The 60,948-nt window shown below is 34.4% G+C and overlaps 2 protein-coding genes across 4 annotated transcripts; one reads left to right on the top strand and one right to left on the bottom strand.

Annotated features, from left to right (window-relative positions):
• Positions 1-4,133: 4,133 nt before the first annotated feature.
• On the bottom strand, positions 4,134-10,684 carry LOC120344980 (diisopropyl-fluorophosphatase-like). Its single transcript, XM_039414334.2, has 5 exons — positions 10,391-10,684; positions 9,830-10,046; positions 8,496-8,633; positions 7,799-8,003; positions 4,134-6,235 (listed from the first exon to the last, which is right to left on the bottom strand). Exons 1-5 carry the CDS (start codon positions 10,624-10,626, stop codon positions 5,958-5,960), a joined length of 1,074 nt encoding a protein of 357 aa, XP_039270268.1. The 5' UTR covers positions 10,627-10,684; the 3' UTR covers positions 4,134-5,957.
• A 4,468-nt stretch (positions 10,685-15,152) lies between these two features.
• Positions 15,153-58,155, top strand: LOC120337708 (uncharacterized). 3 transcript variants are annotated; one of them, XM_078111170.1, is made up of 46 exons: positions 15,153-15,446; positions 16,459-16,542; positions 16,975-17,068; positions 17,334-17,434; positions 17,961-18,096; positions 18,870-18,989; positions 20,583-20,763; positions 21,678-21,897; positions 22,337-22,492; positions 23,215-23,436; positions 26,075-26,224; positions 26,465-26,543; positions 28,970-29,141; positions 29,279-29,387; positions 29,544-29,687; positions 29,930-30,190; positions 30,754-30,847; positions 30,933-31,030; positions 31,684-31,796; positions 32,483-32,553; positions 32,717-32,815; positions 33,986-34,098; positions 35,699-35,870; positions 36,272-36,332; positions 36,421-36,586; positions 38,100-38,165; positions 39,236-39,367; positions 40,102-40,161; positions 40,636-40,839; positions 41,194-41,259; positions 42,922-43,081; positions 43,447-43,562; positions 47,400-47,521; positions 48,225-48,481; positions 48,991-49,061; positions 49,854-49,961; positions 51,313-51,424; positions 51,677-51,801; positions 52,080-52,191; positions 52,611-52,713; positions 52,920-53,049; positions 53,558-53,760; positions 54,233-54,383; positions 55,083-55,196; positions 55,947-56,119; positions 57,079-58,155. In XM_078111170.1, the coding sequence occupies exons 1-46, from the start codon at positions 15,396-15,398 to the stop codon at positions 57,242-57,244; spliced, it is 6,018 nt and encodes a 2,005-aa protein (XP_077967296.1). In that variant the 5' UTR covers positions 15,153-15,395; the 3' UTR covers positions 57,245-58,155. The 3 variants fall into 3 exon arrangements, with proteins under 3 accessions (XP_077967296.1, XP_077967303.1, XP_039261519.2); XM_078111177.1 differs by lacking the exon at positions 41,194-41,259 and having other exon boundaries at positions 15,154-15,446; XM_039405585.2 differs by lacking the exon at positions 49,854-49,961 and having other exon boundaries at positions 15,154-15,446.
• Positions 58,156-60,948: the final 2,793 nt, after the last annotated feature.

Genomic DNA, 60,948 nt, shown 5'->3' with positions numbered 1-60,948 from the left:
CTTCAGGTGAAGATGGCGCGGGTTCTGTTCCACTTGGTCTTGACGTAATAATTGGTCTCGTCGCCCCCTCCGTTCGTTCATTTTGTTTCCCAAAGTTGCAGTGCTTCTGTATGTGGCCTGTTTTTTTGCATGTGCGACAAACAATATCGTTTCGTGGTGGACGTCACAATCCACAATCCTTGCGCTTGTTCGCAACAACACGTTTGCTGAAACTATCATATATTGTAAAAGTGTTGTGGTGGAACATTTCATACTTACACTAGGTTGCAAAGCAATTTACGGTACAATCGATTTAAGTAGTTTAAACCAAGCGTGTGCAACCTTTAATACAGGAGGGCCAGATAAAGATAACTGAGTAAAACCGCGGGTCGCACTTTCATTCAGCAAACTAGAATTTCTGGTAAAAGCAAGCACGAAATTTTTGGTTATTGATAACATGGGTGACAATGTATGACCTGGTCTATCAGTGCCGGAATATAGCCGTGTTGATATCAGATAAATACCGACATGGGCACAGCCAAAATTTTTCCAACGGGGGAGGGGGGTCAATTCACGACGACGTAAGGCGTTTAATAAGCTGAAAAGAATGCGTCGTTCACAGCGAAATTCCAAAGTTACGTTTAGCCCGCCTCTCTTTACCTGGCGGTTTATAATGAATATTTTGCAAGCCCTATTTCAAATATCGACCATTAATCCGTAGTCAGTTGTACCCACATTTGAAAATAAAACATTAGAAGTCGTGAAAATTAATTTGGGAGAGAAGTATAACTCGCGGATGTCAGTAGCGTCAAAATCGTTTACAAGTACAAAAACACGCTCGCATGTAGCGCCGATCAAATGCATTAAATGTGAAACTATTACTCGGAATTTAATGTAAACAGATTGATTTTTAATTGCCATTCAATGATTATTATTAACATGCGCCGTAATTAGTTGTAGGTAAATATTTTTTTAATCGAAATATTCGAATATTTTCAACGAACACAACACTGAATAATGAGTATTGTCATTTCAAACAACCGTAATTGAAATGTCAGCCGCCGTGACAATTAATTTTTCGGAATTACTTGAAGGATGAAAACTTCGTCACAATCCTGCGTTTTTTATTTTATAATTTTGTCATAATCCAAGGCCGCAGTAAATATTTTTGTCACTGCAATCCTTTCGGCGGCTTGACATCCCAATCAATGCTGATAACCTATATTAAAGCACTTTTTATTCACTAGTAAATATAATTCTCATGCAACGGCGGATATCGTAGTTTGGTTTTATTTTTTGGACAGAAAGTTGATTTCACATCGGCGACGATGTCAAAGACAACTATTAAGGAGTGCATTCCAAACACAAATTAATTTTATGCTGGTTTTTATCTTTTTTGTACGATTTGTATCACAGTTTGTAAATTAAGGTCCCAAAATATGATAGGCGCAAAAAGAAAACAAAAAGAAAAATTCTTACATTTATCGGTTCAACCTGTTAGCGATAGCCGTCGGTTAATTCTTCCTGTACCTGATTTGCTTTACAATGCGCTGTGATTTGTATAATAAAAGTGAATGAGTCGGGAAACCAGGGAAGGAAATACGCCTTATAGAATTGCAATCAATATTAGTTACAAATTCGTATTTATCAGCGATAACCAAAAAAAAAATATGGTAAATACGAAAAAAAGTCTGGCGATGTTTATTGCGCTACGTTATAACGCATAGAATAACACGACCGATACCTCCTCCCCCGACCGATATCGGCAATAAAAGTCGATGGGACAAGTGGGGCACGCGGGACACGTGGGGCCCGTGAAAAAGTGGGACACGTGGGTTAAGTGTGACATGTGGCACAAGGGGTACATGTGGTACAAGAGGGACGCGTGGTACAAGGGGTACACGTGGTACATGTGTTACAAGTGGTACACGTGTTACAAGTGATACAAGGGGTAAACGTGCTACAAGTAGTACATGTGTTACAAGTGGTACACGTGTTACAAGTGGTACACGTGGAACAATTGGTACCTGTGTTACAAGTGGTACACGTGGTACGTGGCACAAGGGGTACAAGTGGGACACGTGGGACAAGTGGGACAAGTGAGACACGTGGGACAAATGGGACACGTGGGACACGTGGGACAAGTGGGACACGTGGGACAAGTGAGACACGTGGGACAAGTGAGACAAGTGGGAAACGTGGGACGCGTGATACAAGTGGGACGCGTGGTACAAGTGGGGAGCGTGGTACAAGTGGGACGCGTGGTACAAGGGGTACACGTGGTACATGTGTTACAAGTGGTACATGTGTTACAAGTGGTACAAGTGGTACACGTGGTACAATTGGTACACTTGTTACAAGTGGTACGTGGGACAAGTGGGACGAGTGGGACAAGTGGGACACGTGGTACAAGTGGGACAAGTGGGGCAAGTGGGATACGCGGGACAAGTGGGACAAGTTAGACACGTGGGACAAGTGGGACACGTGGGACAAGTGGAACACGGGAACACGTTGGACAAGTGGGACACGTGGGACAAGTGGGACACGTGGGACAAGTGGGACAAGTTGGACATGCGGGACAAGTGGGACACGTGGGACAAGGGGTACACGTGGTACATGTGTTACAAGTGGTACATGTGTTACAAGTGGTACACGTGGTACAATTGGTACACTTGTTACAAGTGGTACGTGGGACAAGTGGGACAGGTGGGACAAGTGGGACACGTGGTACAAGTGGGACAAGTGGGGCAAGTGGGACAAGTGGGATACGCGGGACAAGTGGGACAAGTTAGACACGTGGGACACGTGGGACAAGTGGAACACGGGAACACGTTGGACAAGTGGGACACGTGGGACAAGTGGGACAAGTGGGACAAGTTGGACATGCGGGACAAGTGGGACACGTGGGACAAGTGGGACACGACATTTTGGAGACACCCCTTCTGGAGCGCCGTTTATGGGGCTTGAGCTGGCATTTTAAAACCTTTGCAAGCTTTGAATGACTGACATCGGGTTAAATAACTATCTTAAGCAGAGACCTAAATTAATAGTAGTTGATACTAAGCTATTATATGACTTTTGTTCAGACATGTTTGTCACACGGTGGGAGTATTGGAGTATTTGAAAAAGCATCTGATGAAATGTGTGCAGTTGCAGTCAATTTGATTTATAGAAAGCAGAATTGGCAAGCAGAGCCGGCCGAAGATACTCCGTTGGAAATCAAACAAATTGAAAAAGTACGAACTTAATAACTGTTTTATATTGTTATATTCAGGGCCCGTCTTTTTCAATGGTTCACACCAGGGGTAGGCAACCCTTTGTTGTCAAAGTTAAGGGTTACTTACAAATCTTGGCGGGCCGTACACATTTTTTTATAAAAGTTGAAAAACGAACAGGTGGCTGATGAATCACATTTTTTACACAGATCAGAAGTTGAAATTGTAGATTTTAATTAAAGCGATCGAACCATGCGACGACTTTTGGACTCAAGTCGTCTTACCACCCAAAAAATTTACAAATGACATTTAATGTGTCACTTGTTGTTGCATTACGCTTGATAGCTTCTCGACATCAGGCGACACACTGGATGAAGCCAAGACTAGAACATTGTCTACATGGGCTTTACTAATCCTAGTTTTCCGCTTGTCCTTTGTAATGTTCATTTTCGAAAATAATGTGCGTACGTACTGGAAGCGACAAATAATCCTGGATACAAATTAGAAAAAAAAATGTCATACAAAACTACATTGATCCGATTACAGAATTCAAGATCTCTGAAACAATGCCACAACCTCATGAATGTTGTACGTTGATGACCAAGCGTTTGGCATGATGTGCGATCTTAATCAACCTTTGTGCGTCGCCTAATAGGCAGGAACAAGTAATATACATAGATCAATCAAATAAGTTATCAAATCACGTTATTGTTCAAAACAAAAGTTTGCCAATAAAAAATCAACGTATCACGTTTACTAACAATTGCTATGCGTGTGCTTTTAGTGAACATGGTCATACATAATTTAAATAAACTCAAGTTCATATTTTGACAAACTCAGCCAAGCTCATACGATAACATTCGTATGGCCTACGAAATTCAATGGTTCTCAAGTTTGAGAAAAAAAAATAATATTTCAATACGGGATTCAATAGACTATACAAATTAAAAACGTGAAATGTGCATTTCAGTCAAGAAATAGCTACTTAAAATTTGCATTTGGGGTTAGGAAGCACCTGAAGTTACGAAATTGTATCTTTCTTTTTTTGGTGATGGTGGGCACGCTTTGCTGCACGCACAGCGGTACCGAAAACTGGTAGGTCAGGATCATTATGGTTATTGACATTGATTTTGTTGGTTGTAAATCAATGTCCATGTGAAAATATTAGCTTATGTCTACCGCGGCAAACATCGCACTTGCGCATAATAACGATTCGCTTCTTGTCGTTTCCGGAATAGAGTAGCAGTAGCGATCAACAGCTCATAATTTTGAAATTTGGATCATTGGAATATTACTTTATATTGCGTTTCACATCATCTAGCGTAGTGGTTTCCAATCGATGGGAAATTTCCCACTAGTGGGGAATTTGAGGGCTGCTGGTGGGAAATGAATGTTCCTCTAAAGTATACGCACAATAACCCAATTAATAAATATTACACAATGGAAATCAAATGAATATATGCCATGAAGCTGGCCCGAGTACGTAAAGTAAAAAGTACGATCATAGTTGTCTCGGCAACAATTTCACGTTTGTAAAGAAAAATTTTGAGTAGCCTATCTGCCGCAATGAGTTGTTTGCCTCAAGACACTACTATGGTGGCCCATCGTTGTCACGCGTAAGATTCAAAAAAAAAAAAAAAAAACGAAAATAAAATAAAAACGGAATAAAAAAAAAAATTTGAAAAAAAAAGAAAAGAAACGTGAAAAAAAATAAAATGGTTGACAACGATAGGCCGCCTCGTGGCCCATCGTTGTCACGCGTTTTTATTTTGAGAAAATTTGCTTCTGCTTGGGACCGATGTTGTCATGCATAATCCTACGCGCACAAACGGTGTTCCATGGATTTCTAACTCATTACTGATTTTCTTGAGCAATATTCAATAAATTCGAAACGAAAATGTTCTATAAATTCTCCATGCTACGAGCTCAACTAGAAGTAATATATTTATAATAATGTTATAAGTTAATGTTAACCTTTTCATTTACGTTTTTTTTTTCAATTTTTTTTCTTTTTGCATTTTTTATTCCGTTTTTATTTCATTTCATTTTTTATTTATCACACTACCCAAAGGTTCTATGAAGCCCCATCAACTGAAGCAATATATTTCAAAGATCCATTCTCAGTTTGGTAAACAAATCGCAGTTTCAGATACGCAAAAAGGTGATAGTGACTGCGCCTTCGCAGTTGCATTGCGAATGACAAGGACCAAAAAGCCCAACATCGGCGAGACATTAGTAAAGCCTTGTCTGGTAGAGTGTGCTGATATTATGCTGAGCAATTCTGCGGCGTCAAAGATGGAGCAGGTCTTTAACAATGATGAGCATCTTCAAAAATTAGATATCGACATTCGGTCTATCATTTTGACGGGTCTAATTGAAATGAAAATGTGTATGCACAGTTTACACTCGCCGATTTCTACTTCTTCCAGTTGGGAGATTTCGTATTACATGCGTGAAACAATATATTTTTAAGGGGTTCCAGAAATAATGAAAATGAACGAAAAAAGAAAATTACTTGCAAGACTGTCACATCGTTTGAGAAAAATAAATAGTTACATCTCTACAATTAAATGTATTGGAATATTATGATCATCCCGGAAATATTAAGATATCTCAATAATGTTAATTTAATGTCATGTTTTAATTCGCTGTTGTAAACCATACGTCCAAGTCATATGCATATACAGCCTACATAATTTGTTTAAAATATTTCCATGGTTCAAGTACGGTCAGGCAGCTACGAATGTAACACAAATATATATATTATTCATTAAAATAGTTCATTGGCCTCCCCTCAGTTTCCCACTGGAACTCCCATACTCCATCAAATTCGTGTTCTGTAACGTAGCAAGTTCGACTACCAGGTTTGAAATGCAAATTGCTGGGTTTCAAAAATGGACATTTGATTCTGGCTTCTAAAACTCCAGTTGCTGAAAAAACTTCAATGTGACTGCTTCCATGATGTGTTACCAGCAGTCTTCCACGATTATCAAAATCCATTCCATCCGGCCCGCCAATTTTCATAGGATTATTGTATACAGCTGAAAAATGATGCTGGCAATAAATTGAAATTAATGAGGACAATGTACAATGAATTTTTTTTTGAAAAACCACTCCTTGGCATTTGCAGTGAGACAAACTCGTGCATACTTCTTAATTAATACTATTTTGCTCTATTCGTTTGCGGGAGCTTTTATTGCTTGCTCGGAATTACCCTAGTGTGCACAGAGCGATCAAAATCATCAATGCGTTACCAGCAACAACGGTTAGGGCAGACGATCTTTTCATGCATGAAACGGGTCACGAAACTGTTGCGTTCAACAAGGACCCTGAGCCTTCCAGGTTTGTGTGTTATTCATTGCGATCGTGAAAGAATCAACGACGGAGGGAACAATCGTACAGTATAGTTTCTAGCTTATCTAGTGGGAAGCGACGAATGAACTTATGTAGTGTTATAATTATGTATTTTATTTTTTGAATACACATTTGAATTAGATTTATATTAAGCACGGTAGAGGTTTAAAGTTGTTAAATTTGCTAGATGACAATATCGCTGCTAGTTTAAATACCCACCTAGCGGATAAAGCAGCGTGAAAATTAACTGTTTCGGCATTGCAGATTACACGTTTGGTGTTCAAATCAAAACCCCCCTCACCGAGGGTGAAAATACATTGGGTAGGCTTCTTTCGTATAGTCAGATATCAGTGACTCTTCTACCTGGCCTTGTTCGGAACAATTTGCCCCCGTACCTCGCTCAAAAAGGTTCAGCTGGCAACGCGCTTGAACGATAAATACATATCGTCACGCTAATACTCGAATTGCGTAAGTCATTTTTGGCAATTTTGAGTTTTTTTTATAAAATAGGTATTTATGTAATGTAACCTGTCTGTTAACTCAGATTTTATTTTAAGAATTTCGAAACCCATAAAAATGGAGATTTAGTATGACATGCACATTTGTGCAATTGATTCGTCATAATGAATTATCCTTGTTACCGCATGACTATCTTGACGTCACAAAGGCAAATTAACATCGGCGAAGTATTTTCGAGTTTTTGCATCTCGGATTCTAGCTTAGCGCGTATTAATTTGAATTTATACTGCAGTATAGGAAGACGTGCACTTGCGATATTCACTGTCCGAGTCCAATTCACCTTGGTCGGCTTTTATATTGGGTGCATTGCTGTTTTATTCTTTGTATTTAATTTTAGTCTTATTTCGGTGGGGGTGTAGAACGCGTTTTTTTTAAAAATAAAAAATAATGTAATTGAAATCGATTAGGTATTTTGATGATTGGACATTGTAGATACTGAGAATTACATTCGTTTTTGGAATATTTAGTTTTCAGGACTGGTGCATATAGTTAAGTTGCAAAATTGCGTATGTCCCCAAGTCATATACACATTTCTGCCTAAGTCACAGTGCGCCATTATGACGTCACTTAACTGCGTCATACAAACTTAAATCCGGCTACGATCAAAAAATTGAACCATGGCAAATTATTGACTCTCAATGGCATAACAATATCATTATGAAGTTTTTTACGTTCTTCTCAAAATTGCTAAAATGGCTTACGCAATTCGGTTATTAGCGTGACGATATTACCTTCTGGCAAATTAGCCCAAACTCGTCTATTGGCCAGTTCTCCTTTTGATACGATGTCAAATGCTAAAATGCGCCTCTTCATTGTTTCAGCCACCAATAGTAAATCATCCTTTATAGCAATTCCGTTCACAAATTGGAATGATTCATTCATCGCTTTTGGAGTCGAGTGACCTTGTTCAAGGAAATATAAATTTCCGCCAATTATCTGTTGTAGTAAAAAGTTAATTGCAAATGTTCAAATTCGAAAGCGGATACATTTATAAAAATACAAATAATTTTGTAAATCATCTTTCATAATTTTTTGCTGGTTGCTCGCATGCATAGTGTAAGAGTTCAACAGAGTTGCTACACACATTTGGCAATGTACACGCTATCGCATTTCCTTCTGTAGATGAATTATGTTAGCCTGGGAACGTCTGACTTTAGTCAGAAGAAACGTCACAGAAATTTATTTGTGCTAGTACGAGCAAGCCTCTTGATTCACTTGAAATAGTTATCTTCATATTGCTACATCCTCCTTGCATTACGGATCCACCAGAGCAAAAGCATGTACGAAGGATAAATATGCGCAAAATCCGTTATCGCTTTCCCTCATTATATAGTTTGACAATGTTGTCTGAGGAAGACGTTTGAGAAGTTGTATAAGTGTAACAAGAGTGTTTAGTCATTTTAGTAAACTTAAGTTAAACGTATATACCGTATATGCCGTTGCTTCTTCCCCTTGTGCTGGAGCGACCTCCAAACCGGGTGCCGTGATCCATAAATTACCATTTTTATCGAAAACAAGATCGTTACAGCCATGAAGGAGGTTTCCATCATCGTCCTTGTTGCTCACCTACAATGCAAAAGATTGTGCAAGGCTGTGGATGGCCAATGACATAAAAAATCATTCAGGAATTTGGGGTAAGTTTAGAAATTTGAATAGTGCATGTCAAGTGTCAATCAACATGGAGTTGTGTGTGCCACACAATATACATATACTGCCATTTAAGTGATGTACATACAAAATTCAATCTCATGTGCATATACAGCTAATTCAATATAATATATATAGATATCAATTTAAGTAATGTACATACACAGCTAATGTTCTATGCATATACATAGTCAACTCAATATATATATACAGCCATACAAATAACTTTCATACAAAATCAATGTGATGTGCTTCCACAGACAACTCAAAATACATACAGAGCCATTTCAGTGATGTACATACAAAATCCGGACATCCTACCTCCTGGAGTATGCGCACCAAGATGGCGCACAACCTGAACCCAGGTTGTGTACCAGGTTAGGGTTCAGGTTGTGCAACATCTTGGTGCGCATACTTCAGGAGTACCCAAAATCCCATGTCATATGCATTTACATACAAAAGTCGTATGCATATACAGCTAACTCTAAGCACATATACGGCCATTTAATGATGCAAATATAAAATTCAATGTCATAAACATATAGTCACCTCAACATATATTTAGTCATTCAAGTATTGTACACACACAGCCAATGTCAAGTTATCATATAAAAGATTCAATATATAAATATATACAGCGATTTAAGTGATGATCATATAAAATCTAATATCATATTCATAAGACATTATATTTGACATTGTCATATTTATATGACATTGAATTTTGCTCTTGAACAGTGCTGTTATTTTGATGTAAATCGTCGCAACCACGAGTTTATTTTATTACAAATAATATGGCATGACAATTTAAACGTTTATTTTGGTCATTGCTTGAAAATTTTGCGCATATTAATTTTTTTCGCTGAGAAAGTCGGCTTTTTCAACCGGTGTCGTGCGTATTCGTGCCGACTGCTTCACATGCAGTTTCCAATGCGCTGAATCTGTATTTTTGAATCCCGCTTTCGAAAATCCCGGCTGTATCCCCGTACTCGTATACAACCAAAAAGATCACAGTTCTAATCTTTGATTACATTCTGTGTATGCATATAAGACTAAGAGGGTGGTGACAAATTTTATAAAATGCGACACGAAAAAAAAGAGAGTAATTACAATACCAGTTGACAATCGTTACTTCCAGGAGAATACTTGAGAAGTCCTAGTCTAATATCCGCAATCCAAATGTTGTCAAATTTATCTGATTGGCATCCTGCAGGTCTTCCACCAAATCCGTTTACTAAAGCAGTGCACATGTCAGTTTTTTCGCCAGTTTCCAAGTTTATTTTATGTAGTTTTCCTGCCCATTCATCCCGAAACTGAGATTCGTCTACACTTCTATAACGCAAAGATAAGTTTAGAATTTTACATGCATTCTAGATCAGCGCCTATTGCAATTAACGGACTCGAAGTGTTTGATTTCAAATTGTCAGTACTAAAAGATACAAAAAGTCGCTAAATGCAATTTTTGTGGGGCCCGATGTTTCACCAAAATTTGCAATTCTCGTGCCCATTGCACTTGGTATTTGGAAGTACTAAGTTTTAATTTCACTACTAAAGTCGCCATTGCTAGTCTGTTTAATGACATAAACTTTAGCGTTAAATAATATCCTTTGCTAGTATTGCTCAGTTGGCATTGTTGTGTGGCTTCAAATATTCGATAAAAGAGTATAATAAACTACCCATTATTGGTTCTTTTAGTGCCTGGAGAAACAGCGTAAAAATTTCCTTTTGTATCAAAAACTGGACCTTCCGATGTTGGTAACCCATCACAAACTTTCCGAAATACTGGTTCAATAATTCTTACACTGGGTTGTTGTTGAGCGTCCGAGTTTAGTTCACGTTCATTGCTGATGAGTTTTCCTCCAATTCCAAAACTCACAAAAAGTGTTTTGAGAATAGCAGAAAGAACCGACATTCTGTTTAAGATATTTTTGCTTGCCCTAAATTAATATGATTTCAAATATATCAATTTAATTTTGCAAATATGCATATCCTGCAAAATGGTTTAAGAAATCAATGAAATTAACAGTTTAGCAATATCAAAGCTAATAAAGGAGAAAATTTCAGTGCATTATGGTTATTTTTTTTCGATTTTTTTGGACAAACCTTTCACAGGTGACCGTTTAAATTACATATATAGATGGATAGTTAAGTTTGAAAACTATTCAATACACTTAAAATAATAATGGGGAATTCTGGAGAGCGAGTGAAACCGCTGCAAGAGTGTGAAACATGAAAAATATCAGGTGCCCGCTCACTAGCACGCACTTATGAAAAAATCACAAAAACAAACACCCTTTCAAACGAAGTTTGGACCAGAAACAAATACACAAAAATACGCCAAGGTATCGAAATTCCGGGTTATTGTAGGCTACTTTTAAAACAACACTTTAGCTAATAATGGCCGATTCAATCTATTAGAAAGACAAACATAGCTTGTGGAATGCAATGTCATGAAGCCATGGAACAAAACCTTACATTGATTGGGCATTGCTGAAAGTGGTTTAACATACATACAAACTCAAACCAAAACTATGCTGGTATATTCTGTGCACGGAAACTAATAATAAAAAAATTTATCAGGAAAAACACAAATCACGCATGAACGGGTTTGCAATTTATGAGACCAATATTCTTAAAACAGTATGCACATAATGCACAAAATAAAAACAATAATACGCCATTAAATTGATGTTTAAAAAGGAACGTTAATCATTGGCATGTTCTAACAAATCGTATTACATTACAACCTATTATGCGTATATAGTATTAAAACTATAGTTTCAATTCTCATTTATCATTTAATTTGAATTTGTAGTAATAGTATTTGCAGTATCTGCTGACAGTTCAATACTCTTTTTAATATTCCTGATTCATTATTTTTTGATTCTGTAATGTTGCCTTAAAGTCATTTCCATCTTACGTCGTCTGACTGCAGGCTTCTCGTTGGTATTATTTCTGTCCTAGTTCATTGTTATATTTTGAGTCCTTCTGTATCGCCTAAAACGGGACAGGCCTGACGATTTCCAACACGACTTTCCTGCATCAACAATTAAACTTCGTGTGTGAATAGAACTGGAGTAGACCGGGTACTAGTACCGTAATACTATTACCACGCCTTACTAGAATATTCTAACTCATATCCTTCTCTCTATACTCTCTGCATCGGGATTTCTTCCAGGGCAGCAAACCGTTAAGATATCTTAACGCAGTGGTTCCCAATCTCTTTTGTTAAATTTCCCCTTTCGTCTATATTGGAACCCTATGCTCTCACTATACCCGTACTTTATTTGATAATCTTTAATGGATTCTTAGCTAATGTTATGCACAAGTCGCACTCCCGCCGCTTTTGTACAGTAGAAGCAGTTCATGAGTGTGGAACTAAAGAATTTTAGCAATTCTCCAGCAAATACAAAGCAAAATTCCTCCCTTCATTGCGTTTTCATAAAAAACTCATTCTATATACAACAAACTTGATTTCATACTTGTGTTAATCCGCATAAGGACAAACTGTAATTAAGTCTTGCATACGTCACAGGGAAACATGCCATACCAGTTTCCAATGACGTTTCATTCTGTTGAGTTGCATTCTGATAAACATGAGTATCAAACGGTTTTTAAACAAGAACGCCACAGGCATAATAAAACTTCATAAAATATTACTGTTCACGCTGTAAATATCTAGAAGGTCATTGCAAATAGCTTAACTTGTGGTTTTGATTACGCCGTGGTGAAACTTGTCATACCAGATCTCAGCGTCATTAACCATTCGGTCATATTCTTATGAACGCAAGGACAAACAATAATTAATTCAATAACGTCACAGTAATAATAAGATTTTAAAATATGGTAATAGTTTCGGCGCAAATATTCGTGGTGGCAATTGCAAGCAGCTAAATTTGCTGTTCTAATTGTATTGCAACTTGCAAGGTCTATGCAATGAGCTGCCTTTGATCTTACGCGCTATAAAACATACCAAGCCAGGCATTGAAACATTTATCAGGTATTTGGCAATGTTAGTCTATCTCAGGGACAGATGTCGCTCAATGACACAATGTGTTAACGAGAATATCGGTCAGATCAGAGACCGAAGACTTATTGATCGAAAGTTAGGAAATCCCCCAAAACAGCGCTCTTACTCCATAGGGACACATTGTGTCCCATCACTAATTAATTGATAATTGATAACTCGCTAATTATACGGCATAATTCGCCCAAAATCAATGGGCTTCTGGTCCGAGATATGATGAATGCACATGCAAATTCTGGAGCAGATTTAATCTTGCTTTCGTGAGATATCGCGTGCATCTAACAGACAGACAGACAGACAAATACCTATCAACATACTTACCGATTAAAATCGATAAGTAACGATTAAAATCGATAAGTAATGAGGTGAGTCAACAATAAATGAATCTACTAGGGCTTGGGTAGAAAAATAATAGTCCTCAGCATTTATACAGGGTGTCCGAATAAAATATATACGCATGTATTGAATTTATGTATACACATTAAATATAACTTCAAACATGGTGTTTATTTAATATTTTTTTGTTTTCTCACCGCCTGTTTTCAAACTCACGCTCATTTTGATCGGGACACTACTGACAACGCAAAGCAATAGAACCGCACACATTATGAAACAATTAAATCCCTTGGAATTTGGATGAACTCAAGCTCAATGGTTTCTCCCAATTCAGCAACTGTTGCAGGTTTCATAGCTAGGGTTACCATATTTTTGTGAATTCAAAGAGGGACGCCTCCAGAGACAACAACGATTTAGCTGTGATTTTGTAACTTTACATTTTACGATTTTACTACATAGGCCTACATTTAAAGCTATCCCGGCTGTCTTCATTGACCATATTGTCATCGAGAGTTTATGCGCATTCATGTTCATCGAGAGTTCATTCATATTCTCTGTCCAAATATCGGGTTAAGTTTGAAAAAATAGAAAGGAATTGACGTTAACGATACAAATAATTCGAATTCAGATTTTTTTATACAGCAAAAGAAAGAAAGAATAATTAAATAGCCTGCCGTTTTCAAGGATTGAGAATTTACTCATTCGCCCAAGCATGCTTTTCTGTAGATAACACCTTCATCAAAAAGACGTTGTTCAATGTTACATTCATGTAAACTTCAGAACAGGACCAATTAGTATTGATTTTACATGTGATACATTGCGGGAAACAAACAGAATAACGCATTCACCTCCAGTAAGTGGGCTAGCGCTGCGCTAGACAGCAACAACAGTAACGAGAACATATTAATTGGTAATGTTGGTAAGGTATCCTCATAGTAAAAAATCGAGTGGTGTAAGGTTAGGTGAACGGGAGGAAATGGGATACCTATAGCCTATAGGATACATCGCGATGGTTATGTTGAGGTGCCCCATCTTGCTGAAAAAAAAAACTCTTCGTTCTCCCAAGTTTTTCCTAATGCTTGGCATAGCAGATTGTTGTAGCAAGTTCAAGTGAATGGGTCCGGTTACAGTAGCGGTAAAAAAGAACCGTACAATCAATTCTTCTGATGATAAACCACGCTGTGATTTAGCTGGATTTCCCGATAAATTGAAATGACGGTCGACAGTAACACTTGGATTCTCAGGTCCCCAATAAGTGCAATTATGGCGGTTAATGGAATCATTTAACTTGAATGTGACCTCGTCACTCACCACGACCTTTGTTGAAAAATCTGCATTTTCTTAACATTGTTGTATACACCACTCGCAAAACTGTATTCTTCGGTCTGGATCATCGTCATTAAGATCATGGATTAATATTGGAATATAACGTTTTCAGTGACAACGTTCTATGATGCGATGGACAGATGATTTTAGAAATTCCAACATGTCCTAAAGACAAGCCGGTCGAGCGGACTGTCTCGGATAAAAATGGGCGCCAATTTGAGAACAGGCAGTGAGAAACAAAAAATGATACTTTTAAAATAATAAAATTCTGATAAACACCACGTTAACAGATATTTTTAGCGCGTATTCATTAATACAATACATATGTTTACATTTTATTGGGACACTCTGTATATATATAAAATACACTTTGATTCGTTAGTTATGGATACATTGTTAATATTGTGTTATGTAGAAGCGACCTGTGCCACGAACAAGTAAGTCCCCAGGAGGGTTGCCAAGACACCATATTGCAAGAAGAGAAAGTGAACGAGGCAATCTTGAACAAGAGAGCTATGCTCAAATATATGGACACGTAGAGTCACATAATTTTGATGACGTCATAGCGAAAAAAAAGTAATAGCCTTCTGGAGAAAATTTTTATCTTTAACCACTGAAAATTTGAAATGAAGAAAAAGGCTGAAATGAAGAGAAAAGCGACTTTTTAAAAACGTGTCAAAGAACAAGGACAACAACAACAACAACATAATATTGAAACGATCGTTATGTCCACTACGTGTCCAATAACTGTGCGTTTAAGTCATGTAGCGGGAGCAGTTTCATAGGTATAAAGAAGTTTATAGGCAAACTTGTCAGATGACGTTTCCCAGGTTACGGTACCGTACCTTGACGCAATACGTTTATTCTGCACGCAGATCGCCAATTTTAGTTCCATTCTTTGGAGGTTCCTTGCTCTCGTTCAACATTGCAGCAATATTATTTGGTATGTTATATAATTGAAAGTTTAAACTGATGATTGTATAACATTTGGAATGGGCAGTTCGGCTCTACCGCTGTCATTACTTGCAAAAGGAATTGGCCAGGTAAGTCAGTAACTGTAAGTTTACCGCAATTTTGTCATGTCTGCATGTACGGTACCGGTACCGGTACCGTAGTTTTGTAGCTATAGTTTAAATTTGTTATTTTTGATGATTTGATATACCGCACATTTTCTAATTTAATATTTTGTTGAGAATATCCTTAAAACTAGTCCAGTAGTCAAGAAATCTGGTCTAATTTTATGGTTATAGACTATTCATAGGTGCATTCTATTATTGGTTGTTCATTATATTATTCAGTTACTGGTACTGGTTGTAATTCAAAAAACAGTCTATTATATCAGTATATTGATGCAGTGTTTGGTACCTGTGGTACAGGGCCCTAAACCCATAGTCGCAAGTTTCTTGTGAAGTCTCAGCAAATTTTGAGTCATGATTCGAGTCACTGTATTTTAAGTCTCAAGATTCAAACTTGATTTGAGACTCTGAAGACCACTGTCTCAAATTTACTACTGACTCTGGTTTTAGAGACCTGTATGTAATTATTAATTGTAATGTGAGAAAATAAGGTCAAGCAAGATATGAGAAAATGGGTGTTTACCTTCCTACCATTGTAAAATATGTTTCTCTTATTTTGAGAGTGATTGTGTGAGTTGATGTACGAAGACTATTCAAATCTCCGAGATCTGCAAATGTACTATTTTGTTTCATGATATTCAAGCAGACAAGGTCACAATCTATCACATTTAGAAAGAATATTGATTGGCAATTAGGCTCCTCATCGGTTACAGTTTTATCTACCATCAAGTTCATACATCTGAAACAAATAACTGGTTAGCAATGCTCATATGTGACATGGATCGATAACCGGGCAATATGACATGGTTCATCGTATGATCAAGCAGTCTTATCACTTTTCCTCTTGCTCAGGATAGATATGAAAATCCTACCACTCCTATTATCTCACTAAAATATTTATGAAAGATTTTACTTAATTATCTTCTTTTCTATTAGTCCCCAGAAATATTTTGAATACTAAAAATGTCTACTTTTTCAGGTGGTAACAAATGGCCATGAAAAATTGGAAGTTTATCTCGAACCAGAAGATTATTACAATTTAAAATCATATTCTCCTTATCATGTATGTACTTTAGGTTTTTACTTCTCTAAATATTGTTCAAATATACATAGAATTTGGGGAAAGCTTCAAAGTTTATGACGGTCTGGCACAAAATTTTGTCTTCTAGCCAATGACAATTTGTTATCATTATTGGCCATGAAATAGACCTTTGAATTGTTTTGATAAATTATTGTTGTTGTTCGGAGCATTCAGTTTTGCAGACTAATTAATTTTAAATTTTCAGCCCTTAAATTAAGCACTATCATAGGAAGAATTTGATTGAAAGCTATTGCTTTTATTTTTATTTCAATTTGCTCATATACTGATGAATGATGTTTTTTTGACAACCTAATGTTTATTCTTGTTGCAGTCCACTATAAATAGTTCCATGGGTTACATGCAGCTCTCTATAACTAATACTATAATTTTAATGATTTTTTTTAATTTTTACAGGTGCAAGCATTGCAAGAAAATGAATCATTATTGCAAGTTGGGGGAAATGAAACAAAACTTCTTCAATTACATAAAACATTTGTTACTAGAAAAGGTTCAAACACATTTTCATTCAATTAATAAATTTGATTGAGCAAAACATACAAAATACTTCAAGGAGATTGTTTGTTTATTTGAATACTTAGCAATTTCATACTGACAACTAAGTCACATAGAAAGAATTAATTTTGAGGCAAAATTTATATTTTATTATATAATTAGACTTTATTTTGGTAAATTTGATGTTAAAACTGATGTCTACTATATGTTGATGGTATCTTAAATCTGAACTGAAGTTTTAAAAACATTTTTGTCTGCAGGTGCTCTTCTTATATTTTCTGAAGAATTAGCAAATAAAGCAATCCAAGAAGAACAACGAAGATTAGATTTAAAACATCAACAACAGAAATTGCTTGAAAGAGTATTTACTTTTATATATTTTAGATAATTTGGGTAGTTAAGGACAAAAACCTCGAGCATATGCATAAAAAAAATTAAAAAAAGAGTATTTTAAAAATCAATCCTGTAAAGGTAGTTTCATGACAGCAAACTCTACTTTACAGCTCCGAATTCTGAGCCAATAAAAATGTGCCTGACTCCAAATTGACAAAAATTTCCACTGGGGCTCCCCCCACTCCAGGAAAATTTTAACTCTGACTCAAGAACTGCCACTGATAAAACCAAATTCTGATGGATGTTTATGCAATTGCTTGTCAAGAATGCATGGTCATTGATCTCTGAATTTCTGTCCATATTTATTGAAATTGCAACTCCTGCTCTGACTCTCTATCCATGGGATTTTAAAATGACGATTCTGACTTCACTATCAATATAAAGTAATGCCAAACTCCAACTACTCATTGTTCGGCATAGGAATAGTTCAATTTACAGCTAATCATTTCAGATACACATATTTAAATCTCAACTTATCTTCTATATTTTTACAGCAACAATGGGAAGACATTGGGGAAACATCATCAAAATATGAAGAAAGTGAAAAAGGAGATGATCCTCTGAGAACAGTGCATGATTTAAGAGTTGCTATACTTATGTATGGAAATAGACCTGAATATAGAAAAAGAGGTATTAGAAAATATTTCAATATCTATATTTAAAAAGTTGTTGCATTTGCCAAAAATTGATCTACTATTCCAAATACATTCTGAAACAAAACAATGGGAATATGGAGTATTGAATATGATATAAATTGTGTTATGTTTAACAAGTGATAAACAGAAGTCAATTTACATTCAATATGTTTGAAATGCAGAAAAGTTAAGATAAACGGTGGTTTATTGGGTTCTCTATTTTCACAGCTTCCAGAAATTTACTATTTTTATTTTGATAACTGTCAGAATTCCAATTGCTCAAATTATAAATTTCTAAATGAAACTGTTCTAAATTATTCCTAAAATTAGGAATTTGAAATACGGATTATATGATTCAGATTCCGCTATTTATTTACATCGTGCAAAACCAAGATACGACATGAAATAAATAAAATGCATGTAACAAATTACAAAAAGTTGACGAGGGGTCACAAAAGACAAATTTATTTGCGTGGAAGCATTCATAATCATACAATGGGAAATCATTCTACCAGAAGCACTCCAGCAATCCCCAATTATATTCTAGATTTAACAATAAAATGGCTAGTTATTGATGACTGGATTCTAGCCTATAAATATTTACCCCAGGCAAGGTCATAATCTTTTGGGTATATCTATTTACATTGACTGGATATTTATATTGAACGGCATATCTATATGCTTGATGTTGGAAAGATATCAAAGTTGGCTATATAAGTCTCAATGTCCTAAATGAACTTGCATTAAAATTCTTTTTCAATAAACAAGGTGATGATCTGTACTTGCGTTTCATTCACGAATCAAAATCATTGAAAGATGAAAGAAAGATTCGACCAGGTTTCAGTCCTAAAAGATACATCACAGCATGGTCCAAGTATTGGCACGAAGGTAATTTTTATAATCTAATATATTTACTCAGTGGTTCATAGGCTTTTCAATCCTTCTGTTGCTAAATTGATGTTGTAGTTAGTCTTGTTCAGTGACTCATCCACTTAATTCAGCACAAAAATATACAAGAAAAGTCATAAGGCGAAATTTATTTTTTTACAATAAATTAAGTGTCATAGGCTATATTAGAGTTTCTAACAAATTGTAGCCTTTAACATATCATTATTTCCTTAAGTTAACAGAATTTGTAATATACTTTATATCAGGAATGAAACATACATGCTCCATCATGTTTTTCTGGTGATTTACCAAGTCACAGGCTAATATAAAAACACACTTATATTTCAGTGATAAAAATTGATAATAAAACTGGCTTAACTCAATCTAACAATAAGCTAACTAAAGTATGGTGCAGAATATTTTGAGATTGCAGATTTTTCTCTTATCGTCGTTTGGGATTGAAAAATAAAATATTTCCAGATTGGAATTACTTTCCAAACTCTTTCGAACCCACGACAATATTTACCACATTATAGTAGTGGTATAAACTTTTTTTCTGTATTTTAAGTGTATGTGAATACATGTTTTCACACATGAATTTCATAAAATTGGGTACCAGGAATCGCCTTTGTTTGTATGTGAGTGCTTTATGGGTAAATATCAAAAGTACACAATTCCAATGAGGAATAAGATAAAACAGCAAATTTCTCCTGAACACAGATTTTGATTAAATGTCTAACATAACCAAAGTTTTTTTTTCTCAATTAAAATATAATTTTTGACCCATTCATTATAAAAGCTTCGTCATCCCCGCTATATATCTTGCTAGAAAGCTCTTTGTATATATTAGCATTTTGTGGGTGTGACTTTTGGTCAAATTACAGTGACATATGCAACAATGTCTTTTATGAATATGTTACAAATCACCTTCGAGAGCTTTTTCATTCTTTTGTTAGGAGATAATAATTTCAACCTTTTGTGTCCGCCACACACTTAATTACAATAGGTTTCAATGTTTTGCAAAACAAGACACGAGTCTTCATTGTTTTATGATGGCTAAAGTTTCAGTACACACCGATTATGAATTATGATAATATTTCTAAATTGAAGGATTCATAATGGCACTTACCAATGCTTAAGTCAAGAACACTTGAAATATAAAGACAATAGGCCTACTCAATGTTTGCAATAAGCGTTTTTCTTCCACTTCTAATTGCCACACATGAGGGTGAGTTTGCTCTGCTAATAAGAAATACAAATATATAGCATAATGAACTTTAAAACAAGGGAGGAAGCTAAAATATATAGACATGTAGATCCAATGAATAATCAAGTCAGGCTATATGACCTTCACAAAATTAAAAAAATATGTATATCTGAGTAAATAGCTTTTTAGTGATATCTTGTCATTCCACTGCTCAAGACAAGTCCACCAACTCATACAGGATCCACTAAATTGGGTAGGGTTATTTAAGAAAAAAGGATTCCAATTCTCCTAATTTTAATAACTTCACGCACCCAGGATCCCTTGTAAAAAATATTTATCCATAACTTAATAATAGGCCTACAACATTTTTATTAATCTTTATTTAGAAATGCTACAAAAACTACGAACAAGCGGTTTGATTCAAGACAAAACTATTTATCGACAGAATCCATTATTGCCACATTTGTATCAACCAGCATCATACAATTTATCAACAGTACCACCACCATATCGTGTCACCAGGAATATGCTTCATGCAGGAGATGTTGGTACATATGCTTATCACCGGTATGTTTAAAGGATAAAATTTTTATATTCATTACTGGGAGAGGAAAACAGATAAGAATCTTTATTGTATTGCGAACCACAACCTTTCGTCCTGTTACCAGTCCATGTTTTGTATTGGAATAGTTGACAAATTATTTGTTCCAGGTGCACCATCTAGAAATCATACCGAACATATTTACAGTACTACTATAAGAATTTGAACCTGCGAATACATGCAGTTACAGTTACATACAATTAGAGGACCGGTGGCAAATATATTCCTAACACAATCCTAGCACGCTGTACCAACTGTTGAGACATGGATATGTTTACTCGAATTTTCTTTAAATAAAACCATCTATGAAAATCACTAATATTGACTTATCTCTTGCAATATCTGGCACTGGTTGCTTCACTGGGCACAAATTGTACATATAGGCTGTTTTGCTAAGTTGTTGTTGTTAGAAAAAATTACTTTTTTTTGCAATTAACTGACCGATTGATGGTTGCAGTAATTAGCAGAAGCCTTTTTTCAATTTCTCCCAGAGTCCTATAGGACTCAATCTCTCGTAAATGGGATGGTCATTGATTTCGGTTCTGCGACATTTTGAACAACTGAGACATGCTGGGACCCAATATTCCACCCTAAATTTTGTCTTTTTTTAATTCGTAGGAACAATTTTTTATGTGTCCATATCGGTGAGAATTGCTCTCTTGTTTTACATATTTCATCGCAGATGTTGAAATAAGCAATATTGATATTCATAGGGAAAGGCTGAAACCTCTGTTTTGAAGTTGATTTTCAGTTAATTTGAAAATACCACAGGGGCCGATATATTCAGTTCAAGTGTAGCCTACCAAACTGAATTATGTTTTAATTAAGTAGAGCGGCAAGTCCTCAATTTTTTTAGTTGAAACTTTATATTTCTGTGCAGACCACATCGTTCCAAATTGCAAGCACCTGAACTTTTGGATGATAAAGAAGCGAAAATTTCCATAAGGAAAGAACCACCTCCGTCAACTGATAGTAAAGTAGTAAAGAAAGAAGGACGAGAACCTATTCCTCTCGGCTCAATTCAAGCTGTTCGATTTCTTGAGACTGGGGAAGTACAAGAAGTCAAATATTCAGAATTGAAACCGCAAGAAAAGAAAGAGGTGAGAAACAATTGGGTAGACTAATTGCAACTAGATTTGCAAGTCGTCGAATGTTTCAATCCTTTCATTTTATTTCATTCGGTTTACGCTGGAATAATAAACTCGTTTTGAAATCGTTCAAAAAACTAAAGGCATTTTTCAGTTTTTTATAGCCTTACTCTGAGGCTATAGGCTGTCAATGCCAACAGCTACCTCATCATTATTTGGTGCAATATCTTATATCATTTTAAAATATTACAAAGAAATAGATGCTTTTAGGCTAGAAATCTAATGCAATATTTTCCAATTATAATAAAAAGTTACAGAAGTTTGAAAATCAAAAACATATGATTCCACATTTTCTCAAAACAGCTTTTTCAGTTTTGGCCATTTTGGGTCAATGCCATCGAAGTGCTACCTTTCGTATCAACTTTTCTTACCTTTGTTTTTTCATTCCAAGATTCTTGCTGAACTTTTGCAAACAGCATGGGAGCATGGTAAACACATTGAAGAAATGCTTGATTTAGTTTTGGCAGCGAATAAACCTCGTACACAAAGTGCGGCTTCTTCTTCAGCAGCAAGTGAACTTATGATGGATATGCATCGTGCAATTTTAGTGAGTTGGAAGAATTGTCCATGGTTGTTATATTATCTGTTTTTTTTTCTTGATGCAACGCATATCCTAGCTAATTATTGCTCCACGCCTCAAAATGAATATGTGAATGCTGTTTGAATAGGCGAAATGCATCAAAATATTCAAAAATTAGTAGTATAATGTGTACAGTGATACCTCGATAGTCAAATGACTTGATACTTGAACAATTTGGTAGTCGACCGAAAAATTCTAGTCAAAATTGATGCGATACTCAAACGAAAATTCTGTGCTTTTTTGTCTCAAATAATGTGAACATTATTTGCATATAGTGGTAATGTATTGGTGGGCTTGGTGGCTTGAACTATATTAAGGACACAGGTTGAAGATCCCAGGTTAAACACAGGGTGTAATAAAAATTAGGTAGCATTGTCGAACCGTAAAGACTCATTCCAAAAATAGTGGATCCTCATAACTCATTAATGCTTGTACAGATCCTTGTTTAAAGTGAACGTATAAAAATGCACCATAAAAATTTGTTCTGTAAAACTTGTTAACTTCTAGACAATTTAAACAAAGTCAATGCATTAGTGGTATTTATTATGACTAAGACTAGAAATTCCTACTATAATTTTATTCTTACTAACAGCAGACTATGTATGTTTTTGGGTAATTATAGATTGTATTCCGAATTCTTTAACAAATCATTCTGTTTGATTGTATTCATAATTTCTTTTTTACTGAAGAGCCTCGCTGATTCTCCCATTCAAAGACAACTTCAGCAAAAACAACAAGTATTAAAAATAGAGGAAGAAAAACAAAAAAGGAAAGACAAGAGGGAAGCTGCAAAGTTGGAAAGAAAAAGGCAACGACAAAGAAGAAGAGAAGAAAGGGAGGCACAAATTGCCAGAGAGCATGAAAACCAAGAAGCTGACAAGAAACATGCAGAAGAAGATAGACAGCGAAGGGTAACTATTCCTATTCATTCTATTCGTTTGTATACTAACTAATCTGGAGGTGACTCTGACTTTCCAACAAAACGGAAAATTTCTGTTTTATTTACAAAACTGCTACTCCAGCGGCTAATACCAAATTATATGATGATGATTCCAAAGATCATTTGCCATCAAAGGAGGGTTGGTGTTTATAAGTGATGATCGGTTTGATATTCTACTTTCAAACCATCCATTAGGCTTGCACGTAATTGACAAAAATCAATTCCGTAATTACGGTCAAATCGATTACGTAATGACGTAATTGCGATATTTTTTCACACATTTAAACCTATCATAACAACCAATTGAATCCACTTCATTTTCGATTGGGACATCGAGTTTGAGTTTTCATATTCCTGGCAGTACTGCACGCCGGCGACAGATGTTAAGACAAGAGTGAATTCAAATTAATTTTATTCTGATTTTTATCTTTTGTGCTAAATTTGATTTCCTTTATCACCTTCGCAAATTAACAGTCCCAATTTTATGCGATCAATTTTATCATTACCGACACTGGTATACGGATATTTATGAAACGATAGTTGACTTTTTTATTAAAATCGTATTAAAAAAAATGTCGGGTTTCCAATTTATCAATGCCATGACGAGCCTATTCTCTCGTTTGATTATACTTGCGCTTGCCTCTCGACGAAGACTTGTTATTGCACCGTTTTTAACATTATTCGACTTTACTACCTAGTCAGCATTTTATAATAATTATTGATGCCGACTTATTGACGTTATTCCGATTACCATGCTTCATTTTACATTAAATCATTTCGCGGCCTAAATGTTGTAACATTATTTGCAACAAATTTAGATCAAATATTAATTATTTGCGCATAATTTAAATACCATAATACATACCATACAAATTTATATCGCAAAAACATGCATATTGTGAGTTGTGACATTTATTTTGCACTCACGAAAAAATTAACTTATTTTTCTAACTCAAGTCGACGATCCTATCGGCCAAGATTGACACAAATTTGGACGAGTGTCTGTGGTTTTCAAGAATCAAAATAAGTTGCCGCATTTGGTAAAGACAGTTAATCATATTTGGCCGAAATATTGCGAGGCATTGTGAAAAATATATTGAGCAAGGACAAGTCCGGACTGATATAAAACGATAAAACGATAGTTAAATTGAGAATATTGAACTGGTAAAAACAAAAAAACGATCGTCTAAATTCTTAAATCTCATTGCCTTGGTTAAATATAATCCAATGATCAGGACATTTTCAATTAAATACTGCACAAAGATAGTTATACATTAAACATTTAGGCTACAATTTAGCTTTTTTTTAAATTTCAATCATGCATTGTGGTGGAGAAATCCAACTATTTAAATACGGTAACTATAAAAATAGAATAGGATTCTGGATTCGATTTAAGTATTCTAAAACAGTGGTTCCCAACCGCCGGTCCGCAGACCGTCAACGGTCTGCAAAGGATTTTTACCGGATCGCGGGAAATCCCGTCATATTGTTGTTTCTCTGCCGTCTCAATCGCTTTACCGATGCCGAAAAGACGAAGTTGCTTTGGTTCATTACGCAATTTCTCTCCGTCGTCATATTGCTGATTTTTACCGGATCGCGGGAAATCCCGTCATATTGTTGTTTCTCTGCCGTCTCAATCGCTTTACCGATGCCGAAAAGACGAAGTTGCGTTGGTTCATTACGCAATTTCTCTTCCGTCGTCATATTGCTGATTTTTACCGGATCGCGGGAAATCCCGTCATATTGTTGTTTCTCTGCCGTCTCAATCGCTTTACCGATGCCGAAAAGACGAAGTTGCGTTGGTTCATTACGCAATTTCTCTTCCGTCGTCATATTGCTGTTTGATAAGCGCGACATTAATTATCACGGTGGCGTATTGGCAAGAGAGAGAAAAGTGAGAAAAACGGCTGCAAATACCGAAGCTCTAACTTCTTATACTTTTTAAACTTTCACTTTTTACAATCGACGGAATTGACTGCTTTGAAGAGAGCTTGTTTCAATCGCGAAAGCGCTCGACCAATAATTACGACTTTACGTAATTCGTAACTTCCCTTCCGTAACTCGAAATAATTTCGTAATTCCGTAAATCTGTAAATTACGTGCAAGCCTACCATCCATGCATCTAGAACAGCAGATTTCAACTTTATTGATAGAGTGGAAGCCCAATGAAATATTCCAAAGGCTTGAGGAAGCCCTATCCTATGCAATTCATAAAGTATATCAATCCAAAAAATGTGAAACAACAATTTGACACGGAACATCCTTGCAACACTAGTGGAAGATACCTAAATTATATGATACCTGGGTTATATTTAAACAATGTACATTATATTAAAATATGCTCTCTAATTTAAATGTAAACTTGTGGAACCCCTGGGACTGTACTGTCAGAACCATGGTTGAAAACCACTGATCTAGAATATTTAACTAGTTAGCTATAACTGTACATGGACTGGTAACTAAATAGTGAATGAGATGTCATATTTCGCTTTTTAATTATATTATCTTGCTAACCTCTTCTTATGAAATGTGTATGAAATTTTACTTTTCTGTAGTCTTGACATTCAAACATAATAAGTTTATATATATTTTTATCTTTTATTTTACAGAAGGAGAGAATTAGAAAACAGGCAGAACAGAAAGAATTGATCCATGAAGCAGAACAGCAAAGAATACTGCAGGAAGAATACCAAAAACAAGCAGAACATGATGAAAGAGAGAAAAGGAGAGAAGCAAGAAGAGAAGCAAGAAGAAAAAAGGTCTGTAAAAGGATCCAACTCCAGTGAAAACATGGCAGACACACTAGGTTATATGAGGAAAATGGAAAATCAATTCTTCAGTAATTTGAAGAAAATTCCAAAATGTTTTTTTGAATGTATAATATTATTTCTCAGAAAAATTTAATTTGACCAAAAAGTATTACAAATTTTGTCCATTATTTTGGTCATCTAGAAATTGTTTATGGGTTTTTAGAATGTACTAGCCACTTTTTTTCTTAGGACGAAGAAAGAGTCGCAAGAAAGAAAGAAAAGGAAGAAGAAGCGAGAAAGCAACAGGAAGAAGAAGAACAACGAATTTGTATGCTGTCATTTATTCAAATTTTTCAAATTGTACCCTTTGAAAATAATTTCATAATTTTTAAAAAAAAATATAGGTGCGACCAATCCGCTCGACATAAGTGCAAAACAGGCTTAGGGGTCTGAATGTACTGGCAATGATATACAGGTTTGTAGCGAGTTGGTTATTCATGAAAATCGTATGGTCTGCGCTTGCATACATTAGGCTTGTACGTAATTTACAGATTTACGGAATTACGGAATTATTTCGAGTTACGGAAGCGAAGTTACGAATTACGTAAAGTCGTAATTATTGGTCGAGCGCTTTCGCGATTGAAACAAGCTTACTTCAAAGCAGTCAATTCCGTCAATTGGAAAAAATTAAAAGTTCAAGTAGAAGAAGTTAGAGTTCCGGTATTCGCAGCCGTTTTTCTCTCTCTTGTTACGCAGATGGGGAAGGCATACCGCGTCATTTACTAACCTATTATCAACTTATCTAGCATGGCCAATGTACATATTAACCGTAGATAAGGAATAGAATTGTGTTGAGACCGATGGACGCCAACACACCTGGTTTCAACTTCTTCGGGTGAAATGACTAAAAAATGTAAGAGATCAACTTATAAAACATGGTCTATTTGTAAATGCCGCGATAATTAATGTCGCGCTTATCAAACAGCAATATAAAGACGGAAGAGAAATTGCGCAATGAACCAACGCAACTTAGTCTTTTCGGCATCGGTAAAGTGATTGAGACGACAGAGAAACAACAATACGACGCGATTTCCTGTGTTTATTCTGCGCCAGATCCATTTTCTATTACAAAATCTTGATGTTCTTTTACCGATTTTATCCTTATATATCTGTCCGGACTTGGCATTGCTCAATATGTTTTTCACAATGCCTCGCGATATGTTGGCCAAATATGATTACCTGTCTTTACCAAATGCGGCAACTTATTTTGTTTTATCGTCGACTCGAATACCACCGGCACCCGACCAAACTTGTGTCAATCTTGGCAAATAGGATTGTCGACTTGAGTTAAAAAAATAAATTAATATTTCCATGAGTGCAAAAAAAAAAGACAAAATGCATTGTTTTGCAATATAACTTCGTATTTTCGGAGAAGGCATGTCATATAAGTACGGTATTTTAAATTATGCGCAAATAATTAATATTTGATCTAAATTTATCGCAAATAATGTTATAACATTTAGGCCGCGAAATGATTTAATGTAAAATGAAGCATGGAAATCGGAATATCGTCAATAAGTCGGCATCAATTTTTATTATAAAATGCTAACTAAGTAGTAAAGTCTGATATTGTAAAAAACGGTGAAATAACAAGTCTTCGTCGCGAGGCAAGCGAAAGTATAATTAAACGAGAGAATACGCTTGTAGTTGATTAATAAATTAGCAACCCGGAATTTTTATTTAATACGAAAGTCGTATTAATACGTTAATACGATCCAAAAAAAGTCAACTATCGTTTCATAAATATATTACCAGTGTTGGTAATGATAAAATTGATCGCATAAAATTTGGTGATAAAGTTGATAAAGGAAAATCAAAGCTAATACAAAAGATAAAAATCAGAATAAAATTATTTTGAATTCATTCCTTGATATTTGTTTTCACATCTGTCGCCGGCGTGTAGTACTGCCGGGAATATGAAAACCAAACTTCGATGTCCCATTCGGAATAGAAGTGGATTAAATTTGTTGTTATGATAGGTTTAAATATGTGAAAAAAATTTCGCAATTACGGGGTCATTACGTCATCGATTTGGCCGTAATTACGGAATTGATTTTTGTCAATTACGTGCAAGCCTAGCATACATGCACTTAATTCAGCTCACAGGTGTCGATAAACATATTTTCATTATATTAAGCCCTACAAAAAAAAAAAAAAATAAGAAGGTATCTATGCAAAAAAGCTAGGGAAAGGGCCTTTTAAATCCCTAGATTTTCAGTTCATCTTATGTGCGAGTCAACTCTAAATTAAACTTTTTTAACACAAACCTAATAGTGCGACCTATACGGTAACGCAACATATCAGTGGGTATATAAGGTATACTGCAGGCATATAATGATTGGCTGTCGCTGAACAGCTGTTAGGTCACTTGTCTGAAAATATGGCGTTTAGCTGCTAGCTTATATAAATGTTCATGTCACACAAAGAGAGATTTTGTTTCAGGTCTTGCCTGTCATTTTCGTTGTAAAATAATGATTTCAGTGTACTTTGAGGGTGGGGCTTGACTTGGTAAGGCAGATATAAATTTATAATTCGGGCACTCAAAAGGTTTAAATCTTAGCACTGTTTAAATGCCCACCCAAAATAGGCATCCATTGGCCGACTAAATACAGGTCGGCTTGGTCTATTCAAATGTAGAACTTGTATGCATATAATGTGTAATTTAGGAAACTAAACTGTAAACTAATTTCACAGTGGAAGAGAAACAAGAAAGAGAACAAAGGAGAGAAGAAAGAAGAAGGCAAAGAGCAGAGAGAAAACAGAAAAAAGAACAAGAAGAAAAGGAGAGAGAAGAAAGCGCAAGGATGAGAAGAGAGACCCGGCATGCAGATGGAGAAGATCAACATGTGAAAACACAGGATCAAAGGTGTGTCAACTTGGCAGATTAGAAATCGAGGACTCGAACCTCAGTGTTGATCCACCTCCATCCATCATGGCTGGTCTAAACTTGGTAGATTATGCGAGAATGCGAGAAACTCCTTGATTTGTAATTTATGTTTGCAGAAAACATGCAGATGATTCTCCAAGACATTATAGTGATCAGCAACAGTCTATTGGACAACCAGTTGACCAATCTTTTAATCGTCAAGAACATCGTCAGCAACCATTACAGGTACATAAAGTCACTCTCAACTCCTCATTACGAAATTTTATTTATTTCAGAATTGTATTCAACAACTAACTCTTTAGAATATGGAGTCCGAAATCCGACACATGTCGAATTTCCAAACTCATATCTCTCATTTATGACTCAATCATAATTTTTCAGGACGACAGTGTGATTTTGCATGTAGATATGGTCAACCAAAGTGAAACTATGCTAAAGAGCCGACAGATGCCAGCTGTACCACAAAACACTCCTGCTACACAACAGAGAGTTGTTGGAATTCAAAGACAAGTTCCACTACAGAATGTGAGTATTTTTGTTGTTTAATACTTTTTTTAATCCATAATAGTTTCACCACTCCTCTTATGCCATTTAGCCATCCAAGTGTCTGAGTCTGGAGTTTGTCAATTTCAACGAATTAAGGCAAGACAATTTTCATTTTGTTTGAGTTTGTTATTTTGAAGCTTTTAATATATTAAAAAAAATTTGCTTTCAAGATTTTCACTTGATCTTACCTGAAGTGAAATTTTACTGTCATTTTCTTTCAGGTCATTTATGAAGCAAAAAGCAAACGAAGTCATGGAAGTTCAAGTTCAACATCTTCAACGCACTCAAGGAGGAGAGCTCCTCATGCGGCTGCAGGAACACTCATTTCTGACGGTGATGGACAGTTTGCTCATTACAGTTCTGCCCAACCAATTCCGCCTACAAAACCACAAAAACGTACCAAACAACGAAAACTATCACCATTACAGCAGCAACCTATTGAGCTAGCCTTTTCTATTGTTTCGAGTCATTCCTCTAAACCGGTAAGATAAGTGAATTTCTAAAGTAATCGGTGAATTTCTTAATCAATTTTACCATTGAATGGTGATTGAATGAACTTTTTTGTTGGGTTCTTGATCCCCCCAAAAAATGAGTTTCGTTTCAGGTGATGATTTTATCTTAAATACACCAAACTAAAAGATGATCACAAAACAGAACCCAGGAACATATTTCGATGAAAACATTACTTTTGTGCAAAGTTTCCTAGGTTACAAGGAGTACAATCATACACAAACAGAAGTTCAAGTCTTAAATAAATGTCTTTCACTTTTATGGGGGTAACTAAGAAAATTATTGGTTTAATTTTTTGGCGGTCACCCTGTATTTGTCGACTCTTTGGATAAACATTTTGACCTGTTTTTTTCATTTTGTATGACTGATAGAAAAATTTACTGTGTTTTTCAGTTATTTTTGGTATAAGAAATAATGGTCAACTTTAAATTTGGTGATAATATTATACCCTATTCAAACACACAATGCTAGAAATGAACTAATAGTTTACTATCAATTCAAATTGAGTTCAGTTAATATCTTTTATTTTGTTCAGAATGTGTTTCCTGCTGTTCTTCCTGGTGACACAGCTTCATCTCATGGAAAATCAAGTTTTTATGGAGGGGCCATGCCAATTACGAGCAATATTGGTAAATACTTTATTTTCATTGCTGAATAAGAAAAATAAAATATTTTTTACTTATTTCAAATCAATGGTTTTATTTCTTTTATCAGTAAAACAAACACTATCAGATAAGATATCACTATTATCAGCAAGTCAAGATAACTCAAGTCAACATCATTCTCTAGCAGATACATATCCACATGTCAATGTAAGTTGGTATTCTAAGTGTTTCTCATTGCATATAATATATTATAAAATAAATATGTATTGAAATATATCTTTCAAGAAGTTAATTTTTGTGTATACATTTGTCATGTTTATATTTTTAATAAATCATTTATCTCATTGCTTGACTCATTCCTGGCTCGTTGGTTGGCACATTGTGCTAAGCTTTAGGAATATTGATTTCCTTATACAGGTTCGCAGGCTAGAATTCCATAGTGGTAAATCACATGCAAGAAGCTTGCTGGACCCCTTGTTGGCGCAGGGTGATTCATGTGACCAATAGTCAGGCACAGTCCCTCTCCATTGAGTCCATGTATGTCAAACAAATATCTGGTTAACTAATTCCATACCCAAAACGGACTAGTAACTGGCAAGAGGCCGTGGTTCGTCATATAATTAAGCAGTCTTATCAGCTTTCCTCTCTCTCTCTACGTTAATTATGAAATTCTATCCGACCCTACTATTCCTTGTTCTTGATATCCTTCAAGATCTTTTCAACTCGGGTATTAAATATATAACCTGCATAATGTATTCCATAACTAATGTTTTAATTCTAAAATTTCATAAACAGTAACTTTGATAAATATTTCATTGTTTTTGACTTTTACGTTACCAAATCACATTGTTGTGTTTTAGGAACAGTACGGTGTACCGGTAATTGGAGTTGAACCACCTACACCAGTACAACCATCAAAACAACAATCACAAGTTGTTATTCCACCTTCACCTGTTCAATCTGCTAGTACAAAGTAAGTTAATAGTTAGGTTCTCAACCTACAAAGCTACAGAGGTTCTTAATTATGAAACATGAGATAAATTGAAGAGACTGAAATAGATTAGCATCACAATTTTTTTGTTGTGCATTTAGTTTCCTGAACACTTATCATTTCTAAAACATTCATCAGTGTTATGTCTTTAAACAAATTTAATTCCTTATAAACTTTAATGCTATATCTGAAAACAGTTGGAACCTTGAGTTCAGCATATCGTTAAATATATCATTGAAAATTAAGCATTGCCATTTTTTCTTAAGTTCAAATGATAGGATATTCAGTTACTGTACAATTGAGAAGCCTGGTCAATGGGTAATGCTTTGAGAGTCTTTAATTGCGAAAAGTATGAACAAATTCCAGCGCTGCGTGTAGCATGCCTCCTATCGAACATAGATTAAAGGATATTTTGCACTTCTTCTACATCATTTTACCCCATTATGTGATGACCATAAAACGACGTTGTTGTTTATTCTAAGCAGAAGGTAGAACTCTGATATTACTAAACAAAAATCTGAGCGAGGGGCCGGACCTTCTAATAAATAACATGCGTATAATATTATTTCAGGCTTTCAATTGCATATATTTGTGTTTGCAAAACTTGCTTTTATCACTGTATAAATAAGCATGATGAATGAATATTTATTCATAAATCTTCACTTCAGGTCAACATTAAAGAAAACATCAGATAAAGCTTCATCATTGAATTATTCTAATGAATCTGAAGATGAACCTTGTGAGTGTTAATTTAGTAATAAGTTGACTAATTATTGTTAATTTTTTTGAATAAAAAAAAATTAAATAATATTTTAATATTTGCTTTTTCGTTAAGGCTTTCTACTATAATCGATCCAGTGATTATAATGGTGAAGATAGAGTTAATAAACATATTGTTTCAGATTTGTCCGACCATTCAAGTCGTTCTTTACCTCGATCGGTTCGAAGTGAAGGCAAACAGCCATTGAAGTCTGTAAAGAAGTCATCCACAACTGTTAGTGGTGAGATGCTAAATTAACAAGTTATTGGGTACTCCCGTAGTATGTGTACCGGGTTAGGGTTAGGCCTTAATTTTATTCCGATTATAGTTTTATTACTTATTTTAGTTCTATTACGAGTTCGGGGACTGTCTGTATTAGCCAAGTGAATATCCCCCTGCCCATAGGTTTCAGTCCCTTCACACATCTTGATGTAAAATACGCAAACAAAATTATTTACCTTACTATTGGTACACACACTTCTGGAACGCCAATTATTGTTGTACATAATCTATGAGAAGTGTAGTTCAATTGTTAAATGACCACCTATCCTAAAGGCATCTCTGTTCGATAACCACTTTTGGTTTTCTTCTTCTCTACCCTCATTCTGAAATTCTGTCCATAATTTTATTTTGACATTCTACACATACTGTTTGACACATATTTTGTATTTTAGTGTGGTGAAAACATTAACTGTAGGTTACTTTTTACGGAAGATTCTCATCCTATCACAATACTTTATTTAACAGTAATAGCCATATTGATTTTTGGTCATAAGTAACTGAAAAACAAGAATATTGGTCATAGATCGAAGACTTATCGATCGAAAGTTAGGGGAACCCCTCAAAACAGCGCTCTTACTCCATAGTGACACCTTGTGTCCCATCACTAATTAATTAATAACTCGCTAATTATACGACATAATTTGCCCAAAATCAATAGTCTTCTGGTCCGAGATAAGATGAATGCATATACAAAATCTGGAGCAGAATTAATCTCGCTTTCGTGAGATATCGTGTGCATCTAACAGACATACAGACAGACAGACAAATACCTATCAACATACTTACCGATTAAAATCGATAAGTAACAATCAATTGAGATTGATTGTAGAACACAACATGCATTTTCTTATTCACATAAGTTTGTTCTAAGATCCTCAACTTTGTACTTTCATCTTTTTCCCCAGTGGTATTGACTTGAATTATTCCAAGTACATCATCAAGTATCAACTTATATTTATGATATCACACTGTTTATACATAGCTCTTTGTGTAACAGTGATTGTCTTTCTACATTCAGTTAAAGGTTTGCATGGTGCTTTGAGCGAACTTTTATAACAACATTTTTCCATACATTACATTGAAGTGTTGAAATTATATTTAATCTTCAACTATGTTAATCATTGTTCAGGTGGAACTCTTGCAAGTACGTCAGAAACTGGTTATCAAGCTATGAAAGGAATGAAAGGGCCTGGAAGTCAGTCATCTGCTGCAGCATTATCTCACAAAACGGGGAGTAAAAAGGTATTATATTTAAAAAACTTATCATTTCTCATATGACATATTGTGTATGTTGATTGTAAAAAGAGATCTTTTGAATTGTGAAGTATAAACAATTATACAAGCCAGAATCCCGGGTTCTCTCTACTTTACCCAGGGTGTGACAAATTGGGTAGGCAATGACGAACAGAAAGATCTTGGCCCTTCCAAGTTATATGGTTGTGTAGAGCGTTGTTTGGTTAAAAAGGCGTATAATTATGTCGTATAAAAAAAAACTTGGCTTGTTCAACTTTCATGTTCGGGGTTGAGAAAAAATGGATAAAATTATTATAATTCATGACAAAGTAATTCTGGATTTTGCTCGATCATTCGGTTATTGCATTGAGCATTGTATATCATCTGGCTGGACTCCATGTCCAACCCCCTAACTAAAGGTAGAATAATTTGGACACTTATATGCCTAAGTGAAATACTCCTGAGAAACATTCAGGTCCTTTTTCGAATTAATTGAGACATGAAACAACAGACAAAGAATGATTATCTTAACTCATAGCTACATTTTGTTTTGTGCAAAATGAAAAATAAAATTGGATTGAATTATAATTGCTGCTATCCAATATGCCATTAAATATTATTAATTATAATTAGTTCTACAAACTTATAATCAAATTATAACATTAGTCTTAATTGTATTGACATCGCAGATTAAACATCTTGGGTTCAATTCCCCACCTCACCCAGGTAGTGATAAATTGGGTAGGCAGGGTATGTCGAACAGGAAAGATTCTGTTCCTTCCGAATGAAAGTAGCTCTTACATATTGTTAGATATCTGTGGATGCATGTATAGGGCCTTGGAGTGATAGGCGTGCGTCTTGTGACCATCGTACAAAATATTTGTAAATATCGGGCAAAATTTTTTAAATACCGTATTTTCCGGCGAATAAGACTACCCGGCCAATAAGACGAGGCCTGTTTTTGGCCCCAAAAAAGGGGGTTTTTCCGTGTATTCGTCCAATAAGACGAGTAAGAAAATCGCAACCCTGCGTCTCCGTTCGACAGTTAGCAAAAAAGCGCACTATTATTTTTAACCGATTCTGTTGTTGTATTTTTCAGTTACGCGCTAATGCTCTCTCATTTCATCGATTACTTTTGCTCGTGATGCACACACAAATGCGACGCCATCTTGGCGACTTATACTCTGCTCGTGATGCACACGCAAATGTGGAAACTTCAAATACAATAATTAAAAAGCGTTTATATTCCAGATTTACCAAGCGAGAACGCCTATTCATCAAACTAAACTGTCGGGGAGGGCATATTATCGCTCGCAAGATATTTCATGGTCCTAATTGCAGAATAAACTGACATCGAAAAAAATCAATATTACCATATTCGCCCAATAAGACGACCCCCCCTAAATCAGGCCAAAAATTTAGGTCTAGAAAATCGTCTTATTCGCCGGAAAATACGGTATGTGTAATATCGGGCAAAATTTTCGATTAGATTTCCCACTTATACTTTAGAATGTATTTTCTAATGAAGACTGTGGACAAACAAGCAGTGTTGTCAGCATTGTTTTACTTTTATCTAACCAATAGTGTAACTAAGCTAACCTTTTTGCAGAGTTCTTCTATCACCAGAGGTAGTTTGCCAAATGCTTTATTGAAACGGGATCAAGCTGCCATATTTATGCCCGATAAAGAAATTATTGAAATTGACGTCAATATAAAACCTGATTTGTTGTCCTCGACATACAAGAGCACAACTATAAAATCGAGTGTTGAAACGGAAACAGGTATTTTAGAAAAGCTACTCAATATTTACAGATTGAGTGAATTGTCTATACAGATCTTACCATATTAGTCTGTTTTGTAAATTCCGGGTGACCAAACAAAGACAACCCATAAATTTTTTTATTTATTGTACAAAAATGAAGCAAAGTTATTGAACACTTTTGTTTGTGCATGATTGTACTTGGAAAGTTTCTATGATTCAGGACGCTTTGCACAAAGGTTATGTTCTCCCCAGAATATGTTCCAAATGACCTAAGTTCACTCTTTTTCTTCGAGTCAACATTTAATCTCAATTTGGAAGTTTCAAATATTTTCTCAGAATGTTTTGCTAAATGTTCATTAAATATGCCAAATTTTACTTATAGGCACTGTGAATAATAATTTAAATAATATATATTTTTAGTGACGGAACTTCAAAAGCTGTCAATTAAACCATCGCTGAAGGATAATTCACAAGAAAGCAGGTAGACCTATTTGATGATTACATTTTTAATCAACATGCCTTTGATTGTGAGAAGATTATCAACTGATGAAATATCATCATTTTTACAGTTCAGTTAAGTCCAGTGGACGAGTTTCATTTCAAGATGAAACAGCGGAAGGAACGACTGAAGAGGAAACGGATGAAAAAGAAGCAGAATCGAAAGAACAGGAGGCAGAATCAGAAGAAGAATCGGAAGCTTCAGAAGAAACTGAGAAAGACGATGCTTGGCCAGAGGTTTGAGATTAAATTAACAAATACTGATACTTGATAAAAATCAATTCTGTTATAATAAACTATTTATTTTTTAGGAATTCCATTTGTGTTGTCCAATAATTAGCCAAAATGCCATTATCTGGTATTTTAACACCTTTATCTGAAACGAGGCTCTAGTAGACAAGTATCCACTGATACAGAAGATTTGCTTTTTTGGAAAGGATCACGGTCTTGTTTGACATTGCTTACTAAATTTATTACACTAGGGCAGAGATACTCAATTTCCCAAGTAAAAGGGTCGCATTTTAACCAAAAATATGCGAGGGGCCACAGAATATTATCATCATGTATTTATGCTATTTAATTTATTTATTCGTCCGATACTGATTTTGAATATTCTTCTTGTATTCATTTTTATGCATTCTGAAACATAGTTAATGGATAGCATTCGTAAGTTTGCAGTTGCAACTTCTCCCCTAGCAAGAACTAAGACAGAATTTGACAACATAGGAAAAATATAATTACCGGTATACTCACTACTATACTAATTATACAGGGTGTCCAAAGAGTTTCGCCCGATTATAAAGTCTTTATAATCAAATGTTTTTTTTTTAATTTTGAAAAAGAATCATAGTTAACCTGTTTTTAATTGGATGTTATAAATGTTGAATATTGCAGTCCCCATTTATCATACAACAAAATTTATTCAAATTTGAAACTGGTAATGCTATGAAATCGGGCGGAACTTTTTGGAAGTAACTTTTTTAAGTAACTCAATTTTTACTAAAAAAAAAATACATAATTAATCTGTTTACTGTGATGACACAATCCATAGTCTTATCATGCGCTGTACTGGATGAGAAGAATGATACCGTATAGCAAAAAATCGTTTACATTTGTTACGCCACACATATCATGATATATGTTAGGGTTCATCAAAGATCTTTGCGGGCCACAAAATATGCATCGACGGGTTGAGAACCCCTGCCTTAGGGTAACGCAATGGGCATGCAGTGTACATCCAAGATCTCTAACCTGAGATGTCAGCATGGTGGAGTCCAATACTGTAACTGTTAGGTTAACATTGTTTTTTATAAACTATGAGTTATATTGACACCACGACATGAAATTTCTCATCTTACGTGAAATAATCATTATTTTGGAATTAAACTTTAAATTAATCACATATTTCACGTCACGACTTAATAATACAACATTAATTGTCATGGTAAATCATACTTTACCAGAATTTTGTTCGTTATCTCAAAGACCAAAATTTGCTCTCTGCTTTCAAGTCTATCAGGTGATTGGTCAAGTTTAAGTTGAGTCATATTAAGTCATTAAAAATGGGATTTGAATTTGACTCAAGTCACCCCAAAACTGCTATAGGCAAAACTAGTTCTTGCTGCAAATTTTTTTGCCAATAATTTCCCAAGTAGCCAACATCTTAGTTATTAAATATAAATATGGTTTTATCAGCGAAACATAAATGAACTATGGAATTGATAAATCTCTATTTTTTTTTTTTATTTAGCCTACTAAAGCTGATTTACGACCGATTTCAAGCAGATCTGCCAAGTTAACTGAGCATGCTCAAAAGGTTCGTTTAAATTGTTTGCAATTTCTCAAATTTTCTTTTTATTTATATTTGAAGTCAGTCATATTATGTGTTACATAAAATTCATAATATTTATAAATGATTTTAGCAATGTGAATAATTTTATATTTTTTTTTTTGAATGAGCAATTGCATTTTGTTTGCTTCTTACCAGGTACACATGCAGTGCTATAAATAAGCCAAGTAGAAACCACTTTCTATCAACTAAGTTCAGAATTACATACCGGTAATCCTTAACACCAATTAATTGTGGCTTCCATAAGAGAGCATTGCTTGAATGTATTGGCACAAATGTCATATCACTAGTATGTTCATCACATTCTCAGCAGCATTCCATACAAACATTGAAAGAATTTTATTAAATATCATATGAATGTGCACTGAATATTGTATACTAGGGTTGTGAAAAACACCAAAATTCAGGATGAAATATTCCCTAATCTCAATGAGTTTAGAAAATTGCCAAAATTCAGCATGAAATATTCCCTAATCCACATAGGAAAAAAAAATTCAGGGACTTTCTTAACGTACTAAAAAGTTGAAATCCATTTGTTCATTAGTTGCAGAAAAAAGGCAATTTTTCCACACCAAAGAAGATAAAATATCATATTTATCTGGGGAAGTAAATAAGATGGCGTAATCATATGGCATAACACAGCCCATTGTCCAGTTACCAATCCATTTCAAGTATATGATTAGGTAGCTAGAAATTTGTTTCAGATGCATAGACTTGATGGCAGAAGAGTCTTGAACCATCCTATGATTGCGAAGAGTCCAGCAATACTCTTGCTTTCAAAGATTGGAACCTGCAAACCAGACACCGGGTAATCAGAGGTGTGATGAAAGTGTATCTATAGGTCCATTCCGTGTCCGATTACAATATTCTCTATTAGACTGGTGTTCCTTGTGTCATTCCCTGAGATAAACACAATTGCTGTTATAGAGATTTAGAGCCTTGATTGTAGCGAAGCTAGGAAACAATGCATATAAATATGAAACAACATTTACAGCGAAGCTAGGAAACAATGCATATAAATATGATAACATTTACAGGTTGCACAGATTGTTATTGAAGGTCAACGGACTGACTCAAGATTAGAAGAAGACGCAACAGAAGCTGCTAAATTGTGGAATGCTGTTGCTAAATCACAAGAAGGTTCAAGTGAAGAGGAAAGTGAGGATGAGGTCTGTAAACAGGCTTACAGTACTTTGCGAATTATGCTGAATATTAGAACATGCTCACATTAGGATGGTATTTATAATGGAATTAATATTTCATTCTTTGCGATATCATATATAGTGAACGTAGGATTTTCAGAAGAAATAAGAATTTTTTCAATCAAAAATTTATTATTATATGCATTCATCTAATGGTCAGACATAAAATAGATATCTTTTCATTCCTGACACTCTAAAATTTCAAAACTATTATATGCATTCAAAATTCAATCTATTGATTTACAAAAATTTCTGCAAAATTTTATGTTGAACATCAACCAATTTATAATATATTCAATATTTCATATTCAAAAATATTATTTTAGAATGAATTTGGACATAGCCACACTCACCATGATACTGCTTAGTGCTTATTACCCTGCATGGGCTTCAGGGGTTTCAACATTTTGCTTTTGTTCAATGGGTAATAAGCACTAGTCATTAACTGCTTCCACCACCTTTCGTATCAACTCATTTGAGCAATTATCTGTCTATTTCTTTATCAAATTTAAACTGGCAACAGGACAAATGTCATTTGTTAATTTTCAACTTTTCGACAAGAAATATGATAACCCCACGCTACTCTTGTGACCTATAGCCCTTGGACTTTACTAACCTAGTATTCAGACACAAGGGTGCTTTCATATTCGATTTTCTTTGCAGTAAATGTAATCAATGTAAAACTAATTTAAAACTTACAGAGTGAAGAAGAGGATGAAGAAAGCAGTGCAGCATGGAATGCTGACCAGAATCAAGGAGAAGTAATGAACTATTCTCATTCCACTTTTCAATTTAGATTTCCTACCTTTTTTAGATCTTTTCATAAACCCATGCTGTTTAAGTAGAAACAGTATGGATTGGGTATCCATATAAATCATCCTTTTATCAAATTTTGAATCAAAAAGATAACTTTGAATAATTCAAAACAAAATGTATATCTATCTTATCTATCTTAAGCTAGCTATCTTATCATTATTCTTCACCCTATTTTACTTAGGAACGGTACTTTCGCATGAAAACTTTATAGCTAACAGATTATATCAAACATACATAGTGCCTTTGATGAATTGAATTTGATGATACACTTTGGGTTAGTAAAGACTTAGTAGATGGATTTAATAAAGTCAGGAAGATGGAAATAGTTGGTACATGATCTGCCATAATTAGGGTCTCCTTATGACAATTGCTGTAATATATATTTTATAAAGTAATAAATGTTGTATGAATGTATATAGGAAAAACCAAAACAAGAGGAAGACCAAAAAAGCTCCCTCAGTGGCAAAGACAAAGCACTGAAAAAAATTGATCAAAAACCACCAAAACAAAAAGAGATAGTCGCACGAAATAAAACTGTAACGAAACCACCTCCAGCTGTTGCTGCGTCTGTCAAGTCATATAAATCAACTAGTTCGGGAAAAACGTCAATATCATCAGTGCAAGTAAGAATTGTTAATTTTCGTTTATTTTTATCTAAATTCAGTAATATTCAGTTTTCTAGCTTTTTCTCTTTATATGTGTTTTGATGGTGATGAAAATGTAGACCATTCTCTCACATTCTGTCCAATTGTTCCTTTTTTAGTTCCATACCATCTATACAATGACACTTTTCACTTCTGTGCAGTTAGGCCTTTAGGCCTTTAGTCGATATAACTGTCATACCTGATACTGGCGACTGGGCTCAACAATAGCTAACTCTATGGATTTTTGAGGCATACTTGGCATTAATGAATGGGTTTTTGGCAGTCTGATGGGGGTGTATATGTATAACTCTATCATCAAACATTTGTTATTAGGCGTATTTAGATGTTTGGTTTCCAAGATTGTCAATATATCGCCGAGGTCAAGTTCACTTCAAAATGGTAAGATGCTATTTCAGCACAGGCATGTTTTATTTTGAATCAGGGATCACTTGAATTCTAATCACATTTTATGCAATTATTTCTGTTTTTTATTTTTAATTTCCATGACAGGATTTAATTGCAATTGAAAATTTAACTTTTTTAATGTCTTTGTCACTATATTGCATGGTGCGCACATACTAACTGTGTTATCTTGGACTATGATTTATATGTTATTTCAACAGTGTCTTTTTGAATGTTTCTACTTCCCAAGGTTGAATACCCATCTTACTTAATATGTATCTATGACTAAATAATAAAATTTGTCAGGGGTTCTAAAATGTATCATAATTTTGTGTCATCAAAGCTAGATTTCCCTGAAAGACCAATGATTTCCACTATCAGACTATATTTTCAAGTTCCAAAATTTGGTTTCAAACACATGATTTGTACTTCTATTTCTACAGTAAATATTTTGTGATAATGAGTCTTGTATAACATAAGTAAATTACTTAACGATAACCTTGGTTTTTGTCAAAACCCTTGAGAGAGCATCAAATTTTAATTGGGGGTAGCCAAATAAGTGAATTTAAATGACAATTGAACTTATTAGTATACAAAATAAAGTTTTTTCTACTTTTGATAGATGAAATTACTGTTTTTCAAAGTAAAACTTGACATATATCATGACTTGCTTAAAATTATATCCATTCAGAATATTCAAATTTTAAATTCCAGTATATCTGGCTATTGTATTCAGTTATAGCCAGTTTTTTATGGGTTAGAAAGAATAATGTCCTCATCTGAGCAGGCTAATTCTGTAATACTGTTTTGGCTAAGCAATCACAAATGAACTAATTTGCCACCAATATGAAGTGCTATATATTAATACACTGATACATCTTGATTACTGAATCTACATGGGTTTGTTGCAATCAAACTGACTCGAGAATGTAATCTAGATTTTGTTTTGATTCTTTCATCATATTATTGAATCAATAACCTGCTGAAAAGATATATAAATATTGATTGAAGATCACATACTCATTGATGTAAATTTCTGCACACATTTATGTATATTTTACACAATGTATATTTTTTGTGTTTTGAGCAGCAAAATAATAGACTTTTGTTGCGCATAAAACAAGTTTTACCAAGCTATTCCTAGATCATAGACTAACTTTTTTAGATTTATTGAAGGTTTAACTAAAGAAGCTACTACTATGAAACCTGGACAGCTGTGTAAAACTTGTAGTGTTATGCAATACGGAGAATGAATTTCTGTGGTTTTTTACTTTTTACTATATACCATTGGTTCCGTCATGTCTTTTTGGCCAAAGTTATATATGGTTTAGTGATAATGAATCGTATAAAAGATGAGTAATTTTGTCCACTTTTCCTCCAGATTCAAATTAGATTATATGATTTCACTGTCAGGTAGTGAGACACAAGTATTAGCTGATGGATGACACATTTATTTTAGTATTTTGAATTCAATGAAATATTGCTACTTTCTTACCAACCAGGGCTATGCAACTGGAAGATTTAACCTGTTATCTATTCTCATACCTATCTGTGGCTAGAAAGCAGATTTGTGCCTTTGGTTTGCTATACTTTTTAGCCTTATTACTACTTTCCTCCGCTTTATGATATATAAAACAATCCTAACCTAATACATTTTAGGAAGCTTTTGTCAAGGAAGTAAGACGTAAAGCAAGCGAACTTGGTATTGATGAATCCGAACTTCAGTTTGATGCTCAACTTGTTGATAAGGTGTACAACTCGACAATTGAACCTGAGGAAGTAGAAGTTTTTCATGATACTGATGCTGGAAAACATGTTGGTAAGAAATGAAATTATACTGTTTTCTTTCTTTGTTAATTTGTTAGTCATTATATTATGTTTTTGAGGTTATATTGGGATTTATCATCCAGGATTTAAATCTATGCTTTTGTCGCAGGCTAATCAGCAATCTCATGTCATGTTCTAAGTTTGTGCATATGGACGGATTAACTGTTTATCAACAATTTTATTTCGTAAACTAGACTCGTGACTTGCTCAGAAGCTGTAGCGCAGTTGAGCGTTAAAGATTAAAATCTTATCTAAATGATTATTGTATTACCCCAACCTTAAGAATAAGTCATTTTTTCCTATTTGGGATTATTTTATGCTGTTTATTTAGTCAATTGAGACTTATCTTTGTTTTAGTTCGATCAAGACATAGTTCTGTGACAACAAAGTCTATAAAAACAGACACAACAGAGACAAGTACCTCAGAAAAGAAAAAGAAGTTTGTCATCGACCTTCCTACACAGGAAATCACGGTTTGTAATTAGTTTCTGAATTAATTTAATTTAACAACTTTTAATAATATTTGGACAAAATAGGCAGTAAATATATTAAAATTTGAAATAAATTTCATTCCATTCCAAGACCTTTTTATGCATAAATAATAAGTTGCACGTTATGCAGCCTATTCAATGCCATTCACAGTAAAAATCAGGTACTTTTTAATGTGCACACCCACTTCGGATTTCTGGTCTCCTGATACCGCTTGACCCATTGCTTCCAGTTAAATGGCTTTTTTTATTTCTCAGAATGTGTTCTTTTTCTTTTAGCCTACTTTTTCCAATATTTTTTTAGAACCATTATTTGCTTGTACCATACTAATCCATTTTTCTTTTAATGGTGTCAGTAAAGACATAGAAGGCGAAGCCTCGTTATTATTGTAAGTATTTTGTCTACACAAAAATAGCACGACACAACAGGAAAAAATGGCACTATTTCACATTGCCTTTTACTTGTTATAATTTTTCACCATGTATTCTTAGCCTATGATAATTCATAGTGCACCTGTTATATTAAATTCATTATTTGCTACTACACGGTTAGTAAAGGTACTCAGATGATACATACCTTCTGTATATATTTTAACTTGAGATTGTTTACAAAGCGAAGTTATTTTTGGACTCGCAAATTCAGACTCAAGAAACTGCATTCAGTAGTGCTCAGTACAAACTACATATCAGCATGGAAGAGCACAATATTTAGAAAGTTATACATGTCATGCATATAGCTAGTATCATGGGACTAATCACAAATTCCCAAGTCACTGTTTCTTGCACAACTCTGATATTGTACATTGAACTGCAGGTCCTTGAATCTTGTTTGCTTCTTATTTCGAATCACCTTTGCCACAAGGCTACTTCAACGAGTTAGTTGAAAATGACAATAACATAATATTCCATTTTATGGTAATACCTAGTCAATATGTTAGATCATAATCTAACTTATTTGAACCCAACAATATATACCTTAAGCATAACTTAGGCAAGCAGGTAATTATTCAAACAAAAGCTCACAAATATACTTGCTATTTCATGGAGTGAGAGGTTATGCTTTTCTTAAGTATCACTCTATCTCAGTATTTCTTAACCTTTTTTGCAGCATATTATATCCCCAAATTACAAGATTTACCCCCAATATAGCCATTGGTAATTGGTATTACCAATTTGGTAATTATTTATTAAAAATTCATCAATCGAAGTATAAAGAGCTCTAACTTTAGACGCGAAGTCTCTCTATATTTCCCTTCTCTTACCTTATATTCTCCTCTTCACTGAGATTCAGTTCGACGCGAAAAATACGTGAAGAAGGAGCGGTGGGGGAGAAAAAAGGAGGAGAGTGACTGGAGAACGTAGGAATGGAAGTGGAAAGAAGAGAGTGTTTGGGTGGGAGTGTGACGGGAGGAGGTAAGAATGGAAGTGGGAATGAGAAAGCGTTGGGGTGGGAGTGTGACGGGAGGAGGTAAGAATGGAAGTGGGAATGAGAAAGCGTTGGGGTGGGAGTGTGACGGGAGGAGGTAAGAATGGAAGTGGGAAGGAGAGAGTGATGGGGTGGGAGAGTGACGGGAGGAGGTTGATGGGGGGCATGATTGAGGGAGAGTAGAGTGGGGGCAGAATATAGGGGTATAAGAGTGCAAAGGAGTTTCAGATCGACGACTGCCTTGTTTTCTGGCAACGATATCCTCAATGTTTGGTGACAAAGAACTCAAAGTTGTTTTCAATTTCGATTGAGATGTAGGCCTACTGATAACAAGAGATCTATGCTCAAATATATGGACAAGGAGAGCAAAGCGAAATTTTTTATCGTCAATTCCTTGAAAATCTTGCGCTGTAACTTATGGGTACCAGTACTCGTAGGGCTCTCTGGGTAACGATACAGAGACTAGCCCAGCTTATGTATAAATGTTACAAAAAGCGCGTTTTTGCACTTTAACATGTACATATCACATTTGCAAGGTACCGTTATGCTTATAAAAACAACTGCTGATTGGCCGCGGTAGCTTGTCTTTACATCAAATATTGATATAATTCAGACGAAATACAGGACTATAATCTCATTACTGAATTGTCTTACAGTGCAATTATTTCCTACCTACGGAGCTTTTAAAAATAATTTTCAACTTGAAGTGCAAGGAAGGAATCAATGATCTCTTCTAATGACACCTATCAAATCTCTATTGCTATGCGTGTTTTTTCCCAACTTGAATTATTAACTATTGTCACGCAATGATAGGCCCATCACATCAGCCTTTCCAATAATAGGCTAATACCTATTTCTTGCAAGATAGCTTACAAATCACACAATGTTTCTCACACCCAAACAAGCATATAGATCATAAGATAGATATAGATCATATAGATCTATAAGCATATAGTTTTTGTTTATTCTACTTTTATTTTTCACAATAACTAAATTTACCCCTAAGAATGATGAAAATTACCACCAGGGTAAATTTACCCCAGGTTAAGAACTGCTGCGGCCTGCGAGTCTATCTTATTCAAATTGCTTTACTTGCTTATATATTTGCTTGTTATAGCAAATATTCTTCGCAACATATAAACTCATCATGAACATATATTACAATTTGACTTAGCAAAAAGTAATTCTGAGGGAACTTTTTAAGAGAAAATTAAGTAAATTTACCCCCATTTGTGTAAAATATCTGGAATTTGTAAACCCCCAGATGAGATTGTTTTTTTTCTTGTTTTTACTTTAATTCTTTCATCCCAGTATGAAATATGGAAATCATCTGGATATTTTGTGTTTTTATATGGCTTATCATTGAATTTTAGCCTTTTTTTTCCTATTCTGGGATTATCTGTATATGCGTTTCTCTTCAAATAGAATATTAAATTAATTATATATTCATTCTTTTGAGATAGGTAACTATGCATATAAAGTGAACATTCCAAATCTGATATTTCTTTTTAGAGCAATATTTAAATAATATCTCCCTTGCGTACATTTCTTTCATTTATTTATTTCATTTTATTTTAATGTATTTTTCTCCACAGTAGACATGATTGTAAACATTGACCCACTTTGTGTGATGTTTATTCCTGAGGAAGTATGGGATTTTTCTATGCTCTTATTTATATACATAATAAATCCTACTCCGATATAGATTTTTGCCTGACACAATTAGGGATAAAAACAACACCTAATAAAATTAATATGTGGAAATTTGTTACATATTCAATTTTGACTTTATTTGGCATTATTTGGAAATTATCACTATTGCTGTTATTATTGTGTTCACACAATTTTGGGTGAATTGCACGAATTTGTTAATAAATCATTCATATATTTGCACAGTTTGCTCTGTTTGGAGAAAATTGGCTGCAAGTCATTTTTTGGGGGAATTCTCTGAATATGTTTTGATAATACGAAAAATTCATGAATTGGAAGAAAAAATTGTATATTATTAAAATGAAATGGTATCCGAACATTCGAAACATTATTTATAGCAGAAATACATCTCAAGGTAGTGTGGTTTTGTACAAAACCATGTGGAGACACTGCTTTGAAAGGAAAATTGTGCATGTATAGTTATTGTGGTATAGATCATTTCCAATGCAAACTGGAGAGTACACTTTACATGAGACACTTTATTTATCAACATTATTAATGTTATCTATTCCATTCAATAAATGTTTTCATTTTATCACAAGCTCAAGTAATATTTAAATATGCCCACCTCAACTCAATATAATTCCCTACATGTTTTTCCTTTATATAGGAAAGATGAATTTATATATTTTTAGGTGCTTTTGTTTATGATATTCTTTACTAATGTAACTTTTGCAAATTTCCAGGCACATTCTGTAACACCACATCACTCTGTATCTACTACATCATCCACTACTGCCTCACCTACTTCACCCTCAAGATTTAGAGCACTTAGTCAATCAAGTAGTGTGCACTCCAGGAAACGAAAGTATGAGATTTATTGTTTTATCACTATATAAAGATGTTTATATGTGAACAGTTTGGTTTTATTCAATTTTTTCTTAATTATTATGTGGAATAATTTTGCAGCAAGCTTAAAATATAAACACAAGTTCATTTCACACAGTACAAATCAAGCAGGCTTCCAAAGAAAGAAATATATATATATTTTTTTTCTGATGAGTATTTATATTTTTTTATATATTCATGTATTTCTTCTACAATACCTTATTGAGGTAAGCAAAGTGCTAGCAAAAACTTGCCAAAACTTTTATTATTTGTAATGAAATTCTGCTCTTTTGTTGCTATAAACTTTTAACCTCATGCTATTCGAGTATCGTCGGGACACAGGGGTCGCACATGGGTCAAACAGGAGGCAGTTAGTCACATTACCCTGCAACACATCTATTGAAATAGATACCAAATTTTACTTCGTAACATTTGGCATAAATGATGATTTTACAAAAATTGCTGGATTACCGTTAATAGTAAAAAAATTAGAAATTCATTATTCCTGAAATAACAATATCTTTGAATTGAACTCTATTCTCTCCTATTGCAGATGCTTTCGCTAAGGCTGGCTGGGTTATCATAATGAAGGAATTAGCAGTGACTGTTAATTGTTCAGACTGAAAATATATCATTTGTGAATCTGCTATATTTGTAGCTCTGCATACTTTTTCATAATTAAGGTCTTCAATACCTGGTAAGGAAGAAAAAGATGTTTCACTAGAATATGAATTGACATCATATGAAGCCAAACTGGGTGATCCCAAACCAGAAGAACCAGTCACAGTCATGCCCAGACCAAAACTAGAACCAGAAAAGCTTGTGGAAACTCAAGGAAAATCTGATGCAAAGAAAACACAAGGGGAAAAATCATTAAAAGAAGAAAAGTTAAAGTCTAAAGGCAAGATGGCTAAAACCACTGGCATCACAGAGTCAAAAGGTTTGTTTGAAATATAATATTTCATCTAAATATAGATTTCTAGATAAATAATTGGGAGATTAATTTTGAAAATAAATTTTCTATAACATAATTATTATTTTTCTGTGCATGCAAGGAATCACCAGCCTCGTTTTTTGCTGCGAGCAAATTCAAATTATGAATGGATCCACAGTGAAATCTTTGTTTATGCCTAATATTATCCTAAGATGATCGCTTAGTTCTTCGGTGAGCCATATTTTGTCCAGATACCAACCCAGGTTATCTATGCAATCATTTGATCAATTCAATATTCCAGATTACCTACCTTGCATAGGATTTCACACTCTTAACAGATTTGAATCTTGTAGAGATAACAAATTGCAGATCCAGGATAGCTGGACTTTCCATCATTACAAGGTGTTTATCTAACTTGGAATCTCAAAACTGGCTAACTAATTTCATACCAACCTGGAAGTTGACTCATTAGTCCCCCTCAGAGGCAAATAATGCAAAATAATCATATTTTTTAGAAATTGCAGAAAGTGTCAGCTCAGACAAAGACAGTGTAAAATCGAAACAAACAGCGGAAGCTAAATCACAGGTATAGTGTTCTATTTAAATGTTTAACAACATTCACAATTTCAGTAAAAAAGCACAAAAATGCAAGTTTCGCATGTATTTTTTAAATTTTGAGTAGCACAAATTTTACACATTTACTCAGAATTAGGGATGTTCATATTCAAATAGATTAGTATTATCATATTCATCTCATTTACAATTAATTAAGACCTAAAGATATGAATTATATTTTTGCTCTAAAGCAGGGGTCAGCAAACTACTACAATACAATTCGTCTCGCGACGCTTTACTGAATTATAGTAACAAAACAGCTGTTTTGACGATTATATTCTTTACGTTACATATTCTTTACGTAAACTAGATTATATTATAACGTAACAAGTATATATTTCACAATTACTCGTTTAATGAGCCTATAATTTAATTATAATTAGACAAATGGCAACAAAACGCAGAAAAGGTAACGCTGAGTGCAAATGGTTTAATGGCGCAGAAAGTATCCAAATGGTCAGTTTTCGCGCGCTGCTTAAAATTTAACTTCTGATCTGCGCGGAAAAATTTGATTCATCAGCAATCCATTCAGTTTTTAACTTTCTAAAAATATGTGCAGCCTGTCAATGACTTGCATCCTTCAATTTTAGCCCGCGGGCGACAAAAGTTTGCCGACCCCTGCTCTAAAGTGATGATTGTGGCGAACAAACAGTAATTAGAAAAAAAACATTTTTGAATATTCAAGTTTGGACATCCCTATAAATTGTACATGAATCTAGTTTTTTTTTTCACACAATGTTTTTAATTATGACAATTTGTGAAGGAGCTATCACCTCTACCTGTAACCACAAAAGTTACAGAAAATAAAAATGAGTTAAAAAAGCCTGGAGATTACACCATGGAGAAAGCTGTTAAACAGAAAAAGAAAAGGGTATGACAGAATACACAAAAATCAATTGAAAATCATGATTTAGTGATTAATATTGATTCTGTATTGATTATTTGATTTACCAATAATTTTTTATGATAATTGAGTTATTGTCTTCAAATAATTCTTTTAGACCTAAAGTATTTATTTCTTTAATCACTTATTCTTTGGTTTTAATTGTTTTTGTTCCATAATTCTGTGTCATGGGTTCTTGGTAATTACGAGAAAGAGCAAGAAAACTTGTATCATTGAAAAAGGTAGCTAGAGATCGTGCTAAACGTCAGGAATACGCTCGCCCCCACACATCTGATTACCCTGAGTGGGTTTCAATCAAGTGGGGGAGATAATTATGTACGGGAGGATTGCTAGACTCTTGGCCCCGTTGGATGGTTCACGTAACCGCTCAGGGTCGGTTATGGCTTCCTGAAAACAACCACCATGCATCTATAAACAAAAAATAACTGGCTGACTAGTCTGGCAACTGGAAAGAAGTCGTGTTTCGACATATGATTTAGCCGTCCTATCGACTTTTTCCTCCCCACTGGATAAATATGGAAATCATATCCTAATCTCAAATACATTTTGTCACATTATCTGTCAAATTTTTATATAATTTTCTGTTTTCTCGTTTCTTGCCTTATTTTATATGTGTCTAACCTTTTTTGACTATTTTTGCATGTTTTTGTTATAATATCAATAATATGAATATCAATCCCATATGCAATTGACTCTTGCAGCATACTGTTCTTAGAAATTAGGAGCACTCAATTTGACTGTTTTTAATCACTCAATGCTTACTACTTACTAGTAATAATTACTTTAATGAAAACTTTTTTCGAGTTGAGAATTATCATATATTATTATATTTGATGGAGATTATTTAGGCAGCTTGAGAGTGCAATTTAACGTACATGCTGGAGAATAGACTAAATTAAAAAAGCCTTTTATAATTATTTATAGTTGTGTAATCATATGTGAATTCCTAGTTAAACATCACATACATCATTAAATGAAATTATTTGAGCAATCTTCACTCCTTCATATTTAAGTCAAAAAAATACTGAGGAAATTGTTTTATTATATTGAACCTATGGCAGTTTTTAGGCATGTGTTGTGCCTATTAGTGTTTTTGTGGATCTCTGTTCTCTAATTCAACTTCAAATTCTAAAGCTTGCTGAATTTAATTGATTTAGTTTTCAATCCACATGAAATGGAATAGCTGCATATATCATGCTTTGAATCACAATTAACTTGCTTCAGAAATTTATTACATGACTTATATATCCAAAGATTTCCTATCTGTCTCAAATTCTTTATTTAGCTGTCTTATAAAACAAAGTTATTTTAATTGCAGAAAAAAGGCAAAAAAGGAAAACAAGAAAAAGAGAAAGCCAGTAAAGCGGGTGTGAAAAAGGAAACTGACCGATTGCCTGTATCACCAGAGAAACCTCGTCCTAAGACACCAGGTACTAGCAAACAATAGAAAAACTTTATTTTTAATGATAATCGGTTTATGTCATTCCTGTTTACTCTGTCATTTAAAACACTTGAATTAGCAACAGATTCATATTACTGGTTAATGTTTTATTAAAACTTTACGTTTTATGAGATCTTTCATGAGACTTGAGGTGCATGAGGCCATACACACATAGCATGAAAGAACTGGAATCTTAGCGGTAAAATCCACAATTCATCCATATTCTTCGTTTAATATTCAGAAGTTCCTTTTGTTGCTGGTCGTGCCAAAGAAAACAAAGTACCTAAAGGATTGCAATCACCACCGCATACACCTTCAAGTGTGAAAAAGGATAGGAAGACACCTGGTGCTGGTGACACATCAAAAGTAAATTGTCTTTTCTGACATCGACTTACTTTACATATTTTCAATGTTTATCATTTTACTAAATAAAGGGTTGTAGGAGTTATTGACAAACTGTCACACCTAATTTTAATTTTTATTCAATTTTAATTTGGTATTCGATTGTTCGCCATTGGTCTAAAAATATATTTCGCAATCATTACCCTTCAAAATTTAATTTAAATACAACATACCATAGTCATGTCATGGCAATTGTACTTTTTTTAATCTTAATATTTCCTCTTTTTTTTTCCAATTTTCAGGAGCCAAAAACACAAGTAGAATTAGAGGGTAAAATGCAAAAAGGTAAAGTTTCCGAAGCAAAGATAAAATCAAAGTCTGGCAAAGGAAAAGATGCTGTAGCTGCTGAAGGAAGTAAGATTTTGTACTGAAGTGAAAAAAAAACAGTTATTATATACATCTACATTTTTTATGAGTCTTGTCTGCGTCTTTCTCTTTAAGCAAGGCAACTGCTGATATCTCACGATGTAAGAGCTATTTATTGGAGGGCCCGGAATCTATCTGGTTCATGCATTGCCTACTCTATTTATGCACGGGGAGAGGCGAGAGACATGGGATATTATCCCGGAATGTGTAATCTGCGATAGCAACCAAGTTAAGTCGAACGATTTAACCACTAGTCCATCACGCCATGCTTATATTTTTTCATAATATAAATTCTCTGCATATTTTAAAATTTTATTTAAACACCTTGTTATAGTATCTAAATTTGTATTTAAATGGGCTTGTTTCACTTGGAGCACAGATAAAATTTGTTGAATGGTTATTTTCAGAGACCAAGAGTCCGGAAGCAAAATCTCCAGTTAAATCTGAAAGAGCGAAATCTGAGACACCATTAGATGAATATGAACAACTCTCTCCTATTCCTGCTGAATCGTGAGATTGTTGTATTGTTACTTGCATTTATATATGCATTTGCGCTTGACGTTTTAATTCTTCGAGAGCCATGTTATAGTTTTTAAAGCCAGAAAAACAACAACAAACATCATTGGTGTAACTCAACAGCTTTGTGAAATAAAAACACTTTGTTTTTCAGTTAAAAGTATATAGTTAGTAAATAATTGCATTTGATAATTTTTCAGGCCTGAAGATGATTATGCATTTGTTCGAGTTGAAGAAACACCACTGCCAAGTGAACCCGAGGAACCAGTTGTTGAAGAGAAACAGGATGACGAAAAATCTCAGGTTTCTGATCAAACTGCACCAACTGAGGTATTAATGTTTTATGATATGTATATTTTTTCAGCTGAAAACAAGCTAAATTTTTGTGGTACTCCCTTAGTGTGCGTACCAGGTAAGGTTAGGCCATAATTTTATCCCGATTTTCCTTATTTTAGTTCTATTCTGAGTTCGGGGACTGTCTGTGTTACCCAAGTGAATATACCCCCTGCCCATAGGCTGTCGTCCCTTTACACAACTTGATGTGAAGTAGGCTAACAAAGTTAGTAACCTCCATATTGGTACACACACTTTTGGAGCGCTAAATTTTGTACTCTTATTAACATGAAAGGTTTTCAGTTTTTTTATTCGAGGATTTGTAACTTTGCAACTAATAGTCAATTTACCAGGATCCCCGAGATTCCTATCATTAGAAATATTCAATAAATTCTTATCGTATGCTGTTTGCAAAACTCATCAGATGCACCAACACAAAACCAGACAGAACAACACCCAGATTACATATTTTTCCCATTAAAATATAAGATTTTGTTTTCACCAGACTACTGATAACACCGATGAACTCTTGAAAGCTGCAGAAGACGAAGCAGAAAATGAAGCCAAACTAGCAAAAAAGAAAGAAAAAGAAGAAAAGAGATTGGCTGCTGCTGAGAAGCGGCGTCTTGAAGTTGAGAGAAAAAGAAAAGAAAAAGAAGAACAAGCGAGAAAAGAAAAAGAAGAGTTGGAACGACAAGATCAAATGAGGTTTGTTGTCAATCACATTTGACATTTGTATTGTAGTAATTGACTAATTTATTCGACAGTAAATGAGAAGCATATATATCAGCACCTTCAAACTTGTTTGATATGTCTTGTTCTATGATTGTCTGGTGGGCAGCAGGGTTCAATCGTAAGACCCTTTTTGTTTTTAGTTTTTATTATCTAATCATTTTGTTACCATTTGAAATCATAAATTTTGTTTTTTTACTTTACTTCCTTGTGAAATAGTTGAAAGCTCGACATCATATCTTTAGAGATTGACTCTCATGTTCTTGAGTAAATCAATGGCCACTGCTTAAATAAGATTATAATGTTTGTCAATTTCTATTTCATGCTTGAATTTTGAATTTTGAGTTCTTGTTGTTGTATGTATATTGTATAAATTAGGTTAACAATAACTTGATCCGTGCTCATGTGCACCATTATAGTACCAATTTATTTATTTCAATACATTTAGAGAGGAATTGGAAAATGAAAGAAAGAGGCGAGCAGGGGAGATGCAACGAAAAAGAGAGGAAATGGAAAAAGAAAAGGAGAGAGAAAAGCAAGAAGAAATTATGAGAAAGAAAAGAGAAGAACAACAAAGAGAGAGAGAGAAAAGATTGCAGGTATTTTTGATTGTATTATCTGTCTTGAAATTCACATAAAATCTTGACCAACAATACCAGAATTGTGCCATTACTTATGAATACAAAATATTCATCTTTTCAAAAATGCTAAATATTTTTCATTCGGTACCTTAGCACGCTTTTCACTCAGAACGAGGCCATTTAAAAGCAGTCGATGATACAAAAGCAGCAGCTTATTTCGGAATGACTAGAATTATTCTTGTTTGGCATTTCCTACCCATTTATTACACCAGTGGTCAGCATGGAATTTGTACCTGAGATGGGTAATCTTTTGATGCCAATATTGTTAAATTCAGCTTTATCCACTTGGCCATCACGCTCACAAATTTCTGAAACAATAAACAAAGTCTGGATTATAATAAATATCTTTGTTTTTTCTTATAACAATTGAGTCCCATATTAAATAAATTGATCGCACATCAATATTTTCCATCAAGTTCACTCAAAGATAATAATTACTGGACTTATATTTATGCAGAAATAATTTGACAAATTTCATTACTTATAAGCACTTTTTATCACCTCCAATTCACATGGTGATTTTTGACATATCATCATGATCAATTATTTCAGGCTAAAGGTGCTCTACTTCGGGTGTTAGAAGTTTGATAAAACGATCTTAATTCTGAGTAGGCTTATTCATCTAAAAACTTATTTTCCATTTAAAACTATTTTCAGGAGGAACACAAAAGAAAAATGGAAGAATTACAAAAGAAAAAGAAGGAAGAAGAAGAACGAAAAGCCGAAATTGCAAGAATAAAAGCAGAAGAGGAAGAACAGGCTCGGAAAGAGGTTTGCCTTTGTTATTACTTTGTTAATTGTATTTTAGAAAAATACACTTGAAATTTTTAACTTGTTGATTATTCTTATGTGGACTATACCAATTAGGCTGCATATGATTTTGCCAAGGAGCGACAATCCTCTACTTTAGAAATATTATGAAACGATCCCATCTTATCTAATTACAGTAGAAGAAATGCTATTGACACCTGTTTAAAATTTGTATCTTCGTTTGTGCAATGAAACTTGGAATTGGGCAGAATAAATGAGAGAATGATCTCATGTAGTGACTCATGGCAGTAAGAGATTTTAAAAGACCCAAATCGTAGTATGAATGAACAAACTAATTGGATTGACAAACTAGACCCACACAATACCTTATCTAGACTGTCTAGATGAGAAAACAATAGCTCAATATATATCAGAACGCAAGAAATTTAATGACCCTTCTTTTCTTGCATTTCTCTCACAGTCTCCTTAAATTATAGCTCCAGGATGCTCAATGCAATCCATGTGCATATATCCACACTCTCCAACAAACTTCTGTTTTGGTTTTTAATGGTGGTTAAAGCAAAAAATGCTAATTGACATATAGGTATTGGGAACTTGACACAGAAGCTTTAATGATTTCATTGCGATATCTCTTTCCTCACTACAAAAAAATTCTCCATCTGTGGGTTACATATATATTATTATATCTATGTACCAGCATGTTATATTTACTTGTTTAACTGCGAGTAAGGTGGTTATCTTGCATTTCAGGAAGAAGAATTAATGGCCCAAATGGCTGAAGAGGAGAGAATTGAATATGAGAGAAGAAAACGAGAGGAAGCAGAGCAAAAGAAAATTGAAGAAGAACAAAGACGTTTGAGAGAAGAGGAAGAAGCTAAAATAGCAATGGAACAAGCTCGCTTGCAAGCTATTATCAAAGCCAAGTATAACTTTTTGTTTAATATTTTAGTGTTTTTTGTTTAGTTCTAGATCAGGGTGGTCCAAACCCAGGCCCGCGGGCCACATGTGGCCCATCGCTTCATTATCTGTGGCCCACGTCGCATTTGCGCGAGAGTGAACAAAAAAACGCATTTGGTGTTGTTTCGTCATAAAAATAACTAGAAACAACTTTTGACACATTATTACATCACATCATAAAAGCTGACTAATATATTTTTGACTGGATATGGAAGGGAAAATATCGAAATGCTTGCTTGATATGTCTGCAAGTTGTATCGGTGACAATCTTTAAACGTCATTTTCTGCTTATGGCACCTTTTCTGCGATGAGGAGTTTGAAATCTTACACTAAATGTATTTACAGTAAGATTTTTGCACGTTTTATTGGGTTTTTTTGGTGGTTTTAGCTTGATAAATGACAAATACTGATCACTGTGTTTGGACAATAAAGTGTTTGTTTTGTATTACACTATTTACCTATTCTTGGCACTTTTGTGGCCCGCGAACAATACAAAAATAATAATGTGGCCCGCGAGGCCGACAACCTTGGACCACCCTGTAATCTAGATTATTGATATTCTATTTTCAATAATCTATTCTAGACAATCAACATTTCTGTTTGTTTTTTTCAGTAAATTTTTCCATTTTCATGAAAACATGATTTGGGTTAAATGTTACTGTACATATGTCATGATTTTGCATTAAAATTGCTTTAATTGTATTAGATTTAAATTTAAATATAGTACAAGGTTAATAATTCTAAAATAGGTATTTATTTTATTATGAAAATTTTTTATAGTTATGTCATTAACCATCTTTATATTCTGACAAAATCTGATTCTATGTTGTGCTTCTTTGCTTGATTTTATAAACGAAATAGGACATTTAAAAGACTACTGCTTTATTTATTTCCCTGGTCAGTAAATTTCTTTTGTTTATATCAGACAACAAGCTACATTAGAAGAAAAGCTTAAATTTGCAAGAGAATTTTCCATAGAAGCAAATGGTATGGATCAAACTCAAAATGTCAACAGAGCATTCTCATTCTCCTATTTTGAACTTTTGCAACTTCTTGGACTGGAATTTACTGCAGGAAATGCAGATCTGTAATTTCAACTTAATTTTTCTTTTCTATGTTCTTTTAATTCTGAAATATTGATGAGAATTTTCAATGACTTATAACTGATTTTAATCAAGTTGCGTGTGACAGCATGGAAATCGCCCTAGCATTTCTCAAACAAAAGATTGGTGAAATATATTACCAATATATGCCTGATCGGTTATTCAATAAGGCAAGAATTTCAATTATGGTGAAGGATGTTGTGATACAAATAGTCTGATATCCTTCGATTGCAATCTTTTATTAAAATTAGTCTTCGTTTTATTTATTTGAATGTACTAATTTTGCAGTGAAATCGTTAAATTTATGATCTACGCAATTATTATGATCTGTTCACAAAAATTTTACTTCATTTTTGGCTTTTCGACTTTCGACAAATGCCTTTCTGATTTGCTTTTAAACTTAGGTCCAAGTTCTTTAATTAAACATCCATATTTGAACCTAATTTTGTCACAAATTTTCTTAACTTTAGATTAATTCAAAAAAGTACAAAAAATCATTTATTACCTTTTTATTGAGATTATGAAATAATTAAACACATCTTAGATCGTGATATAGAACGTTTTATTTTATTTACCCTAATTTTACCTTTCATTCAATTTTACCTATTATACCCCCACTGTCTCATCTTGCATCATGAACCATGTAGTATAATATTGTATAATTAAATCACTGTTCTGTCTTAGCCTTCATCGAAATTCATAACATTGTAATAATATCATTTTACGCCGTGATTGTGGTATTGGTGGAATGGTTTTCTTACACGGAGTTCATTTACACTTGCACTTTACTTCAGATAATACTTCTATTTGAGCTGTTCTTAATTTATTATTTCATATAAATATAATTATGTCACTGTATTTAATCATGCTTCCATTGATAATAAAATCCATTTTGTTTACGTGTTATGCATTCGAGATCGTGTATATGATGTTAAGCACTGCCATTTGTTAGACCAGCCACAACTATTTCAGGCTTAGACTTTGTGAAGTAAGATGGTCATAAAAAGTCAGATTTAACGTTTTGCAACGCAGATGAGAGTAAAGTTAGCGCAAGTGGTCCGCTTGATGCGCGCACTGCTCCACGGTACATACAAACGCCCCCAGATCCCCTTCTTTCCTGTTCCATTTTGCTATCTGATAGTACAGAGAATGGCTACAGATTCGAGGAAATCGTCTTCGGCAGTGGAAAGTTCTCGACACCGCCACAGTCTTGTAGTCCTCCAACTTATAAAGTAACTTGTTTCAACGCAGTGGTTCTCAACCTTTTACTGACCCCGTACCACTTTACTATTTTTTTACTCTGGCCGCGTACCACTGAAAAAGCCCTTTTGAGCGCGGGGAACAATGGCAAGACACGCGCAATGGGAGTATTTTCTAATATGGCACTACGTCCTTAGTGAACTAATTCGCAAAACGGACGAAAACATGCCCATCTCGATTCGTTCGTAGACAATAGCAGGCGAGGGCGATCTCTAAAGACTGGACTGGCCCATAATACGTTTCTCCGACTCTTGACCCTAGAAAAATTCTTCCTATACTTTACTATTGCATAAAAATTATACTTATTTCGAAATTGTTTTAATGTGTTGGCGCTTATAAGCTGGTTTACGTGTTTGAAAACACTCATTTTTATTAAAATTAATCAACCATGTGCCGCTTACATGTACTGATACTTAGTTTAGATTAGTCTATCGCAGCATTTGCGAGACTCATTTTTAATTGCAGCAACTAAATTAATCCTCCTTTGAAGACATAATGACAATTAAGATATTTCATTCACAAATATTTTTTTGAAACGCAACTGAAAACTAACAAATAACACCCATAAAACGAGGCAATGTTTACTGATTGTTGCTGGTTACGAAAATAAACAAGGAAAATGATGCACGGGGAAACATTCATAAAGGCCGTTCATCGATAACATAACCGTAGACATATTAAAAACTACTTCTAACGAAAATGTAGTTCATGGACTGTTCGACGCCGTGGGAATAAAGAATAAATACTGTATATATATATGTATATACATTTGCGTTGTGTCTGAGATGTAAACTACTATATATATATACTAATGATCACTGAATGTACTTAATGAGCTGACTGTTAGTCAGCTAAATTATATATCTGAAATTAGCGAAGCGAAGTTTCAAGCTGATCGAAAAATTAACGTTGTTTCTTATGACCAGCTGTCCCGGTATATCCAGTCTCTTCCGGGTTTTTTTGGGGGTCATAAGTATTGGGCATACACAGTTACTAATTTTTCATCACTGATCTTCCAAAAATTCAGATCATTTCATTACCAATTCATTCATTTGGTTCCATTACATTTGAACCCACGTACATTTGAACCCATGACAATTGCACCTGCATACTATCGCACTTATGAATTTTTTCTGTTTTACGGATATTTGAACCCATACTCACCCTAACCCATGGGTTTTAGCACCCGCATATAGATTGAATCCGCGGATATACGCATGGGTTCAAATGTACGGTCACCCATTCATTTATGATGACGACCCAACTCTTCATTCGTATCTCGCTGTGAAGCCCAATAGACAACGCTGTTTCGAACTTTCTAAATGTTTGGAAAACGGGATTCGTTTGGATTTCCGAATCGCTGACCAGTGGTGGGTTCTCTAGTCTAAACCTAACTCAATTTCAATGTCGGAAGAAATTTTAGACAAATCGTTCAAATTTTGTCTGGTTGGTCTCCCAAGGATTTGAGCTTGAATAAATTACATGAAGTCAATGGTTGGAGACGCATCAATGAAAAATTTGTCGTGCTCGACAATACTTATTTAGTAGGGGCATATTCCACTTATACACAACCCATGTTCGAGTATTTAGTATATTTGTTGTAAAAAGAATTTTGAGTTTTGTCTTGGTTAATTTATTTTTTCCACACTTCAGAGACGCAAGTACCACAAGACTGGTAAACAACAGACTGAAAGCAATACTTAATAATAATTTACGAATATGATTATAAAACACGCTCCTCGTTATATTTATGTCTATACAAATTCAATATGTTTCGAGTAATATACAGTTCTTTTTATTTCAATACTATAGAAAACTAAGAGAATATGCTAGATTATAAGTGGCACATACGACTGTTTGAAAATGCCTACGAAATATAAAAACAGATTGCATTGATGACTTTTATTCTATGTTCAAATTCTGTATTGCGCTTACTACGTATGTCCTGTGAAAGGATCACGATAATTGTTTACGACGTGTTTGCTCATTAACTTGTTAGGATATTGCATAACTAAACGCAATATTTTGGAAAACTCATTTTAATGATTTTGATATTTTCTGTCGCAATCAAAAAGTGTCGGAAAAAGGTGTAATTTTTCCGGTTTGGCAGAAGTTTTGCAAGCGATATCGGTATTTTATGTAAAAATTCATTATTTGTAAAATTTTATGTCATTGGCTCGGGTCGCTCTCCAATGTATTTTTTTCGTAAACCGAGATTCGCGGAATATGCAAAATTTTATCAGTTCACATTAAACTGTAATCGAGATAACACGTAAATTGAAAAATTAAGAATAGCAAATCCTGCTCACTGACATTGAAACAAAAATTCAATAATATCGAGTGTCAATAAAATATAATAATCCTAACTTGCATCGAGTTAACTAGATAGGTAAGTATGATACAGACAGATGGCACTTTCAAAAAACAACAAC

The sequence above is a fragment of the Styela clava genome, chromosome 1 (genome assembly GCF_964204865.1).
Source record: "Styela clava chromosome 1, kaStyClav1.hap1.2, whole genome shotgun sequence".
Classification (NCBI taxonomy): Eukaryota; Metazoa; Chordata; class Ascidiacea; order Stolidobranchia; family Styelidae; genus Styela; species Styela clava.
Note: the sequence above shows the minus strand (reverse complement) of the source record. Positions and strands in the feature narration are given on the sequence as shown.

Coding starts and splice junctions, on each gene's coding strand:
- LOC120337708 (XM_078111170.1), top strand. CDS start 15,396: ATGGGCAGTTCGGCTCTACCGCTGTCATTACTTGCAAAAGGAATTGGC. Junction 17,069..17,333: donor AACATTTGTTACTAGAAAAG/GTTCAAACACAT, acceptor TTTTGTCTGCAG/GTGCTCTTCTTATATTTTCT. Junction 38,166..39,235: donor TAACTGAGCATGCTCAAAAG/GTTCGTTTAAAT, acceptor TAACATTTACAG/GTTGCACAGATTGTTATTGA.
- LOC120344980 (XM_039414334.2), bottom strand. CDS start 10,626: ATGTCGGTTCTTTCTGCTATTCTCAAAACACTTTTTGTGAGTTTTGGA. Junction 8,634..9,829: donor GAAGTAACGATTGTCAACTG/GTATTGTAATTA, acceptor TTTGCATTGTAG/GTGAGCAACAAGGACGATGA. Junction 8,004..8,495: donor AAGAAGCAACGGCATATACG/GTATATACGTTT, acceptor TTACTACAACAG/ATAATTGGCGGAAATTTATA.